Here is a 72,089-nt window from a genome sequence, read left to right on the forward strand (position 1 = left end):
TATAATCAGCATTATATAAAAATATATCGGCACCTAATAACCAATACTGTGCTGACATACCATTAAACAACATACGGACACACCGTGACAGGGTACAGAGACATACAACAGTAAAAAACGAAAACGTGTCATAATTAGAGGTATTATAATGCGTTAATATAAAAAGGCCCTCGATTGGATTGACTCCCTCTACTCAATCTGATCAAAATTAGATCTCCACTGTCCTGGGTGAAGATCTGACAGTGACCGCTTAGGAGTCATGTTCTGGTGACCTTTGAGTTAGCCAATGAAAATACATCTTTCATAAATTTAAAGTGAATCAGATAGATAGGCACCCAGTGATGCTCTTCAGCTGTACTGCTCAGTCTACCAAACGCAAAGATGTGAGACTTCATCTGTTTGGCTGATAAAATTAGCGATTATGGTAACAAAATAGGTTACCAGACCATGACCCATAAGCGGTTGCTGGCAGATCTTCACATCAGACAGTGTAGATCTAATTTGAATAAAACTGACTCTCTATTAGTTAAACAATTTCTGGAAATCAAAGATAAGACCGTTTCTTCTACTCAACTGTTGAGAATTAAAACCAACTATAACATTCTTGTGGGGTAGCAAGATGCTTAAGATGTCCACCGCAGTGGTCATTTTGGATGCAACCATTTTCATATATATGTCTTTTGGTCCAAACTCCACGTCAGTATGACCATGCCCTCTGTGGGAGCGGCTATACCAATATAACCAAGAGGGACGATTTAGTACCTGTACTGGATGTCAGATCAACATCATTTTCATTTAGGATCAGCTAAACATAAAATAATGTCTTTTTGGCGAAAACCACATGTCGATATTCTTTCCCTTAAGGAATATTTTAACGATGGCTGCCACAATAGTCATTCACACATACAATCAGATTTGAACCGATTATTGGTATGCTTTCACACTATAAATATTGATATAAAAGGAATTGAATTAAGCGAATATAGTTATTCCTAATTTCAACAGCACTGGTCAGAAAGGGCATTTTGTACCGGCTAGAATTTATATAGTGTGGACGAATGTATGCGTTCATTAGTTAAACTCAAATACTTAACCCCTGTTAGGCAAGCTTGACGTGTCAGTCACAGTTATCCTTCTTTGTTTGTAATGGTGTAGTACTGACAGATGCATCCAATTTGAACGTTTAATGATTGGGAAATAGGCAACTCCAAACAAATGAACTTGAAATACAAAGTTTCAACAAAGTCTTTGAAGCATAAAATATAGGTCACATCTGCTTGTTTTTGTAAAAGGGATATAGAACTTGTCAATTTGCATCCCCTCTCCAAGGTAAATGATTCCAGGTTCGATGTTATGCATACAGCATAGCAAAACTCCACGTGGTTAAGAGCTAAACTCAAATGCTTTACCAAAGCCAGTACAGTATAATATATAGGTCACGATGAGCTTCTTTTGTTGTAAGATTGTGACAGTAGCAGCGATAAATATCATCAATTTCATGATTAAAGGGTGAAGAATGCCTGAAAAACGAACCAAATACATTTAAATCAAAGTAAGGGCCAAAATGGCTACCACTGAAACGAGGCACGAGACCCACCAAGATCTTTCACCTCCACAAGGTGCACGATTCCAAGTATAACAATATTATATACGCAGCAGCAAAAATATAATAAAATAAACATACATCAAATATATGGTCACGGGCTAATCCATTAACTTAGTGGAAACTAGTAAAACGTGAAATGTTGGCCATGGGGACCTTCTTTGGTTCTAAGGGTGTGGTATTAATAAAGATGCATATTTCCATCTAGTTTGATGATAATAACATAAACAGTGCTTACGTCTGAATCAAGCAATGAAGAGTGAACTATAGGTCACAGTGAAATACGTTAGTTATGAGGTGTAGTACTGATAAAGATAATCTCACCGTGCTGCAATGTTATGGGTATAACAATAAATAAGTAAATGTGAAATGTGGGTCAAAGTTCTGCATTTTGCTGTTTGAGTGTGGTCTAATCAATGCGAATAAAAATCATCCAGTACGACGATTCTATAATGAATAAAGCATCGGAAATAATTTCTAAACAAAATGAAACAAGGTTAGTGAAGCGTGAAATATCATGAAGATACTGACATAATACAGGGTGCAACCCCCTCCACCCCCAACTATTTCGTCATGAGATAAAATGGAAGTAAATATGAAATGTCGGTCACAAGATATCAAGCTAGCCACATCAGCTCCCCTTCTTCAAGAGGTAGGTGCATTGAAATCCAAACTAAACTCTTGCCTGGTACCTATGAAAAAAGAACGGTTGAAATGAGGTTGGACATATGTATCTGTACTGACGCCAACATCGACGCCATAGCTATTACATTAACTATCGTCAACGTCTTGGAGACGAGTTAAAATTCGGCATAGGTTATGTTGCATTTTCTGGATATACACCGTGCTTGCATTTGTCCGAAATGACAAGAATAATTTAGTGCCAATGACTTTTCCGTAACCGGCCTAATCATACATATTTACTTGTCATCCTACGCTAAAGCTAACGGTTTGAACTAAATAAACATTCTATTAAGGCTTAAATTCTACTTTCTGTTGAATACAAGGAACGTTCTTCATCAGTTAGCAGGAAAAATCAGAGAAAAATACTAAGGATGCAACAGCATCGCAGCGATCTACATTCATCTCGATGAGCTAAATATAGTTGTATTGGAGAAGCGTGCGTGTGTGTGTAATTTGGATTTATAACGTAACTTCCGCAATTGTTTAGTCATATCGCTACGACGTCTGCAGTGTGGCAGTTAATAGTGATGTCGAGCACTCTGGCTTCATGCCGCAGACATGTGACATCATGTCCCACCAAGTGTGTGTGTGATTAGGATTTTTAACGTAGCTTTAAAAAACTTTCAGTCATATCGCTACGATGTCTGCAGTGTGGCAGTTTGTTGTGCTGTCTAGCACTGGGGCATCATGCCGCAGACATGTAGCATGATGTCCCACCCAGTCACATTATCCTGACACCAGGCCGACCAGTCCTAACACTAACCTCTTAATGCTGAGCGCCAAGTGAGGTAGCTGTTAGTACCATTTTTGTAAGTCTTTGGTATGACTCGGGGATCGAACCCACGACCTCCTGCTTCCGAGGCGGACGCTCTCACCACTAGGCCACAGGAGCGGTCTGTCCCACCAAGTCACATCCTAGCACTATCAACTTAATGCTGAGCGCCAAGCGAGGCAGCTGTTCGTACCATTTTAATGTCTTTGGTATGACTCAGACGGGGTTCAAAACCCGCAACCGCTCGCATCAGAGGCAGACGCTCTAATAACTAGGCCACGGGAGCGGTTATATTGGAGAAACAAACTGCTCTTATAAACAGCGAGTTGACAGCATACCAAGAAACAAAATTCTGTGCTTTTACTCAGAATTTTTCTTTATGTTACAAAGTGAAATAATTCCATGAAATTATTAATAGTTTCTTTCATGTACAAATACAGATATAATGGTTTTCAGACCAATATACGAAATGAGTTATAGGGTGGAGATCTCAGTAGTTTCCAGTTTGTAACACAGGGGCTAAGTACATGGTACATGGTCATTTTTGCCTGTCAGTGACCTTAACCTTTGAGCTTTTAAGCCCGAAATTGGTGGGTCATGTTTGCCTGTCAGTGACCCTAACATCTGCGCTTTTGAGCCCGAAATCGGTGAAGTCTTCCACATCCAAATGCAAGCCATCCACAAAGCTTGGTGTAGCAACAGTTATTGTGTGGAAACCATTCTTCTTGTTTTCGCTCCGTGACCTTTACCTCTGACTCGAAAATTGAGTATCGAAGAGATTGGTAATTCTGAAGCATACGGATTATTGTGTGGCAACAAAGCATACGGATTATTGTGTGGCAACGAAGTAGGTAAGGGACGAATGGACATACTGATGGACGAACGTCAAAACACGATCCCTGGCGTGCCTATAAAAAAGGACAAATAAAATCGTAAATGCCAAAAGAAAATTTCAGAGTGCTAAATGTATCCATTTAATATCAAAGCACACTAAGTGGATATCCACTTAATATCAACGAACACTAAGAGGGACGTGGATTGCTGTTATTACGAATGCTTGAAACAGACCAGAGAGTTTCTACAAACATTTTTGCTGCTTATTGCTGTTCTCGGAACATAGTAAATAATGCAATATCGAATGTACAAAGTGTTCTCTGTATATATATAACCCATACAGTACCAAGTGTTCTCTGTGTATCTAAAATCCACAGTATCAAGTGTTCTGTGTATCTAAAATCCATACAGTACCAAGTGTTCTCTGTGCATCTAAAATCCACAGTACCAAGTGTTCTCTGTGTATTTAAAATCCATACAGTACCAATTGTTCTCTGTATATCTATAGTCCATACAGTACCAAGTGTTCTCTGTATATCTAGAATCCATACAGTACCAAGTGTTCTGTTTATCTATAATCCATACAGTACCAAGTGTTCTCTGTATGTATATATAATCCATACAGTACCAATTGTTCTCTGTGCATCTAAACTCCATACAGCACCAATGTTTCCTGTGTATCTATAATCCATACAGTACCACGTGTTCTCTGTATATCTAAAATCCACACAGTACCAAGTGTTCTGTGTATCTAAAATCCATACATTACCAAGTGTTCTCTGTGTATTTAAAATCCATACAGTACCAATTGTTCTCTGTATATCTATAGTCCATACAGTACCAAGCGTTCTCTGTATATCTAGAATCCATACAGTACCAAGTGTTCTCTGTGAATCTATAATCCATACAATATCAAGTGTTCTCTGTATATATATAATCCATACAGTACCAATTGTTCTCTGTGTATCTAAACTTCATACAGTACCAATTGTTCTCTGTACATCTAAACGTCATACAGTACCAATTGTTCTCTGTGTATCTAAACTTCATACAGTACCAATTGTTCTCTGTGCATCTAAACTTCATACAGTACCAACTGTTCTCTGTGTATCTATAATCCATATACTACCAAGTGTTCTCTGTGTATCTATAATCCATACAGTACCAAGTGTTCTCTGTATATCTATAATCCATACAGTACCAAGTGTTCTCTGTATATATATATATATATATATATATATATATATATATATATATATATATATATATATATATATAATCCATACAGTACCAATTGTTCTCGGTATATCTATAGTCCATACAGTACCACGTGTTCTCTGTATATCTAAACTTCATACAGTACCAATTGTTCTCTGTGCATCTAAACTTCATACAGTACCAATTGTTCTCTGTGCATCTAAACTCCATACAGTACCAATGTTCTCTGTGTATCTATAATCCATACAGTACCAATTGTTCTCGGTATATCTATAGTCCATACAGTACCACGTGTTCTCTGTATATCTAAACTCCATACAGTACCAAGTGTTCTCTGTGTATCTAAAATCCACACATTTGAAGACAATAATCTGTGTGAACTTTGCTTAAACTGTGTCGTCCGACACATTTTATCTTACCGTTTGTGGCATGGATAAAAGCAAAGGCTTGATTTGATCACTCTTACTTCGCATACTTTACCTCATCCCCCGCAACCAAGTCTGTTCATTTTCGTCTACAATGGGGGTAGGAAACGTACTGTTGGAGTTACTTCTGAATGGATTCAAAAACTATTTCCGAAAGATTTTCATGTAACCGGATGTATAAAAAACGTTTTCTTCGGAAGGAGTGAAGTGTGTGAGTGTTTCTGTGTTGCATCCTAGCCCCACTTTACTGGAAGTCTGAAATCCATCGTATTATTTGCAAAGCTCTTAAGTCGGTGTGCAGTTCACACCGGTCTGATTTAGATCGAAGGCGAAAAAAAAATCATCTATATTATTTTCCTCTGCTTTTTTTTTTAGCGCACGTAGGAAGTTAGTCTTATTTGATATCATTATGCATCTTTTCCCTCGTCTGTAATACGATTATACCATCCATCCACTGTCGTGTTTCATAAATGATGTTAACGCTACAGAGCTCGGAAGTAGGTTACTGCTTCATACACAATTAGTGAAAAATGTAATTGAGATGGTAGTGTCACAGGAAAAATGATTTCATAGAATTTGTAAGATTAAAATTAAGTATTTTTATACCTACAACAATTTCCTATTTTACACATATTTTAGTCCCCTTTTATCCAATATTGTTTCAGTGCTTGCTGGATATTTTCTGTTGCATTACAATCGGCTCCAAAAGAGCAACAGTACAATTGAAATAATTCTTATTGAAGACTATGAAACCAATTTAGTATTGTAAGATGCCTCGAAGCAAGATCTATTATGGTTCTTTGTGATCATTATCACTAGTGCTTTCGGCTTGTACGTATTAACGATATCTCGCTGGCTTGTTGTGGGTTTAACGCGATTTTTGGCACAGTCAGGATATTAGTGGCCAGTATATTTGGTAGAAGAAGAACCCCGAGGAAATCCTGGGAAGAACGACGGACCAACGGTAAGATGCTGGCAATCTTTCTCACATCCTCACGCTAGCTGAGCCCCAGATTTGAACCATCAAGAACGGGTTATATGCCAGGGCGAGCTGCTGAGACCACTGTCACCCAGGGATCCTTTTATCTCTGTAGGACGCAGCTTTTTTATTGGTCTCAAATAAACTCCTAACCAAGCGTTATCAGGTGGATTGCAAATATCTGATGTGAAGTTAGCTTGCGACAATCAAAGTTAACAGAGCAAAAAAAAAAAAAAAAAAAAAGAGAAAAAAAAGAAAAAAAAAAAAAAGAAAATGGATTTGCGCTAAGGTGGCGCTCTGTAGTTTCGCATTTTGTATACGGTTAGAATTTTAAGAAAAAGAATTTCCCCCGCCTTCCACACTGGTTATACTGGCTATTAAAAAAGATCTTGTACATCTTAGGTATAATTCAAAGAACCTTTAATTTCCTTTATTTTGGTGTATGATTGATGGGTGTAATATGGGTTATAGATTATACAGCTTGGCCTTACTCCATTTTCACTATAGACTAATTCAGGCTGATTTTTTAGCACAAGGGAGCAGTCATTTTAGTTAGCAGTATGCATAGGTCATGTACAATTTCCAAAGGTACAATATCAAAGAAATATCATCCGCATTACATTAATGTAGCATAGAGACTGATAGAGGTATGCCAACATTCTCTCCATTGTGCATGTTTTAAATGCAAACAACTTCACCTTACATACGTCACTCTCTCAAAAGTACATAATAACTGATGAGCACCCCCTAATTCACAAGACCATCCTTCGATGGCGAATATCAGATAGCGTCCAATAACCAAGTGACAAAGTGTTAAAAATGTATACTCTGTAAAATATTTTGCAGATATGTCTTGAAACAATTCTTAATAGTACAGTATCCCACATATACCAAACTTCATTATATAGAAGGTTATATCTAGCCCGTTTATTGCCTTTCGCACCCGACACTTTTGTCGGACCTTGACTGCGAGAGAACCTTCTCCCTCACACCACCCCCCAAAAGGAAAAAAAACCCCCAACAAATTACTCCCCCAAGAAACAAAACAAAAAACACACAAACACCACCCCCAAAACAAAAAAGCAAAATATTATTGTTAACACTGGCTGCATATCTTAAGGAAACTTTCTGCGTTTATCTGTTTCCATCCGTGTATGTATGTATATATATATATATATATATATATATATATATATATATATATATATATATATATATATAACACAAAATCGCAATCTTGTGAAGGATTTTATTGCTGAAATATATATGTTAGCTTTTTACATTGTCAATACATGGTAAAATATAATGGCAACATCTATTACTTTCAGTGAGAGGAGACATCGGCATACTGGATCTCGTGACATTCACAAAACATAAATCAAATTTAAAAATCCCTGAACAGTGTAATCAATAGTCAAACATGTATGATTCCACACTGTGTACAATATTGAAAATGCAAATTTATGGCAAAATTATAAAAAAAATTTGATAAAATAATTATTTTTTTACAGTTACACAATAATACATCATGGCGATTCGTGTGATGGAAATGATATCCTGACTAGTGTATAGCAGTGCCACTTATACATCATAGCGATTCGATTGATCGAAAGGCTATCCTGACTAGTGTATAGGGCAGTGCCACTTACACATCATAGCGATTCGATTGATCGAAAGGCTATCCTGACTAGTGTATAGGGCAGTGCCACTTACACATCATAGCGATTCGATTGATCGAAAGGCTATCCTGACTAGTGTATAGGCAATGCCACTTACACATCATAGCGATTCGAGTAATCGAAAGGCGTTCCTGACTAGTTTATTATAGGCAGTGTCACGTGTACATCACAGCTAAATTCGAAACGGTGCTAAACATATATGCTCAAAGCCGTCCAAATATCAATTTGAATGAGGCAACTGACATCGATTAACTAGGTGCTCGCTCAGACTAAGACCACATCGTTTTGGAACACTTTCCTCCGAATACCTGATGAGTGGATGTAAACCACCTGCCAGGAATAATTGTTCTCACGTATGTTCGGCTTTATGTTATATTAAAGGCTCTGATGGAAAGCCACATTGCTTTTTATCGTAAGCTATGAGACTCAAACTTCATTGTTCTATATAAACATGAAAGATGTAAAATAAAGTCATACATACTGTTATAATAATGACACTTGTAAGAATACTTTCAAAATTGTTCCCTTGTGGACCAAACGCGTTAATGTTCAATAAATAGAATTTCATTTCTGAAAATCTAAAAAATCATTCTAGTGTGATTAAATGACAAACATTTATGGCAATTTTTAACTAATGCGTTTAAAATACAAATACAAGCGCGGAAGCTCATTTTGAAGACCTCTCCACAATCTCTACCTTTCTTACTGTAAATTTATTTGACACTTAATTAACAATATGAAGTTACTGGGTATTCAAAACAGTCACTGGATACTGAAATCAGTCACTGGATATTCAAATGACACGGGGCAGTTAAATAGAATCAGACTAAGAACAATGCTACGATAAATTGGATGAAAGAGTGACACTAAATAAAAGGAAAACAGTTTCTCAATAACTGATTAGTACTTAACAATAAATACTTGTAAGGAAAAAGGTAAAAAATGTCCACAGCTTTACGTAGTCTGGGTAGCTCGATTTGTAGAACTCGTACTGCAAGGGTCGCAGGTTTCGTATCCACCCAGGCCAACACGCACTGAATGCATCCGTGCGTCCTTGGAAAGCGACGCTAAGCTTTCAGATCCTTGGCACCATAAAGCCAGCCAACATAATTACATCTTTAAGAGAAATGGTGAAAACGTTCACACTACAATATGAGCTGTTTATAAAGGGAAACAAAAGTTTTTATTTTACTTGAGAGTGGGAATATTAAAGGGGTTTGCGCGGTCGCAACTTTAGTTTTGTCGATCCACGCAGCAGTAGAGATCGTGAAATGGATATTTGTTTCTGATGATAATCCCAAGATCAACATAATGAAGTCTTTAAATAGGAGACCATAGCCTAATTTCTAAGAAAACCTTGTAATAGTTTTGTTAAGCAATTGTAGATGTTATTCACCATGCCACTATGTCAAGAACAAGAACACATTCGATTTGGTCAAGGTTTCCAATGGTACGTTGCTGGCTTTACAGCGACAAATAGTAACATTCGGCCAATCAGAAAGCGCGTTACATTCTCAGATGTTGGAAGTTAATTTATGGCGTCCCTTGGAATGTGAAAAGCGCTCCTAATCGAGTCTCATATTGTGAACGCATGAATGATTTAAAATGTCAATTATGAACATTAAATTGTGGAATAAATAATTATCTTAAATATCGACCAAAAAGGAAATAAGAAAATGTGCAAAATTTCACTAGAGATTGCATTCAAATTACATATATAGTTAACTTTCTTCAAGAAGCAAATATACAGCGAGTTTTAATATTATCTTCTGATGACGGATTTGTCTGCCTTTTAAATTTCTTCGCTGTGTATAACCAGGATGACAAACTTAGCTTGTGTTCAAACAATTCTACATCATAATGGATTTTTCCTAAGTTAATCATGGAATCGAGTAATGAATATGTAATTTACGTTAAGGAGTTACTGAGATAATAACGAATTCAAGTGCTACATTTTAGAGTTGTATAGATACAGTACTATGCAACATATCATTTCTTCATTTCGTCACTCATAACCTGTTCTTAGTCCATGGCACGTGCAGGGATGATACTGGTTAAGTTTGTTTCTGAATCTACAATCTCACATAAAAAATGCATTACTGATTTGAAAGTGTGAATCTTAGTTTGATCGAATGCACCGTTGAAATCTGAGAAGGGAAACGTACATCCCACATTCCGATTAAATGCTTTTATAAAAGCAAATACAAATGTAACACGGTGAGAAAAAGAATGTTGCACTGTAACTAATGTCGATGCACTTGTTGTGGAGAAAGAAAATATGCGATAATTAAATAATAAAATCTAGTAAGATACAATTAATCAAGTTAACCAGTCCAACTACAACATATCATTGTATCTGATTTGGAAGACTGCAACATATACATGTTAAATCTGACACCATGAATTAGGACATGTGGATGAGAGATTTTATAAAAATGAATTCTGATCCATGATTAGAATATGTGCATTGATGAATAGACAAATGAAAGTAATAGTTACAAATATATAAGAAAATTAAAATTGTATATGGTACAATAATTTACAAAGATTGAACGATTTTGCAGGTTACAAAATAAATCAAGATAACTCGGATCTATTGCAGAAGAGAAATGGACACAGTAATAACACGTCACCTTAGCTGGTCCCAGCAAAGATGAGGAATGGCAGTAATTCGTAAAGAAGAAAATTCGCATTTGAATCAGCGAAAATGCAAATATAGGTAAAAGTTGGTAACAAAAGCATATACAGAACGACTTTCAAGCTACACATCTTATTCGATGTTCAAAATGGCATCTATAAAAAATATATTGCAAGTTTAAACAAGTATTTACATACAAAAATATTTACAAAGTATTTAGTGGTCCCTGTGAGTAAAAAGGAATATTTGAAAATTTTAAACAACGAGGAGTGTACATAAACATCATTTATTAAAATACGGGGTCGGGATTCGGGAGCATTGGGATTGCGTTAAGTGATATTTTGCCAGCAAATATCAATCCCTCATAAGGTAGTATTTTAGGTATAAATTTCATAATGCATATGCTTCCTGAATATTGGTAAAAAGGCAATGAAGCAGGAGTGGACGCTAACAGGACTGCGAACTGCGATCCTATGTTCAGAAATGTGTCAAAAGACGCCGTTTAAAATTTCAAATATTCCGTGTTAAATTTTATGCAAAGATTTTAAACGTTCTGGGCATAATGAACTTGAAGCATTACAAATAGTATGAAAAACGCATGCTATCAAGGAAACAAAAATACATATAAGAAAGAAACCCGAAGGACGCAGAACACTGCGTGTAATACGCACATTGCAACTCATTTCAATATTCGTTTTGTCAACGAATATTAGGGAAAATGAAACATAATACATATAAATGCATGCAATAATAAAATTAGTACATTTCAATGAATGAACGTGAATAAAAAAGAATTACTAGCTCATCTATACCGTCATTATCGCTTGCAAACAGTAGTCTATCAACTTTGTTCCACACCAACTCTTGAAATGTAACTAGCGGAAATTGCTTTGAATAAATGCCCTCTTGTGGATAAGCAATTCCTTGCCAATAGCAAAAGAAACCAACAAACCAATGAGAGACCTATTAGGTATTCAATAAGGCTATTTACATAGGCACTGACCCGAAATTAAAGTTGCTGGAATATCTATGAGAAACTTACGGGTGTCACGCGTCGTTGTGTACTGCGGCTGATATAATTATTTGTAAGAATATATCAATTCAAATGTAACAAAACATCTGACTGATCAGTTTATGTCACCCGAATCCAATCAGAAAGCGGAATCCTATAATCCGATTCAGCTAGCTACATCAATAAGCCAAGGGTTGATATGAGCAAAGTGGAGTAAAGACGTTTGGCTATCCAAGATCAGACCTGTTTACCCATCCGTATTTTACCGTATTTGTACGGAATAAGGCCCATCCGTACGGTCCTACGGTCATTGATCTGAAAATACGATTTGAGGTTGCATTTATTTTTTTTATTTTTTTAAATTATTTTTTACGTTTTTTTAAATTCCGGTTCGTTTCGTTGTCTCGTCTCTTTGGTCCGTGTCCGTGTCCGCAATTTGCGCCACATCACTGATTTTAACATTCTCAACATCCGGTTATTTAAACAAAGAAAATGCCGCCGACAAGAAAGTTTCAGCAGGATTCTGATGATGAAAATGCAAAGTCGAAACATAGAAAACAGCATTTTCTTCCAGTTTATCATACTCTGTGGCCATGCCTGAAACCATCGTCCAAAGGAGAACATTTTGTGCTTTGCACTGTTTGCAACGTTGATTTTTCCTGCGCACATGGTGGAAGGAATGACTGTTCACGGCATGTGGAATCCGAAAATCATGCGAAATTGGCATCATTAGTGAAGGGAAATAGAAATATTCTGTCGATGATGAAGGGAAAGGAAGTCAGTGATCAACACATATTTCAAAAGCAAATAACCCGTGCTGAGGCGATTTTATGTGAGATTATCGTAAATATGAATTTGTCATTGAGCACAGCCGACAAGTTAACGGAAGCAATGAAAAATATGTTCCCAGATTCCAGAATTGCACAAGGTACTTAGAAACAATCTCTCTCTCTCTCTCTCTCTCTCTCACACACACACACAAACACAGATGCACACTCTTAATCTTATAACTTCAGATTGACACATTGTCCTTAGACCGATGTGGGTTCTTTTTCCTTTCATATCAGATCCAAACTTGTTTTTTTAAAAATAGTTTTTTAAAATAAAAATTAAAACGGAAACTAAACAATCACAGTTTAAGGTCAAAGAATCGCCGCCCCCCCCCCCCATACTGCTGTGTTTGCTAGATGCATGAAAGCTGCTAAACTTGTTTAAACATTAAATATTTCCATAAATAGTATTGACTATAAAAAAATTATCAAAATAGGATAGAATTTCATAGATGTAGATACTAAATGCAATGATCTCGGTGTAAATGTTAAATATATTAAAAAATTCAGGTTATGCACGTTATTACAGTTGTATGTATCTTAGCTATACTCTGTCCTTAGTTAATTAGTTTGCAGATATTAGAATAATATCTGAAATGCTTTGGTTTTTTTGGTAAATAATAGGCTTCATAATATAAACTTTCTGCCAGTGGTTTCCATTTTGTAATGTTATTGCTGGCGTTCTTTAGGAATGAGGTGCTGTCGCAACAAAGCAACTGCTGTTATAAAGGAAATGTCAACAATTCAGATGAGTGACCTAACTGCACGCATGATAAAGTTCCCATTCAGCATTGCCACTGATGGAAGCAATGAAGGTGACAAGACACAGTTTCCTCTTGTGGTTCGAACCAAGCAGTCAGAATTAGGACAGGTCAGCTCAGAGCTGTTGGCACTACCTGTATGTGAAGGTTCTGCTACTGGTGAGAAATTTTTTAGTTACATGTTTTTAAAACTACTTTTCAGGGAGGAGATGGTGATGCCTTTCAAAGGACACCTGCTCAGATCGGGATTATTGATAATGATAGGTTGTCTTGCTAGTTTCTTTAAATCATTATCTATAAAACTAAAGATCGGACTGAACATTTTGTTACAAGGTATAGGCTTTATGTGCTTCATTTTACAACATTAGTATTTTGTTCCCTTGATATGGTATTTCGTTATTTCTGTTCAAAACAATTTCATCATTCTTCTCTGTATTGATTTTGAGAATATTAAGTGTCAAAATTTCTTTAAAGTTATTTTTCTTTATTATCTTTTCCACCATTTGCATTCTGATTGTTTATGTATATGTCTTTTTCAGGTGAAAAGATCTTTGATCTTGTGCACAAAGAGCTTTTCATCCGTGGGATTCCATGGAAGAATTGCATCTCATTTGGATCTGACAATGCCAATGTAATGACTGGGAAGAAGAAAGGAGTTTTATCCTTTGTGGAGAAGGAACAGCCTGAAGTCTTCTTGTCTGCCTGCACCCTTCACCTAGTTCATCTTGCAGCAAAAAGAGGTGCAGAGTGCCTGCCACCAGTTGATGAAGTCCTGGTAGACATCTTTTACTTCTTTAAAAAAAGTACTGTCCGGCAGTCAAATCTGAAAGAACTTCAGGGACTATATGACGTCGAACAAAAAAAGATGCTCAAGCATGGAAGAACCAGATGGCTGAGCATTGGAAGGTATGACACTGATGGATTACTATTCACAATAATATTTGTTAGCAAACTGTCGTTGAGGTTTTGAATGTAATGAAAGGTTCCGATTTGTTGACTTCCTGATCAGAATCTTTGTAGTTTCATTAGTTATATGCCATCAATTCATTTACACTGTAATAATCATTTCCATGTTTCAGCTACATGTACATTGTTTAAATAGTTAATCTACTATATAGTCAATGCCCTTAATGTCAATTTCTGGTCAGAATAAATTTATAAATATATTGATTTATGCAGTTTCTCAAATTTTTTGCCTTCTTGTTTTTCAGATGCCTTGCAAGACTGCTTGAAAATTGGGATCCATTGAAGCATTTCTTCCATGAAGAACAGAAGAAGAAAAAACCAGGAAAATCTGAAGAGAGGGGCTACTCTGCACAGAAGGTTGATGTTATTTTCCAGTTCGTTCGTTCTCCGACAAACAGGCTGTATTGTTTATTTCTCAGCTATACCATCAAGGCATTTGAAAAAGTCCTTTTGAAATTACAAGCAGAGGACCCCATGATCCATGAGGTGCGGCCATTGCTGTGTAATCTCTTAACTGATCTATACAGCCGTTTTATTAAGCCAGATGCTATTTTGAATCATACTGTGGAGGAGGTCCGTTTCAAAGATCGACAGAAACAAAAGGATGATGAAGACCTTTTAATTGGAGGAGAAGCAAGAGATTTCCTGGGCAAAGCAGAAGAAAATCATCTGCGAAAGAGCAGAATAACAGACTTTTATTCCTCGGTGAGGGCTTACTTTGAAGCAATCTGTGCCTATCTTTTGGTGAAGCTGCCACTACAAGACCCCCTGCTTCAACACATTTGTGTTGTGGATCCTAGGAATCAAGTAACAGCAAAATCAATAAATTTACATTACTTTCTGAAAAGATTTCCATGCTTGTTACCACCAAGTGTAACTGCTGATACCATCATAGAGCAGTTTTGCCGGTACCAATCAATGGACATCTCAATGTGTTTGAAAAACAGAATTGATGAATTTTGGATTGCTGTTTCTGCCAAGGAACCTGATCTCCAGTCTTTGTGTGATGTCATGCTGAGCTTACTCACTGTGCCTCATAGCAGTGCTGCTTGTGAACGCATTTTCAGCTGTGTTAGGAAAAATGTTACTGATCAGAGATCCTCACTAGCTAATCAGACCATTGAGGCTTTATTGGTCCTGAAATCAAAAGCAAAGAATTTTACCAAAGAGTTGACAGATGACCAGCTGGATAGGATAAAGAGTGCCTATTATATAGCCATTAAAAACCCATAGACTAACTAAAGCCTTCATTAAAGTCAGTGGTGTTTAATTTCTGACGATTTTGCCTTGATACACAGAATTGCCTGAATACCAGCGTCTTTACAAACTAAGACTTATTTATAGAATATTATATAGTCTGCATGTTGTGCAATAGTAAATAATGGTAATTATAGTGTATTGATAGTGTCTACTATTTGTGAGCAGTTTCACAGGTGACGTGTGCTGTGTTGTGATGTTAGAGACACTGAATGAAAATACTGACTGCCATCTTAAAATACTGACTGTCATTGCTTAAAATACTGACAAGAAAATATATGGGTAAACAGGTCTGCAAGATGCTAAAATCAAGTTGCTGACCCAAGGAACGCTATTCACCAGGATTCATGAAAACTGCACCTAAAAATTTACCTTAAATACAAACGATTGCTTTCCCATAGTGTCCTTTGAACTGGACATCTCATTCCCAAGTTTTAACATTAATTACACAAATTTCCGCACAACATTTATATACCGGATCATTTAGAAACGTTGCGTGGACTTGAAGACAGATTTAAAGTTACTTGTTTATAATCGCTCAGATAAATCTAATGACAGCTGAATCTTCGTGTGACTGTAACCTAACACTACAACGAAGAATCAGTGCATTATCATCATGTTCAAGTACGACTAACCAAAGTACTACGCTTCATGTGCGAGTCGTCGCATCAAGCAGATTAATCAACAATGATGTGGTGTATAAAAGCCGAAATGTTACCCCTATATGCAAAATAAAATTGGTCTCCTATTAATGTATACTAATACGGCCCATTTGTCTTTTTTCCAAGCAGTTTCTCCTCCTCGTCAATAGTCGGGATGTACTCATGCGGCTTCGGTTCATTCGCCTCTTTAAACTGAGCCCATAGCTCTTCTAGTAAGTCGGTTATAACCAGATCTGTAGAATTTATACCAACCATTCGTACAACAAAGCACCCGTCGTCTCTAAGATATTCTTCAGCAAATCTTCGAGCAAGCTTTTTGTCGGTCGTTGTTTGTATTTTGGAGGCGATGAGCAGGTATTTCTTCACGTACATGTAATTGTTTCGTTTCAGGACGACCAGGTAAAGCCATTTGACGAAGTTAATACCGGCAAGTACGGCTACGACGAAAAACCAGAACCACAAGAAGACGAAAATCTTTTCGTTAAATAAATTGATTGGCAAGACACATTGTACCGTCCACCTCTGAATGTTATTCAGTTGTCTAATCTCAAAGTCGCAGAGTGTAATCCTCGGGAATCTCGGACTCTCTTTCATGGATGTTCCACTCTGCAACATTTTTATATATTCAAAACCATACATGTTATAATTCGTGGCCATAAAAGCGTTGAGAATAAAGAACTGGCTGATGACGTTGGTCAAGAAAAGAACTTTGACCCAAAGATACATGGCTGTAAGGTATGTGCCCTGCCGCTTGTTGCAAACAAAGCAAAATATGCGGGATGTTTTTGCTTTAATTCTTACAATGATATTGTTATGGTACTCTCGATGAGTTTGCAACCATCGATCCATAAATTTGGCAATATTTCTTATCCTGACCTTCCGATCGTCTGGAGTGCCCCATTGTGCCTCTTCTGCAAGCTTACAAATTTTGCTCAAACTCAACCCCGATCCTCCATTCAGCAGTTTCCAGACGATGTTTGGAAATTTGAACATGAGAGCTTGAAATATTAGAATAAGTGGCACCCACTGGTAGTAGGTAATCTCTGCATCTTGCCGTTTCTGAATGTCAACCGGAATACTCTCGGTCAAGGGTACATAATACGTATTTTTGATCCAGCAGTAGCTCTTAGCGTATGCGTCATAGGCTCCAGTAAATTCAGCTGGATTCCAACAATGGATAGGGTCACCGACAAACTGACCTGTACTCACCACCACAGCGAAAATTATCAGCAGAAACACCGTATCGACGTGGCTAACTCGGTCTATCCAATCATCTGTCCGACTTGCGGCTAATTTCTGGAAAGAAGGTACTACTCCCAACAAAGCCGTAGCCCTGGAAAGCGAAGAAAGAAAAGTGGTATTTTAATATCCAAGAATACAATAATGAGCACATCTGATGAAATTGCAACACTATGCTGATAAACAAATACGTTACATATATATATATATATATATATATATATATATATATATATATATATATATATATATATATATATATATATATTACCAGCTAAGGAAGACATATGTTTATGCCATACCACTTGCATGCTCGCTGCTGGAGAGATCACAGGTATGACCTGTATTATACCTTCAGTTGCATTTCCCTTCAAATTTAGTTTTTCGATTGACTTGTAAAATATGGTACGTTTCTGATTGTTATAGGTTACTGCATTTGTATGGGAAAATATGAATGAGTTTTTTTTATATGGAATACTGCACGACCTTGGGAGTGCAGTATATCCATCCGACAAAACGAGTTCATATTTTCCCATACAAATGCAGTAACCTTTTTATTATATGCTCTTTTTCTTATTCTACCTGAGGCTTAATTATATAAACAAAATACACTACAAGAAACAAAGTAAATGAATGTATGCCGTATTCCAAACTAAATACACAAGCGCAGATTCATCACTACACAACATTATTAATGCGCACATAACTCCGCCCAGATAAATTTGAACTTCGTCGCGCGTTCGGCATAGCTTTCGAAAGAAAATGGCGTGTCTAGTTCAAATTGAAATTTGCATTCATATTGTGAATGAAAGCGCACTGCAAACAACTTTTTAATTTGTTCTGGAATAAATAGATTTTGGTATTTTGTTTTGATTCTACGAAAGTTCGTGATTTTGGACTGGATTCATCTATGCAAATTGTACATGAAATACATCGGATTGAAGCAATGTGGGAGAAGCGTGTTTACATCTGCAAGTGTGTTTGTTCTGTCATTGACTATTTGAAATCATAATGTGGCAAAAATATGAAGTGTTTCAATTGCAATTATCAAAAAGACGCTACTGAATTTAATGTTTATTTCATTTTGAGGTCGCGCAGTATTACATCCAAAAATCTCGTTCATATTTTCCCATACAAATAGGCAGTAACCAATAATTACAGTACAATTTCGAAATGTGTAATCAAGCTTGAAAACTCATGACATGGCTCATGTAATTCGGATTTGCAGAACTAAGTACATTTTTTTTTTGGTGGAAATTCTGGATGTAAAACTGTAAGTATATTTTTGCCATTCTTATTACCAGCTAAAGGAGACAGTTTATACCTTTATAGCTTGCATGTTATTTGTAGGTACCAAGCAATTTTATGAAATCTGGTGTCTATCGCAAAATCTGAAACAATGTATCAAAAAGTTAATGTGGAATGTAGCAAAGCAGTTGGTATTTTGCAGTCCACGAAACATCTGCTTTAGTTCATTCAGAAACACATTTAATCACCCAAAACGTACTGCGCCTACTATGCGAATGTACATGATTTGTTTACAAAGTAGTTCCTAATACACTATTGGGCACATGTGTCCTGCGCGTGGGTGCAATATCGTAAAATATTGAACAAGAACGATTCGGATAATGTAAAGTTAAGGAGAAAAACATGAGCATATAATAGATATGCGATACCTCAACATGCTTTTCTGTGCTTTTTGTACAGACCCTATAGAGTACATAGCACTGAGCATTGTCTGAACTATGATTCTAGTCACGAAAAGTTACGAATATTTCTTCTAAATTACTGTTTAAATGATCAGAACGTTATTTTCAATAACTGCGTCTGTTGCTGACATTACGAATATCACGTTCATTCGTTTGCTTGTTTGAAAGTTTCGCTTGTGACTCAGTGAACTCGTCCATAACTTTATCGTCCCATCTTCAAATGGGCGAAACAGCTTTTTTAATACATTCGCAAACAAATCTAATCAACCAAAACCTAAAGCGACTACTACATGAGTGTACATGGTTCGTTTACAATGCAGTTCCTACTAAAACAAACTATTTTCAATCACACTTGTCGTGCAGTATGAATCAGTGTAGTATCGAAAAATACTGGACGATTCTGACAATGTAAAGTTAACGGAGCAAAAAATGATCATATAATAATGTAACTATTTTAAAGGTCAAATGTCATGGACCAAATAATGACACCTGAGCTGATCTGTAATCATGAGTCAAACACTTTTGGACATTAAAGACAAATTGATTGCAAGTGATGAATTCTGGCACATTTTTGGAAGCTTCCCATTTCTATGAACACTTGTGTTGGCGGAGGAAAACGCGAGGGCACTGGTGCCAGCAGCATACAATATAGGCTAATTAGTTTAACCTCCGACAGGTAAAGCTGTGTATGACAACTTCGCATACTGTGACAGTATAGGAGTGTATTCTGCCGAATTATGTTGGCACTAGCGATTCACAGAACTGCCAAAGGCGATTAAAATCCCAATTTCAATGACACCAGGCTAATTATTAGACTTACCATATCCGTAACCTTTTCACCCCTGCACATATAGGTTTATTTATAATCGTATCTCAACTTTCAAATGGACGAAACAGCTTCACAAACAAATCTAATCAACCAAAACCTAAAGCGGGCATTACATGAGTGTAAGTGGTTTGTTTCCAAAGTAGTTCCTATTATACGATACTCTCTTTAGGCACACGTACCGTGCAATATGAAACAAAATTCTATCGAAAAATACTGGATGATCCTAACAATGTAAAGTTAACGGTGAAAGAATGAGCTTATAATAATGCAACTTGTTTAAAGCTCAAATGTCATGGAGCAAATAATGACACGTGAGAGTTGATACGTTATCATATGTGAACACTGATACAATTAATCTGGTACTTTGCACCATATAACCTATTCTTCTTTATTTCGACCCATGTTACGACTACGCTATTTTGTATGCAAATGCGCAGCAATTTGGTGTCTTTCTTAACCAAATCACCCATTATTGAACAGTTTTTGCGAAGTTTTCTTCTTCAATTTAGTTTTATTTGGACATTTTTGCTGGGGGGTCGATATTATTTTATGATTTGATAGGGCTTTATGCTGAGATGCTTTCAGTGTAGGAAATCTGCCAATACAGCACCTTAGTCGCGTATGTACTCTGACAAATTTTAGTAATAGATGCAAATATTTAAAATATAACATTTAACTTGAACGAAATTAATAAAGACCAGCATTTGGACATTCAGTACGAAATGCTTCCATGTAATGAATTCCGGTACAATTTTGGATGCTTCCCATTTCCAAGAACACTCGTGTTGTATTGGAGAAGAAAAGCGCGAGGTTACTTGTGTCAACAACATACAAGCTATTTAGTTTAACCTCCAACACGTAAAACTGTGCGTGGAACCTCGCATACTACGATAGCGTAGTCTACGGAATTATTTTGGCGATAGCGAATCTTACAATTTCCAAAGGCGATAAAAATTCCAGTTTCAATAAGTCTTATTAGACTTACCATATCCGTTAGTTTTAACCTTTTCACCCCATAACATACGGGTTTCCTTATCCTATTTGCAAGCCATTCAAAATTTAATCAAAGAATTTATATAAGAGCAAACTTTATTCAGCAAAATCTATTACTTTAACCAGTGTGAACTTGACCCTTGACCCCAAAAATCAATATGCCTCATCCGTACCATATGCACATGCCCTCCATATTCTTTCATCAAGGAATCTGGTTGCAGTGAAAGTGACAATGACCTATTGAACCCAAAATGGACAGATGTGTTCTTTATCTCAAGTGCAAAACCGATCCAAAAGGTTTGGTACATCACTGTGATATAGAACTAATGATATTTGGCGGAATCAGTGACCTTTAACTTTAAAATATTAGCCCAAAATGGATCGGGAATTGTCTTACACCAAGTCATGTAAAAAGTGTGGTAACTGTCGAGAGCAGACAGATCGAGGCATTAGACGGAAACCGTTTTTTTCCTTTACGTTACAGCGACATTAACAATGGAGCTTTTCAGTCCATAATTGACTGAATTCTTCCTGACCCTATTGTGCAGACTGTCCACAAAATTTTGGTAACTGTATATGGATAACACAAGTTATCGTGCCCAAACAAATCTGGCAACAGACGTACAAGATAACAATGCGCTCCACTTGTGGCTAGCGTATCAAAATGCATTTTGCGATTAAGAATTTCATGAAGTGTGCTTATATCTACAGATTTTGCTCCCAAAGGCACTGTCGTCTACTAGATTCATCAGTAAGCCAAAGACAAGACGCAAAAAATGCAAAACTCGCTTTCATTTTATAATCCGACTGTGTGCCTGTTAATACATGGTTCCCACGCTTTTCTAAATAGAAATTTCCAGGTCTTTTCCAGGATTCTTCCAGGATGAAATTAATTTTGTCATGGTTAAGATATGACCGTTGCTGAATGGGAGTTAAACATTTTGGGTTACAAAACATGCATTTTCCGAACTGAAAATGTTCTATTTCAAGACTCTCCAAAACATACATGTCAGAAAAGATGAACATGCACAACACCATAAAATGAGTCACACGAAACAAATCTTATTATATACCTATAAACTGGCATTTTAAGCCATTTCAATGTACAGAATACAAATGCTAACTTTACTTTGTTGACCTGCATTATGTTGCTACGTGGAAACAACATAACGAGCATAAATTATTTTGTTTTATTTCAAACCTTTAATTTTAAGGTATGAAAGGAAAAAAAATAAAAAAAATAAAAACAAAAAAATTAAAAAAAAATGCAAAGTATTAAAATTTTATCCTGTAACGAAAACAGTTCATCCCTGAATTTATGTGTGCCAATAAAATCTCAAACAAGATTTTTCAACCAACCTAACCTCCTTAAGGTGATTTGGTTAAAAATTCCATTAGTTAAAGAATTTACAAAAGGGCTGATCTAAATTTTGGCAAAAGACAAAAGAACTTCAAAGTTATATATTGTTGTCTAAACAAGGACAGAATTTTCTGTAATATCAACATCTTTTTGTAGTTCAATAAACCAATCCCGAAACTTTTATTGATACATGGGCTCTTATCGTTTCTTAATATATAATAAAAGGGACGACACTATCCCATTTCTCCTGCGTTCTTTTTAAGATCTGAAACCATTGCTTCAAGCTAAATGTCACTGTGTAATACTTTCGCACCAAAGTTCAGCTCAGAGATTCGAAAGTTTTCTAATCCGGGTTTCCTCGGAATATTCCAACCCCATTTTTCACATTTGGCCATTCAGGATGGAGTGTGGGTTCTGAGCAATTACATATGCAAAATTTGGAATCTTCCGCCACCGTAAAATAGCTTACCAGCGGGCCGAGCAAATTTTTGTTATGTTATATCGACTTACACCTGCAGGAAATCGAAAGGAAAATTATTTATTTTCTCAAAAATGGCAAGTATTATAATCGTTATTTCTTTAATCCAATGACAGACCAGACGAAACTCTGCATATATGAGACCTGACCCGTTACTCGCCATTTGCGTTTATAGTCACATGACTTCAGAACTCTCAAACAACGATACCGTAAGTCCAATAGTCACATGATATCAGTAACAAACTCCTTTTTAATGTCGTTGTACAAAATTTCAATTATATTAAATGAAAGTCCGATACCTTTTGTAAAAACCAGAAAGAACATAATTCTCAACGTATTTATTTCGAGAACAACAAGAAATTTGGCCAGTCTAATTCATCGAGCAGAGTCGTCTGGTTCCCTGCTTCGTATGCTCCCTGCATGAGAGAACACATGTCAACGAGGTGGTCACGTGATATAACAAAACTCCGGAAGTTGATCTCGGAATAAATAAATAGAACTTTGTGCTCTTTCATTTTTGATATTTTAATTACAACTAGTATATGACTTTCATTTCATATTTTTCCCCTACAATATTTGAAAATGGCGGTTGTGAGATTCTGTATGTTCGTGCAACTAGCAATCGAAATCGCTAGTACCAGCTCAAATTTCATCAACGCATTAGTTTTATCGTCTTTCAGCAGATGATTAAAGACAGACCGAGTTTGATACTCGCTATGTCTGAGACAATAAATATTTTTCATATCGATTTCATGCAGGTATAACTCGATTTAACAACGTTTAAGTTTGCTAGCCCATCCGCCAAGCGGCTATGCTTTAACGCCACCATGTTGGCCTCTAGACTGGTTTTCATACGGTCCCTATAACAAAAAGATACGGATATCGAACTGTCTATAATCTAATCCACTGAGCGCTTGGACTGTCTCAACAAACATATTTATGACAAGCACCCAAATGATCCATAGGGCAACTTCCTAATATTCTGGTTAGAACTCGATAAATTTAACTCATGATCAGTTCAGTCACGACTCAATTACGTGATTGTTTTGGGCATCAACTTTCGTAAATATATGCAAAATTCAATGACTTTTCACGGTCCGGATTTTTTAAAAATAATTTCTCCCGACTTTTCCCGTTAGCGTGGGAACCCTGTTAATATCAGTGTCTGTAACTGACATACAGACAGCGACGTTTGCACTAGATAACGTCAGAAAAGAACAACAACTATATTAGACACCAACGTAACATTTCTTTAAAATTTAATAAACTCAAAAATCTTCACTCAACAATCACTCATGTACAGTAAATAATAATAATAATAATAATAATAATAATAATAATAATTTTTATTCTCGATGGACGGCCGAGCTGAAAGCTCATCTCACAGATTCGAGATATAAAAATGTACATTATTTACATTATCACAGATTGGAAGATATAAAATGCGGCAAGTTCGTAAATGAATTTGCATGCAAAGACCGCAAGGTCTGTACATAACCTAATAACATTGGATAACATTTCTGCTTCTTATTTTGGGATATTGTGTGACTTTTTGTGGAAGAACGTGTGACTCAACAACGGTCTTCCAAGACTGGCAAGAGTATTTAGATAATATGATGCCAAGTTGTTTTAACTACATACTATATTTTACCCTATCCTTAACATGTTACCACTTCACTTTCTCAAATAATGTGTAAAAGGATGTCGAATAATTGTCATGTACGAGATTTCTAACCAGTAATTTGCAGACCTACAGCTAGACAAAACAAAACTCGAGTTGACGACCATCACATTCTATAAAATTGCACTGGCACACATATATGCCTAGCTATTTGTATTTGAAACCAAATTATATGAATACTGGAAGCTTGTCTGAAGCGTTCCGAATAATGGTTATTGATTATTCATTATTTATAAACTGAAAACTGAAGGACAATGAAAGACGATAGAAAAAGAAAGTTGTATCGTTGAATTCAATCTGCATCCATAATGAAAGATATACACGAGATAATAAAAAGTACATGTATCAAGCTGAATTTTTAACGAGGTATTTTTGTGACGTGATCATAATATCGAAATAGCACTAATAAAAAAATTATAAAAAAAAAAGAAATCCTAAGCATATATTCAATCTCATAAAAGACATCGTGGATCTGGCAATGAAACAATTGGATGCATTAAACAACAATTCGTGGGACTGTATAATGATCCCATGATGAACGAAATGCTGTAAAATGTGACAGCAAAGTAACAAAAACAAGTCAAGCGAGCTTTTCGCAATCTTCCTAGCTTCATGAAGCTTATGATAGAGAAAGGAAAGAAATCATATCTTGGAAATACAAACATATAAGGGAAGACAATGAGCAAAAAAATATTACCAAAGGAAAAACTTTAACCAAAACCACAGCGCTGATTTTCCATGAATGTGACATTGATCCCTAGATTTAAGCGGTAAACAACCATTTCGTGCAATGAATAGTCATATGAAGATGCGAATCTATCAATGGTGTTTAGTAATTAAATTCAAATCCAAACTTTCAACCAAAACATTAATTTAAAGTCGACCGCGAAAATATCGACGCAGAGGTTACTGCAATGCCTCGTTCCCCAATAATGTGGTCTAAAGAATGAGAGATTACTCTGACCATGAAACACTATGGTATTCGAAAAAAAAAATAAACAAAAATATGCAAACTGCAATGTACAGTATTTAAAATACTTTAATTATGCCCATGTGTAAAATGTATTTAGCTCCTCTGACGACTCCATATACATTGCGGCAATATGGACGTATGTCACGGTATAAGAATTGGTAAAATATGGTCACGAACGCAAAATCTATCAACTGGAACACCATTTCTTAGGGGCCCCGAGTGGCCGAGTGGTCTAAAGCGCCCACCGTTACGGATCACTGCCATCTCACCTCTGTCTGCGTGAGTTCGAGTCTCGGATTCGGCTAATGTGGTTATGTGAGAAAGCTTGCCAGTAGCTTCTCGTGGGTCGGTGGTTCTTTCCGGGGGTGTCCCGGGTTCTTCCTCCACCATTTACACTGGCCGCCATGGCCTATCTTGTGCTGAAAAATGGCGTTAAACCCTACAACAACAACACCATTTCTTAAATAACTCACATAAACATTTCCTTGTGTTAATTGTGTATACTACAATAACAGAAGAAATGGTCCGGCCTAGAATAACAATATCGAATTAAATGCATTGCCCCACGAACTGACTGCAAATCCCTCCACGGACATGAAGGAAAATAAAATACAACCTTTATTTTAAACTCTGACGAGTAACGCTGGAAACTAGAAACTTGGTTCCAATAGGGCCGTAGGACTTGCATGTACAATGTTCACTTAAATGTGGTTTATAATGAAGTTAAACTAATTTATAGTTCTTTTTCTTAATTATAAAACAAATAATAAAATATGTATTGCTATTCACAAGTTAGAGTTGCTTATTGGTTTCAATGATAATGTTAACACATTAACGCGGTATTACGCTGATGAAATGCGAGCCAAGTACCGGGACTAACTGAAAATACCAACCATGGCTGGGCTGGTATTATATCCGCGACCCGTGGATTACAACAATCTACCAGCTTAGATGCCGTTGCTTTACAGGTGTCAATTGAATTGCTCTTCGTCAAGTTACGCGAGTTCGATTATAAAAGGTCAAATTAACCATTTTAACATTGTATATAGAGGCACGAACACCATTTTGAAGACTGGATGAAAGTTTTCCAAATGCAATTTATTGCAATTTAAAGTCAGAATCTGAAAGGCGACGGTAACATGCGAAGACAAGCACAATGCAAATTTGCCGACTTTTCGTCTGTGCAATATGTAAAAATACAAGTTTTAATTTTGATCAGTCAACTGATGACCGAAGTCATTAATCCATCATTTGCTTTTCAAATGTCCTGTCACTGTGAACTTGCACTCCTTTCAGGGCCATATTATAGGCCAGGCAGTTTGGATAGTCCCTCCAGGGATACCGCCATTTGTGAAATGGTGATGGTGGTGGTTGTGGTTGGGCACTTTATGATGAAGGGCCTCCTACCACCTTAGTTAATGTGAGACTTTTTTACAGGCAATGAGAGTCGCACATACACCAAAGACGGGTTAATATTGACTACTATACGACAATACGAACTTCATAATGCAAAGTTTCTTGCACGGTCTACGAGTCGTTCCTCTAAGGACATAAAGTGTATACATGTGTGCGTGTGGAATGCAAACTGTAACTCAACCATTCTCCCATAATTTATTTCTACTTGTGTAAAGTCCAATCTTGCAATTAACTTAAACGTACACGTTTCTCTCTGATCAACGTCCTACTTTTTGTTGGCTCCAATATCTATAGCTACCGTATTTATACGCGATTACGTAAAGGCAGAATTGAAACCTGCACAACCAATAACTTTTAAAATGTATGCACTTAATTTAAAAACAAGTCGCTAATAATGAATAAACACTTTGGACGTCTATTTCACAGGTAAATCCTGGGAACCAAAAGCAAGAGGATATGTAACGAATTGATTTATTTACAGTTATTTTCACTTTATGTCTTTGTTTTTTTGTATTATTGGTACTGAAGTTAGTCATGTATTCAAATTTAGATAACCCAATCCGCGACACCAGCGCAAAAATAGTATCTTCTTCAATGACCTAAACTTCTTATAGCCTTAAAGGACAAATTCATGATAAAAAGGTTCAGAGGGCTAAACAATACTCTGTTCGAAGCCTTTCTGCCGCCATCAACTTAGGGCTATCCAGATTTAATTCAAGTAGCCCAGTTGGCAACTACATTAAAAATCACGTTTCACATCTTTTTAACATAACAATTATTTGATAAAGAAGAATATTTATAAATGACTCGGTAACAATATCGCATTATTGTGCCTTCTTCTAACAATGCCCATGAAAGTCCTACATGAACGAACCATTTCTTCGTCGAAAGTTAATTGTCCAATGTACACAAAATAACAGACGTAGTACCACTCACCCACCCTACCTCGTTTGCAGACTTCACAATTTTAAATATTAGAAACTGTCTTCTACATAACATGGATATTCGTAACTTACAAACATTAATGAACTTTTTCAATAAACAAATATATTAACCAAAATCAATAGGCGAACTTTAAAAAAAACAAAAGAAAAACTTTTATGATTATATAACATAGGCATGAATGCTATGTACAAATGGCACGACAGCAACGAATGATCCACATTTAAGTCAAAGGAACATCATCCAGTGATAATGTCAATACTGACACACAAGGCCGTCAAGTACAAACTGGTGAAACGATACAAAAAACTCATTTAGATGGACATTAACACACACAAGGAATTTTAGTTTCCCCGACTTGTAGGAAATAAGGATTATAATAATCTCCTGTCTTTCATATTCTTTGATACGTACAGTGTGCGTCTCACATGCACTTGTAAAATTTAGATAATGAAAGCGCGTGGTTTATGCCACTGTGTTCAAGTGCATCAATGTGTTTACGCGTTCTTTTTAAACAAGAGTCCCTAACTCACAGAAATAATTGCCAGGATTATTCAAGATAAAAATGATCCTGCAAGGTGTTTAAACCATCTTCAACTCGTCACAAACTCGAAACATACTAAACTTGGTAACAAAACTACTTTCTTATGTTCGTATTAACATGTTCACATCGCATCTGCAAGTAATAAATATAAAAAGTATTACCTCCTTAGACCTTGAACCTGATATCCTTGGCAGAAGATAATTCAGTTTATCTCGGACAATATCAAGTTAAACCAGCTTGCTACTTTGACGAAGTCAATAAACAAAATTTATTGGGGGTGCTGACTGGTGAGTGGGGTTAACTGAAGCGCTTTCAGTCAAGGAAGTTTTCAGATAGGTCCACAGACTGGCCGAAAATAATCCATTCATGTTTATTTATGTCATGCTGACACCAAGTACAACCAAAAGTCTGGTCAAGACCATTGACCATACAATCAATGTCGGAGTGAGATCAACATGTTCATTTGAAAGTACCTAAATACAATGGTATTATTATAAGTTGCTGTGTTCATATGATTAATAAGAACACAAAAGCAAGCAATGATCTTTAAGCTGACCACAAGTTTAATTATGTCTGGTTTTAAAAATGCTTCACAATGTGTGAATATGCTGGTCATTTATTTGTACACGGTTATCATTCAGAACGAAATAAACGTTTCAAGCTGCGTTTCTGTGAAAACGCACTATGCCACCATTCATGCAGAAGTAGTAATGCTAACAAGTTTTTGTTGCGATGGTTATGCTGCCATGTTGGAGGTCACGTGAGCACCATTTAAATCAAAACTAATTATATATAGCTGCACTGTTTTAGCGAAAACCTAATGTGCGTAAGACCATCCATTCTGGAGACCTTTTATGGAAATGCCAATGTCGAAATGGAACAACAAAAAGCTCTGGCGTACATGTCAGTGCTTTATCAGCACGATTTTAGTTTATTACCAAGCTGATATCGCATGACTTTCACTGAAAACGCCATGATCATCCCTTCAGGAATTGTGGCAACATTTTTAACATATCCGTTGTGGCAGCCATTATGGATGTCTGAGGTACATTATTTTATTTAAAAGACAACAAGAAATCATAAGATATCTTTTAGTGAAAACCAAATGTCATTACAGCAATCCTATCAAAAGAGGGTAGCAATGACAAGGTTTTCAAGATGGCCAACATATCGGTCATACTGGATATGTTATACAGGTAGTTTCATTTAAGCCAATAAAGTAAATGAGTCATCTAGTTACAGACATCGTTTGCGAAGAGCAGAGATAAGACGATTTTCAAGACGACTCCTGTGGCGGCGATAATGGATGTAAGACAGTTACTCTTTTACTATTAAAGATATTGCCAACACTCGCGTTTGTTCTTTTTGATTATCAAAAACTTAACGTGAATATTTTAAGAAGTTTACCATTTTACAATATGATCATATAATGAATAACTTCGTAGTCTGCAATGTTTCGTGTGTGATTTCGGACGACAGATGGACGACGGACCAAAAGCGATCGCATAATCTATTCAGCTCTAACAATAACGTCAAAAATTATTAACTTGTATTAAAGATAATGTCAACAGTCGTGTTTGTTCGTTTTGATTATCACAAAGTTTATGTGAGAATTTTCACAATACTAAACTCCTAGATGCTAGACATAGCGTTCAAAATTCATCCAAAGTTCTGCCAGTCGTCGTTGCTGATTGATTAATTTCCACTGACATTAGTAAGCATCTTTTAAAGACGCAGCAGTCTCAGTCTCGTTTTCTTCTTCTGCCATGTCGGGCTGTGTCTCGAATGGACGGAGAGTTCCTTCAGCGTCAATGTTGGGCCTTCTTGCTTTGTTTTGTTTGTCAAGGAAGATGTTCCAAAGGCAGGTGACGAGATCAATTATGACCAAATCTGTGGAGTTCTTGGAGATAACACGTAGAACAAAAACACCATCATCTCTCAAGTAGTAGTCCGCGAATCGGTAACAAAGCTTCTTATCAAAAGTGTTCTCAAGCTGTAAATTGACTTTTAGGTATTTCTTCACATACTGGAAACGATTTCTTTTCAAGGAAATAATGTATATCCAATTAAAAAGGTTGAAACATGCAAGTGTAGCGACAAAGAAAAACCAAAACCACAGAAATATGAAAACCTTTTCGTTGAAGAGATTGATCGATAAAACACACTGGATGGTCCATCGTTGGAGATTCTCCGATTGTCTGACCTGAAAGTCGCAGTAAGTGACACGAGGAAATCTTGGACTTTCTTTCCAATGATCATTCTTTTTCAGGGAGTCAATAAGTTCGAAACCATACATGTTATAGTTTGTGGCAAGGAATGCGTTAAGAAGGAAGAACTGTGCGATGACGTTGCCAAGAAAGAGAACTTTTGTGACCAGGAAGAGAGCGGTAAGGTACTTTCCTGTTCTTTTACTACAGATGAAACAACAGTAGCGTACTATTTTATCGCGAAGCCGAACAAGGCGCCCATATCTGTATGTCCTTTCCGTGTCCATCCATTTATCAAGATGTAAGGCAAGATGGCGAATGGTCTGTTCACGATCTTCAGACGATCCAAGTTGGGTCTTTGAGGCCATTTCAACAACTTTATCGAGGTTAATTCCTGCCCCATCGTGCAGCATTTTCCAGATGAGATGTGGCAGCTTAAAGAGAAAGGCCTGCAAAGCAAGTATCAGTGGAACCCATTGGTAGTACGTGATCTCAGTGTCTTTACGCTTTGACACATCGAACGGAATAGGTTCTTCCCACGACACGACATACGTGCTGGAGGTCCAGCAGAAGTATTCCGCATATTTTTCGTACCAGCCCCTAAACTCGGAAGGGTACCAGCAGTGTATCGGGTTGCCCACATATTGACTCGTAGTGGAGACGACGGCAAAAATGACTAAGATAAGCACGGTGTACACATGACTCACCCGGTCGATCAAATCATCGTTTCTACTCCCACGAAATTTCGTGAATGATGGAACAGCGTCCAAGATACCGCTTACCCTAAGGAAAGAGAGGGAAACAGTCATAAGCACCCTTTCAGATTCGTACGAGAAGCCTTATAAATTCCATTACCAGAGTTTGGCAAGAAGGGTCTATTTCCTACAGCAGTAGAAACGAGTAACATTAAGTTCTTAATTTTCTTTAAGGATATCGGAATGTAAAACGAAATGTATAAGGCCTCTGTGTATTATTACTATTATCATTAACAAATTTCTTTAAAATCTAGAATTAATCACAAACGCCCAAACCACTGCAAACTTGTTAAGTTCAAGCAACATATTAAGCAAATGTACTGTATTGAGTCTCGGTGATTTGTAAACCGTTTTTCTCTACCATAATCTATGCACACGATACACAGGATCTGACCTTGCAGGTATCAGTGAAAGATCAGCAGCCTATTCGGATCTTTTTACAGATATACGATTGAAGGGAGATAACTGGAAGGAGGGTGAGCGGTCTTGGATCCTACACGATAAATACGAACTTCGGACTAAAATACCTAAATTAAAGGTAGCACTTCCCTACATGACGAGTCTTCAAGTGATTTAAAATACCGTTCTCATTTGCTAATTATATCCTGCCATAATGGACCGTCTATTGCTGCAATATCATGCGGATGAAGATTTTCCATACTGTTTTTATCGTACATTGTTTGCTTGTGAATCTAGCGCAAGAACTATTTTATGCAGCGTTTTGGACACTTGAAAGCAAACCAGTCCTAACATCAGTTGTGCAACAGTGAATCTTCCAAAAAACTGGGCACAGAGCCACGTTCGTACTATTGGGGGGGGGGGAGACTAGAAATCCACAGCACAAAATGACCCGGACAATTTTACGTAAGGTCCAAATATACATGACGTTGCTCATCCGGGTAAGTGGCATGCGATGTAGGCGTTGGAATACATAGCTGCTAGTGTCGCTGATCATCTTTTGTTTAGACTATCGTAGAAATTGCATGAATCGCACGAAAAACGACGGAGTATAAATGCTTGAAAAACATGCGACAAAGCTACTTTAAAAATGTTCATTGTCATATTGCAAATTGAAAACAAAACAGCAACAAAAATAAATCTGGAACAGCCACCAACTATGCATTTCACTGTTACAGATGGGGATGGAATGGTGGATTGAGTTTGACGTACATGTATTTGTTGCATGATACCTTGGCAATGTAACATTGTACTGATATCCCATTTAATAACTTTTGTTCATAAACCGTGTGCCACTGAAACGGTCCATACGTGATTATATTAAAAATATAATTTACAGAACGTTTCACACAATGTGCGACATTCGAAAACTCCATGCACATAATTATGATGATCAAATGTTTATGAGTATACTGCCCGATTCATTCTATCCTTTTTTAAACAAATGGGCTGAATAAGTGTACTTTAAGTGTAGTATTTTATTCGCCTTACTTATGAAATATCACTCTTTAAAATTCGTAAACTACTGTAACGCGCGTGCCTCAAACCTCAGCAGTATCACAAACGGTCTTGTTTAATACATTATGGGATGGGGTGTAAAAGGTTACTGGTTGCTTTCTAAACGTTTGTATAATTCGATGCACATCAGCAGTGACGCATACATGTATCTTGGGAGTTATCTTCGGAATATTGAATAAATAAACAGTCAACCAAAGTTTAAACCAGCACTGTCGCTGGGCCAGTCCAAATATAATGATATCGGCCACGGTACCATAACAATACAACAATGTGTGTGCAACCACTAATGGTCCACACAGACTCATGGATGTGTCCTACACCCCCACCCACCTGGGCCCATTCCTGCATTATTAACTTGAATACCACTCATATTTCCACCAAGAGTAACCACAACGGATCATTGGTTTAGGTGTTGGACTCCCGACTTGCATGGAGCGGGTTCGAGTCCCACCAGTAGTCAGCCTCATAATTTCTCAGCATACCCGTAAAGCGGAAATTTTCTATGCTTTTCGAAGTTAAGAAGAAAGCGTTTCAGGAGAAAAAAATATTAGGTTATAATGTTATTTAAATTCAAACCACAGCATACAAAATGAAAATAATGTACGAGTAACGGCAATAAATATATGAAAATGCATAATAATTAAAGCACAACACAAATCATAAAATAAAAAGACAAATGTTTCGGACACTCTAATCAGATAAATCTAGAAAATGTCTAACTTGTTAATCATATATAGCAAACATGTTTGAAAATGTTTAACAATTTAAATGACAAACTTTGAACAATGTTTATGCGCAGCAAATAAAGGTGATAATTTAAACATGCGTTTTAAAAAATTACATCAAAACTGGCCGGGAAGCAATTTCGTCAAAAACGTATGCGTGTGTTCGTGTGCGTGTGTGATTTGAATTTCTAACGTAGCTTTCAGAAAAGTTCAGTCATATAGCTACTACGTCTGCAGTGTGGCAGCTTATTACGATGTCTACCACTGCGGCATCATGCCGCAGACATAATGCATCATGTCCCACATTGTCAAATTATCCTGACACCAGTCTGACCAGTCCTAGCACTAACCTCTCAACAACGAGTACCAAGTTAGGCCGCTGCTAGTGTAAGTGTTAAAAATCTTTGATATCACGCTGCAGGGAACCAAACCCGCAACTTCCCGCGTCTGGGGCGGACGGTCTAACTACTATAGGCCACTGGAGCGCTGCTCAATATTTGCTAGAAACTAGTAGCGTCACGTTAAAAAATAACAAATCACATAAATTTGTATTGATAACCGACAGGGGGAGGGAGAAAACGTTATCTACGTAACTATAGGACCATTAAGTCCAAAGCTATGAGGTAGTTTTATCACAGTTTAGGGCAGGAGTAGTGGAAAGCACATAATTAACATGAGCAAGACATATCTGGAACAGTGACTTGGCGACGTTTACGTACCACTAAATTAAAATTACAATGTCGATATCGTGTCAGACATATACCGTACACGTTGTTTCTTTGTCTTATATCAAAGCGTGTGTAAGACGAATAGGGTAGGTACGAATTAGGAGGATGTGACGCCACAAGTAATGACATCATGCCTAAAAATAGCCCTAGGCGAGCGAAAAGGACAAGCTATGTAACACGGCTGCTAAGTTTCTGTCGGCAGAGTTAAACGAATAAGATCTGGGCAAATTGCGCAACATCCTAACACTAAGTCCCCTTTTGTAAATACCGATATGAGCAGGGCAACATTTCAGTGTAAGCATTAGATGTGTACACTCCAGTTTTGTTCGTAAGCAATATGGCCGTGCATGTCTGGTCTTATGGGTAAATACTTCTATTGCAACAAGACGAATGGGTACCCTGCCATAATGAGTTGTAATCACTTTATGAGAAAACAATTGGAATATGGATTATCCCTTGTTTTGTTAAGTCGCTGATTGCAACTCTAGCTGAATGATAGTATTACAAGAGCTGCTAAGATTCTTGAAAATGGAACACAGCTACATGTAAACAAATTACGTCACAGAGCCATTGCGCTAATCTGCCAGAACACAAAGAGTTTTGTCGCACTATCTGCCAAATCGAACCTTGTATAAACTTTTCTGAGGTACGAGGATCTGCCCATTTTACTGCGATAATGCACAATGGCATCAAGATTAAAATCTTAAATGGTTTCAAATTATATAAGTATGCAACGGTAGTATGATCGCCGAACAGTTTGCCCGAAGAGTCATACCTTGTGTTCGCTGGAATTTTTTGGACAAAAAGGAAACCGTAATCTATTCTGACCACTTCGGCTATTTATACTAATGGATAACCATACGATTGATTCGCAATTTCTCGGCCAATCCTTGTTTCGCAAATAGTAAGTGTGGTCCGAATGCAAATGGAATGGCCCTTTCAGTGGCGACATCTAAGCGGGATATAACAATAATTAACACCTAATATAATTTGAAAATGAGGATGATAAAGTATTTCCGTCAATTAAAGCAATTTTGTTACTGAAGCATACAAAATAAATGATTTTTCCACATGTTCATATTCTTAGTCGTTCGATCGTTTAGTGCTGTATTGTTCCGTCATCAAGGATAGCATTTGACGTGCCACGTGACATGGTGCTTAAAAAAATTCACAATGTATCTCAAACAGAATGTGTTGTGTTTTTAAAAGTGTATAACCCTTTACAACGAAATAATTTAAGACACTAATACACCGCCTGACAATGGACAATGCTACGGAAAGTCATGATGTTGTTGTTGTAGGGTTTAACGCCATTTCTCGGCACACGATAGGCTATACATGGCGGCCAGTATTAATGACGGAAGAAGAACCCGGGAAAACCCCGGTAAGAACCACCGACCCACGAGAAGCTAACTCAAAGTCAAGATTTTGACCTTGAAATCTGTCTAAAGAAATAATTAACCGGAGTACACGGCCTAACAAGCAAATACACATGTACAAAAATCACTTAGAAATGAATAGACAACAATATAAACTACTGTCGGAATGCAGTTACCTATATGCAATATGAGAACGCCAGTGTTGCATTGAGAATTTATCTTCAAAAGCATTTTATTTTAAAATTTAAAATATGAGTACTGCAAACCGCTGATGCCATCCATACTGGTAGACTATTTGTAAAGTCTAATGATGATATATAGTGAATGCCTTCTGAGATGTAATCTCAAAAGTTACTAAAGATTCAAAATAGGAAGTGCCTAGATGTGCTTTTAAGCCTTTTATATGCAAGTAAATCGAGTGCTGCATTTGCTTCAACCAGACTTGTTAAAAATGACCTTGCTTAATATATTTACATGCTTCCGTTAGTATTTTTTTTGCTTTAAAATCAATGTTTCGACTGCAATGTCTCCTTTGTGTTCATGTCCTTCTTGCATGTATTCATAGTCTGGTGGAATGCCATTAGAACGTGTCTATTGAAGACTGTCAGTGTCTATAAAGTGTCTATTGAAGACTGTCAGTGTCTATAAAGTGTCTATTGAAGACTGTCAGTGTCTATAAAGTGAATGAAGATGGCACTGTCCGATTAGTGAAGCTGAGTTTCTGTTTTCACCAATCTAGCTACTTTTGTGTATGTGCATCTTGAAAACAAATTATACCTCAGAGCAATCACTGAGTGAAATCATGGCAGTCTTTCCATAAATAGGGCACGGTTGAAGCCAATGTACATGTAGTTATTTTCGTTAGATTTACATTGTTCTGGTCGACTATTTTTATATGTATACATCCTAGGATAGCTTGAAGTACTCGAGTCTCTGACATAACATAACTCTGAGCGAGAAGAATGTGAAATGAAACGCAATTATATCTTAACCAATCAGAACTGACAATAAAACGAAACTGAAACAATCATTTCCTAAACAAGCACTGCTAAGAACAAAGTGAACCGAAATGCATTTATTTCTTAGTCAATTACTGCAAAATTCTAAAAATGGTTAATTCAAGCGAGTCAAAAAGCCAATCCGATTAAAGTCGGACCCCCACTAGCCTCGGTGAAAGTGTAGATCTGGTTTTAATCTGATAGCGCAAATATAATGTGTACATTTCAGCAAGCCGACAACGTGCTGAATATACGTTGCATCTCTCATATAATAAAAGTTTGAACTGAATTAATCAACGCCAAAGCACTTAAAATAAAATGTTACGCGCGAAGAATAAGATGACATTCTTTTCTTTGTGTTGTACAGGAGTTCCTGTGGTGATATAATTGCATGAGCGCAGTGTTTTTATACCCTTTGGCTGGCCTACAGTAACACTTTCCGTCATTGTCCTTTTGTGATGCTTAGTGAAATAATGGCTATTATGGCCTTTTGGATGACCCATGGTCATAAAAGCTACAACAGAATAGCCGCAGGATGACCGTTTACAGTCTCAACATGCATAGTATTAGTAACACCGCATCAATACTGATGTGTCCATAATTCCAAAAAGAACACCACATTTCGACGATGAGAAAGCCCACATATGAAAATTGCAAAAGAAGTGTCAATTAAAGGTTAAATCGACCCAAACGAAACAGACCCATCATTTAAAAAACATATTCAAAAGGGTTGATTTAAATTTTGCCAAAAGATCTTCAAAATTTTATACTGTTGTAGAAACAAGGACTGAATTCTCTGTAAAATCAACTTGTCTTCTTGTAGTTCGTTAAACGAGTCCCCAAACCTGTATTGATATAGGGGCTAGAACAGTAACATATATAATACAATGGACGAGAATTTTCATTTCAACTCTGAGATTCAACAATTTGGACTACAAATTTGGATTAAAACGAATATCAGTCCGTTTTCTAATCTGGGTTTTCTCCGAATATGCGCACCCCATTTTTCATATTTGGGACATTTAGGTTGGGGTTTGTGGGGTCGCTGCAACTGCAGATCGAAACTTTGGAATTTGCCGCGGCGGTGCGATAGCGACATATATTAGTCGCTTACATCGACTTATACCTGCATGAAATCGATAGAAAAATGATTTATTTTCTCGTTATGTCTTTATTCCGCCGACAGACTAGACAAAACTACGGCACTGATGAAACCTGACCGGTACTAGCCATTTGTATTACTAGTCACTTCACGAATCTCAAACGACATCGGAAGTCCATTAGTCACGTCATTTCAACAATAAACTCCATTTTAATGTTGTTGTAGACAAATTCAATTATATTAAATTAAAGCCAGATACCTTTTGTAAAAACCAGCAATCTGGCCCGACTGATTTATCAAGCAGAGAGCACATGTCAAGGTGGTAGTCCCGTGATGCAACAAAACTCCAGAAGTTGTTCTCGGAATATATAAATATGGAAAACTTTTGTGTTCTTTCGTTTTTGTATTTTGATTACAACCAGGATACGAGTTTCATTTTTTTTCTTCATTTTTTTTATTTTGTCTCGACAACATTTGAAAATGTGGGTTGCTAGTGTACTCATCCGACTAGCAATGCAAATCGCGAGCACCAGGTCACGTTTCATCAACTCCGATTTTAATAATCACAATCTCTGAGACAACAAGTAACTTTCATATCCACCTCATGCATTTATCACTCGATATGTTTGCCTCTTGTGATGCTAAAGTGGTTTTCATAGCTTCCACGTAAGGACAGATACGGATATCAAGCTGACTGAAAATAAGTCTACTAGATGAATCTAATCCACTGGTCGTTTGGATTGACTCAGCATACATGTTTATTGCATGCACTCAAATGATGCATATTCCCGGTCCTGTCCCCGAATTTCATCAACATTTGCGAAATTCAAGGTCTTTTTACGGTCGGAATTTTTTACTCATGTCTCCCGACTTTTTCCCGACAGCGTGGGAACCCTGTATTTATTTGAGTGAGAACTTTGTAGTGCAGTCCAAGAAGGTCTTTAAATAAGTGTAGTGAAACAATGTTGTTATGTCAATTGGACTTTTAGTTAAAAATCATTTAAAATAAATTACAGGAATAAAGAACATCGTGATAATAAGAACCCTTTTAAATAATAAAAACCATTTTAAAATCGATCTTAAATGCCCCCCACTCTTCGGAAAAATACCGTGATTTTAACTGACAGCAAAAAATGTGTACCCCGTGTTAGAACACGAGCTATTGTATCGTTAAATTGACATTATGCGACAGAAATGATACAAATATTCAGGGCATGGACTTAACGACAAGTGCAAACATCCTGTGTTACTACTCACTTTTAAAAAAATTATTAAATGATCATATGTTGACTGAAATTCGGGCCGGAAGGGGAGTCCGGATTTTAAAATAGTTCAAAGAACAATACAACTAGAAATCAGAAAAAAAACCAATTCTAAAATGGATCTTAAAAGAACAGTTCATGCATTAAATCACAACAATAGGTTAATAAACATTGCTAAAGACATGTGCAAATAAATATCCTTGCATACAGGTTGCTAGGCAACAAGAAGTATATACAAAGTGACCTGTAAGATTAATTTAATACTGCTTTAATAAATTGATTAAAAGTTAATTTGCTTTATTAGTTGTTTTTTTTTTAATAAGTAAGGCATTTATTTTATAATTTAAATAATTGTACCGGCACGACATGTTATTATCTCTTTGTCTGAGACTGGAGCTACAAACGTTTAAGTTTAGAAATGAGGTAGTAACTCGTGTGACGTCACACTGAAGGCCACCGCTAAACTGCGCCTATCCGGGTTTATAAACGGAATGCAAATCCGACTGACATTCATTGTCAGTAACAGCGCATTAATTTACACAACTCCGACACTGCTGAGATCGAATCGTCCTGTTGACTCAGCAATTATATAATGTTATGTGCGATGAAATAACACGCCAGGTGAATATACTGACCGGTTAGCGTCTCATTTTAATAGAGTATTCAATTACCGGCATCACTGCTTACGAATATTAAATAGTGTACCATTGTTACTAATTGATATGCATTGTATTTAATAACAAGACATCTTACTACAACACATTATCGAGGGCAATGTACACGACTTTACAATTATGATTATTTTAAAATCTGACGTATGGTATAGGATTTGGTCTCAGGCAGAGATGACAATATATGATTTTATATATCCATGATCCTTTGTAATTATTATACATATACACTAAAATCATAATGCCATTTAACCGCGATTTCCTAAGATTTATTGAAGTTTCACTCGTACACATCGAAATGTGTCTTAAAAAGTTTTAAAATATACCTGCAATGTCGTTAATCATTGTCCAGGTTATAGCACGTGTGAACACTAGAAAGCCCAAAGCTGGAGGTGGAATAAGTGTGATACAACCAAGAATTGTAGTATTTACATCATCTTTTCTCCATAGTTGGTTGGTTAAATTTAGACCATGGGTTCTACGAAGAGATCTGCATTCTGGCTCCCAACTATGGTTAACCTCCCGATGACCCTCCCATACCCGTTTAGCCCACCCCTCCCCATTCCCCCGATAAGTAGTTTGAGTTTCATCTCACCCTTGCCACCCCATGTTTGATATTTAGACATTTCTGTTAGGGTGTAGGGTTAGAGCGCATTCCCTATCGAAAAGTTGGAATTCGCCGACACCACTTGGTGTCGGCATGGGATAGCCACTTTCTAGCCGACCCAGCACACTTGAACGACCTTTCATCGAGATATACCTGCATGAAATCTATAGGAATATGATTTATTTTCTCAAAAATCGTGAGCATAGCATTTGTCATGTCTTTAATCCGCTGACAGACTTGGCGAAAGTACGTCGTTGCTGAAATTTTACCTGGATCTGGCCAACTATACAAATCTTGGAACCTACACATCAATGACATCAGAAGTAATATAGTCACGTGATAGCGACAATAAACAAATTTCCCAAGTTGTTGGACATATAATTTGGGCATATTATATAGAAGTCACTTAATAATATAATGCACACTTACTTCTCAACATATTTATTCTGAGAACAACGAACAGAAACCTGTCGGGATCGCAGCAGGGTGGAGAAAACCATCTTCAAGAATTACCGAGCAATGTTTTTTGTTGGTGTCACGTGACTATCACATTGACACGTGCTTATCTAGTGAATCTGGTTTTCTTAAAAATTCTGCAACATTTGGGACCGTCGAATGACGTCACGCACCTGGGGAGGAGGTCACACATTTGTGACTGTGTGACGAGGGGAAGGAAATTGTTTAAAAAATGTGTGACGGGGCGGGGGGGGGGGGGGGTAGGGGTAAAAAAATCGGCCAAAATCATGTAACGTCATTTATGGATGGCCCCTTTACAAATTTTCGTCGTTGTTTTCACAATAAATATTTTGAGAATAGTTATGTTTTTTTTTATTTTTCTATACAAATTACATGACTTTTATTTATACGTCCGATTTGTTTTCCTACAGCAACACTAGAAATGGTCTGTTGTTGATATCACGTAACCGTATGACCCCTGATGTCACTGAGAGGTCGGTTGCGAGAATTTGGTTGTCACGTGACTAGGAATACAAATGGCCAGACCCAGGTCAAATTTTAGCAACGATGTCCTTTCGTCTCGTGTATCAGCGGATTAAAGACATAACAAATGCTATGATCGCAATTTCTGGGAAAATAAATCATATGCCTATAGATTTCATGCAAGTATATCTCGAAGAAAGGTCGTTCAAGTTTGCTGGGCCGGCTAGTAAGGTGTCGGCGAATTCCAACTTTTCGATAAGGAATGCGCTCTGACCCTACACACCAACATAAATGTCCAAATATCAAAAATTGGGTGGCAAGGGTCAGAGGGAACTCGGACTACCCGACAAGTAACGAAATTTTTGCATCAACATAATCTATTTATTAAAAACTATTTATATACATCACGTGTACTACTCAGCTGACCGCTCAGGTGACCTAAGTGGTTACAGAGTCCACCTCGGATGAGGGACGTCGTGGGTTCGAACCAAGGCCCTGTCCAGTCAAACCAAACACTTATAAAACGGTACAAAGAGACTGGGACTGGTCGGACTGGTGTCAGGATAACGAAACTGGATGCTAAATGCCTGTGTCATGATGCCCAATTGCTAGACATCATTATAAACTGCCACACTGAGGTCAAGGGGGCTTTGCCAGGGCTGTTTAGAAATGACTTTTCGAACAAGAGCACATGGTGAACCCGGAAACAGTACTACATCAAAGCGTTAATAGTTTAAACAGCGACAAATGTGTCACGTGTCAGCTTGGTGAATGATGGGGCATTTTCTCTTCATCCTCACGGAATCTATGGTACTAGATTCTGTAATACTTAGTGACCGTAATAATTCAATTATAAACTTCTGCTGAAAGTAAATCCAAAATTTTAATAGTTTAAATGTTTACTAATCTTATTTGTGCAAAGATTCATTGTTCAATTTTTCTTACCTTCATTACATACAGGCAACATACAAACGGAAATTTTAGAATGATGCAGTTTTGACATCAGATCAATCCGGTTTATACTAAATTCCACATCTATGTATGATTTTTCAAATAAGGATACGGCAAAAATCGCGTTAACATTATAATACTACGTATGGTTATGGGGGCCCCGAGTGGTCTAAAGCGCTCTCAGTTACGGATCACTAGCATCTCACCTCTGTCTGCGTGGGTTCGAGTCTCGGATTCAGCCAATGTGGGTATGTGAGAAAGCTTGATAGTAGCTTCTCGTGGGTCGGTGGTTCTTTCCGAGGTTTTCCCGGGTTCTTCCTACACCATTAATACTGGCCGCCATGTATAGCCTATCTTGTGCTGAAAAATGGCGTTAAACCCTAAAAACAGCAACAACGTATGGTTATGTACGGATAAGGATACCCTTTATATGAAGATGCGTATATGGCCAATACATTCGTTCTCTGTAGCAATTCCATGCTGCACATCAATCGTGTGAGAAAATCCACAAAATGATGCCATAGATTAAATATTTCCGGGACCAATCAGATTCTAACGTATATATGGAATCACAGAAACAACATGTACGTCTATGCGTCCGTCTATATTGAATCTTAGCTTTATGCTTCAGAACGATAATGGCTGGGTTCCACTGTCACGCGGAGAATTTGGGTCAGAAGTTTTAAAAAAAATCAAATCACATTTAAGTAAAACAAATAGAGATTATACTATTTTTAGCTGGGAAAAAAACTGATGGAAATCGGTCCTTTTCAAGAATGGACTTCTGAACACTCATTATTTAAATATAATCTGCTTCGGTAAGTGCGGAATAAAACAGAAGATCAAAAAATAAAACCGCAGCTAAGAAAATAAACAGAAAACAACAAAATATTTCTAAAATGGTAAAAAAAAAAATTTGATTTTAAATGGTGTTCATGGGATTTTATCCCGAATAGACCGAGATCTAAATGACTCGGACACATTTACAACTTTTGTCCCAGTGACTATATCATGTACTATGAACGCCGATTTTGGACACATCAAAATAAGTCTCGAGCAAGTTCATAAAGCTCAATGCAATCATCGGACAACTCGACCGTTACTAACTAAATATGCAATGCAGCACTCTCCCTTCCCCCGTAAACAGTTGACCCCGTTAAAGAACGCTTGAGAGGTGTAGCGCAAAACAAGTCTTTATTTTCGTAGTCCAGATCTTGAAACAGAATCTTAAAAGATAACGACGAAAGCTACGATATGCGAGTCTGTACCATATCACTGATAATAAGGCACTCGAAATCTTTCCAAAGGCCAAACGATTTATCCTGCCTCAAGCTCATTTTCACATAAGCAAACCTCTGCCATGAGGCCCAGCGGAATAGATGAATTCTGGTCCTACTATCTACCTAGGACTTTTTATATTTTATATTTACCTGTCTAAGCTAATGCAAACGTTACCAAAAAGTCCACGAAGACTTCCCTTTCCACTGTCATCATTGGTGTTGTATTCAAAATAAACGAATGCTACTCAGATGATGCGGTGCAGGCCTGGCCCTAGGATGAGTGGGGCCCAAGGTATTTGCCTGCTGCGGTGGGGTGGGTGGGGAAAATGGCGAGCGCAAAAGACAAAAGGAACGCCATTTCCAATCTCACAGCACTACAGTATTTAATACATATGCCACGCAACACTCTTCGTCTTTAACCTATAATCAAGCTTTGCATAGAGAGACTGCCTTCATACCTGATCATGCAAACCTGTCCGAATTTAATATCTACTAAAATGTACACGCACAATGTAAGAAAAACTCATCCAATCGTCGACATTCATTAAGTCTCGGTAAGGCTTATGAATAACGTGCATTTGGCAATAAACAGATATGGTTAGAATTTGAAACTGGGTAAAATAAAACATTTCAAAAAGCATTCAAATATATGTGACGAAATTTAATTCCTGACTAAATATTTACGTTCTCAACTAACGTCCATCTTCAAGTTAGTTGTGCAAAACGTTACGCAATTCAAGATATGTAGCAACTTTATATTGAATATAAAGATGGGATAAGAATTATTACTACACTTCCATTAAAACGGAAAATTTGTACATTTAACACAAAAAATTATTTGGCCAAATGACTATGAGCGATGTATAAAAATCATGTATGGCCATGTTTGAACTTTGATCTCTACTCACAATGAACAAGCAAGTCGTGATCACGGTCCACATAGAGTGGCTCTGGTTTTACCTCAGTTTTGTGCAATTTAAACGTCTACATGTTGTAGGTAAACAAGTCAGTCATAAAGATAACTATTACTCACATTTTGCCGTTTTCTTGTTGTGTTCCTCGGTATAACGGGACTCGAAATTACCCTCGCTCCCTCTGTTAACGTACTGCACTGACTTGGAAAAGACAGCACTGGGTTTAACCCAGTTAAAGTTTTGCCTCTTTGTTACAACAATCTTATCTTCACGGGGGATGATAATGCTCCCTTGGGTATATTTAAAATGGTTCGACCGACAACAGTGGTAGTCTATATAAAGGCTATATGTCGAAACTGGGCTGTCGCCTTTAGTGAGCCAATCACATGCTTTCATGTATACATGTGCGTAGTTTATTTCTTTGTCACGGATCGTGGAATTACGGGGGTTGTATCAAAAGTTTAATTTGAGGAAAATATGAGAGCTGTGTGAATTTCAAGGCCAAATTATAGAGAAATAGGCCGTACGGTTCTGCATACAGATCTTGAAAGTTAGGAAATGCGCCTATTTTGGGTCATTATCTGGAGAGCATGGTAGAGTATCATTTAAAATAACAAGCGAAAAATACGTAGGAGACCCTTAGCAAAGGTCACTTTCAAACAAAAAGGGAATGGAATTCGACTAGGATAGTTGAAGCTAATTTGGACCAACAACCCTGTACATTACACTAGGGAAAACAAATACCCCATGAAATATTTATTAAATAAATTTTGATCAAAATTATTTTACAAAGAGAAAACACACACACACGCACCTTATTGGGAAACAAAAAAAAAATCCAAACAAAATATAAACACTTATTTTGGGGGATATGGGAGAATTTTTCTGCCCCCCCCCCCCTTAAGAACAATACATAGTATGCTTTTGCATGTGTATTTTGGACACCTGCCTTCAAATCCTGAATAATTGTATGTTCTATTCTGTTGTAATGAGTAATACGATTAATAACATTATGGTTGGTATATAAAAGAAAAAAGGAACTCCTTGCTGGGTTGAAATATTATGTTTACTCTGGTATAACGTATAATGGCGTATTAAATGAGAGGTATATTAAATTAATTTGGACTGCTTATTGTAATCTCTTTCCATATCCGCTTATTTCTAATTATGGCTATGTAAAAAATAAAAAAAATAAAAAGAGACCTGGAACCATTCTCGTGTACAATTTCAGGTGATTAATTGTTCCATTGGATATTCTCGTTTAGAACAGTATCATATAATCTCGCACGTAGGAATAGGTCACTATAGAAAGTTATACAGGAAAGAAATGCTTTGTATATTATCGACTAAAAATATTATATAAATACAGTATAATTTCTCCTACTTTATGTATTCTAATGAGCATATCTGCAGTCGAACTACATTACGAAAATTTGTATATCTCGTTTTTGCAGCAAAAGACAGAGGTATTCTACTAAACAAGACTGATCAGTTTTATCCTTGTTTGTTGATGCGTATTTCTTGTAGCAGACATACTATTGAAAGTATTATATTAAAAATGTCCACACTTGTTTATAAACATCGCGTATGATCAAACCTGAGTAGGCGGACTACTATATTCTGTGAAAATTAACTAGTGATATACAAGTAGTAAAAGGAGACGATATACGGACAGTGGAAAACCCAGACAAAAAGGTCGTGGAGCGATATACGGACAAAATTTATACGGACAATGAAAATCCCAGTCAAAAAGACCCTGGGGCGATATACGGACAATGGGGGGAAATAAACATGGGGAATACTGGGCCTGTATACAGACAAAGGAAAGTGGAGTTGTTGTATAGGGACAATATGAATGGAACAGGTGACGTGACGTCACGGTACTGGAAATTGGTAACAATGTAACAAGGGGCTGACCTCAATCGGACCAAAGATCGGGGAAAAACCTAGAACACTGGGCGAGGTGGGACTGGCGGGACATATACATATATAACACATACAACATACATAGATTGATGAACATCAAACATATATATGACAAAGAGAATAAATATCTTTTCGAGGCATATGAGTGACCCTGAAAAGGGTCTTTGGTTTTCAACTATTTTCTGATTTCTTGTTTTTCTCCATCAGCTTCTTAATTTCTGTCCTACACTTCTTTTCTTCTTCTCATTCTTTTCGGCCTCTTTCTCCTTCTCCCCCTCTTCTTTCTTTCTCTTCTCATTATCCTCTTAATTTTCTATGTTTTCGTTCTTCTTCTGTCCTCTTCATCCTCCTTCTCTTTTTCTTGTTTCATCTCTTCCCTTAGACTTTCTCAAATTGTTTATTTTCATCTCGACTCGATGGGGACTGTAAGAATAGTCATCCTCATCCAGTTTTACCCGTATCTCTTCTATCATCCCCAAATTGTCCACGACTACCTGCAACGTCTCCATTTTATCAATTGTATCAGAAGGCTATCTTCTTTGAGTATTCCGTGTAGAATGGCGAGAATGATGATGATAAAAGATTTAAGTCGCCCATGCACAGAGTGCTTTCGCGACTGGTTAATTCTTGAAGGTCGAGATTCTTAAGTAGTCGGTACTGTAGGAATGGTGCCACTACAGTTCCGTGTGTATGTGTGAATGTAACACTTCTTAATTAATCTGTCTGGACGAGACAAGGTGGAAAGGTACACAGGAAAGGCGCTCAAACTCAAACAATTTCCAATCCGCCAACAAATAAGAGCGTTTTATTGAGTTCAATTAGTATTTCCAATCATAATTAATGCCAAATTTTTCTAACTAAAAGAATACGAGTTATTAATTAGGAAATAATCACACAGTTAGATTTAATCTATAATTTTTGCACATGTTAAGATATGATTTAACCAGATTATTCAACTACCAATCAAATTTGAGTTTATACACCGAACACTACCAAGTTGGAAAACCAGCCAAAGAATTAAACCTCCAATCAGTTGCAGCCTTTCATACCCACCATGTATGAGGTAGCCCAATTAGAAAAACTAGCAAAAGGATTCAACTCCCAATCAGATTCTGGTTAACATACCTGTCACCACCAAGTTAGAAAAGCAACCAAGGGATTCAACTACCAATCAAATTCGAGTTTACATACCTGCCATCACCAAGTAAGAGAACGAACCGAAATTTTTAACTGCCAATCCGATTTAGTTTTACGTAGTTAGTTCGAACAACTAATACACCGATCACGTTACACAAACAGCTCCTAACAAGCCAGGTCTTATTTATATTTCAAATCATGTCCAGTTATATTAATGGACAATAAAGCCAATAATGTGTAAGCCACCTGTGCAATTCTGCCAAATTGTTCGAGTTTCAGAATTTTCCTACATCTTAACTGTTGGAAAGAATTCTAGTACATAGTGTACGTTGAAAATACCCTACGATTTGTATTCGTTGTTATGTCTAAGCGACTTAAACAAAAATTTTGAAGTCACTATTAGGTGTAGTAAGTTGTTAATTTTGAAGCGGTGGATAAAGGATCAGATCAGTGTATTGGTATTATCGAGTGGTAATTCTAAGCCAAAGTGGAATCCCTTTGTTAATAGGCAACTTAGAGCCCCGAGAAGGGCTATTTTGGCAGGCTAGCTGAAAGTTCTCCTGCGGTCTTCTGTTTCTTTAATTTTCGTTGCACTTCTCTTGTCGTGTTTGATAGTATCTGGGAAGTGGTAGCCATGTATCGTCGACACGTAGTGTGCCGCTTCTACAAGCTGGTAGATGGGTATTGCGTGTAAGCATTCTCGTAGTATTGAGAAAGGGTTCTTACAACGTAGAACCATTGCGCCGGTCTGAGTCTATTGGTGTCTAAGTGTTCTCCAGGCTAGGTATTTTACGGCTCTGACAAAGTGCCCCGCCTTTCTCACATCGTCTTGCGCTGGTTCTAGTCCCAGCTTTTTACATCCTTTTAGTTCCAGGTCAGTTTCCTCTTCTTCTGTATATGTTTCTTCCTCTATTTCTTCTTCCGCTTCTTCTTCAGTAGAGGAAGACATTTCCAAGTCAGCTACCAGTGTGTCATGTGGGACTTCCTGCCTTGATGGTGTTGGTGATTTAACTCGGGTGTGAGGTAAATTTGCTGGCTTACGTCTCCAGTGTCTTCATTATTTGTGCGATCGAGTCATTTATCGATTTATTCTGGGCAGCCGGATTAATAGGACTGGTCCCTATATTTATTGTTGGTCTTGTTGACTGTTGAGGTTTGTTTTTGTGGATCGTAGCGGATGGGCTGCTAGTCTGGGTCTGCGGAGTACGCTCCCTCTGTTGCCGCCTTCTTCCTCCTTTTCGTTTATTTCTTACTCGTTGTCGTTATTATCCCAAATTAAGAACAGGGTTGTACGTTTTTCTTGCCCTCTAAGGCTGCAACCTGAGGCTACTATGAAGCCGGAACCTCTTAGTGCACTCATTACGAAAGCGGGAATAATTTCAGTCACTAGCTCCATTTCAAATGCGTGGTTGTTCATTGCTTTGTTCGCTGCTGACTGACTGATTGCGCGAATGATGATGAGGTTTGATTACCATCGCTTGCGCACATAGTGCATGCGCGACGATTTAAATGCCGCAATAGCGGACTAATTGTTCGAGGGGGGCGGATAAAGAGCCTCATCCCACAACGCTTTAATGCACACAAAGTGTGCTACTTAGTTGTGTCCGATTTTGGCGTAATGTAATCCCACTGGACAAACGACGAGCGGGAATAGTACCTAAGCTCATCGTTATTAGTCTGTATCAATTGCTTCGCTTGTTGGGGAATTACACCCCACTTATAGCTTTACCCCAATACCATGACGGCGCGTTCATCGTTGTAGTAGTTTTAATACTATTGTCCCATTCCTGCTGCCATTTCCCTAGAATATTATTCCTGATTATGCTATAGTATTCATTGCAGCTGTATTGGAGTATGATATGGTTGCTTTATTGACGTTTGTTTTTAGCTGCTTGGTCAGCTTTTTCGTTTCCCGTGATGTCGCTATAGGATGGTACCCACATAAATTCGATTTTCCTGTCCTTGTTTTCCATTTGTCTCAGTAACATGTAGGTCTCTTTGACGAAATTGTAGGGGCAGGTGGAGATGTAGCATTTCAGTGATGTTAAGACACTTAGCGAGTCACTGAAAAGTAGTGCTTTGCGAATGTTTGTCGATTTCACCCATTTAATTGCTTCAATTAATGCCAGAATTCTGCTGTGTAAATAGAGTAGTTATCTGGGAGTCTAGCTCCAAGCTGTATGTTTTTCCGGTACTACTATGACGGCTACTGTTCTGATAGGATTGTTTGTTTTTGATCCATCGGTGTAAATCTTAATATAATCTTGATCTGAGTTTTCTATGTTAGAGAGTATTGTAGATCTTATCTCTAGAGGTATGTCATTTTTAGGTCCAATCCTGGTTGCTGAAATTGATATACATTGTGTTGTATGTTCATGGTATGGAATCAGGGTATGCGATTTGTTCAGCTTCTTTGTTTGGAATTGCAAGATTTTTTGGTTAATTCGTGAATATTCTCTCCTCCTGGTGTCTCCGGGACAAACTTACGTCTGAAGGGGATGTTACATTTTGCTACACAGATCTTGGTTGGTTATAAGTCTTCATGGATCGATAATCTGGACGCATATCTTAGTAATAGTTCTTCTCTTCGAAAACGAAGTGGGGTGGGTTCTCCTGTTAGGATTTGTATTTCCTCGCTTGTGGTATTGTTATGCACACCTGTGCACATGCGGAGGGCTTTTGTATGAATGTTGTCTAGCTTTTTTAATAGGTGCGACTTCGACGAGGCACACACCTGGCACCCATAATCCAACTTAGGTCTCATTAATGATTTGTATAGGATTAAGAGGGTATCCTGGTCTGCTCCCCAATTTAATCCTTTAATTTTTTTGAGGAGGTTCAAGTTCAGGCTACATTTTCTAATAAGCTCCTGGATATGATATTTCCAGATGAGATGCTTATCAAAGTACATACCTAAGAGTTTGATGACTTTTTCGAATTTAATTTGTGTATCTTTAATGTATAGGATTGGGTACTTTATTTTGATCTTAGTTCTAGGGTAAATATAATTCATACCGATTTGTCTTTTGAGATTTTGAAACCCCATATATCAGCCCACTTTCCAATCTGATTTAAGTTCGATTGGATTTCGCTTATTATTTTGTTGCTGATAGGGTTCCCTGCCCTCAATATACCGCTGTCGTCTGCAAATTGGGATAAATGTATTATATTGAAGTCAACAGCGCGCTCCAGATAATTAATCATAATATTGAAGATGGTAGGACTTAGGACACTGCCTTGTGGAGTGCCATTTTTTTAATACGTTGGTCCGAATATTGGTCCCCATTTCTTGTCCTAATTTATCGGCCGGTGAGGAAGGTAGATATCAAATGGTGCATACGGCTGTTGATACCGTAGTGGTTTAGTCTACTAGATCGAAAGCTTTCTCTAAATCCAGGAAAATCGCTCTTAGATTTCGGTCGCATTTCCTTTTAGCGTTAAATGCTAACTTAACACTCGATTCCAGCCGGAATAACTGATCTAGAGTGGACCTTTTGTAGCGAAAGCCGCTTTGATTTTTTGAAATTAGGTTGTTGCATTCCAAGTGATGTTTAATCCTGTTGTTGATCATAGTTTCCGTCACTTTGCATATAATGTCTGTGAGGGAGATTGGCCTATAGGAGTTTTTTCTGTCGGGTCTTTTCCTGCTTTTGGAAGTGGAATAACTATTGCTTCTTTCCACTTGTAAAGGCATTTTCCGGTTTTCCAGGAAGTGTTGATTAGGTCCAGCATTATGCTCTCCATATTTCCGGTAGGTTCTTGTAGAATTCGCATCCAAGGTTGTCTTCCCCTGGTGAGGTTGTTTTTTCTTTTTTTCCGGGAAGTTTTCCATTAATGTATGGTAATAGTCGGTTTACGGGGCTGTAGTCAATTATCATGTCGGTAAATAGTTCGGGGTATGTCTTCTCCACAAGTTTCCGGTGGGTTTTGGAGCCAAGCAGAATGGTTTTTACTACTGCTCATCTTGGCAAAATGTTCTGCTAACAGGTTAGCTTTATCCTTTTGGGGATATGCTCCGGTTATATTTGACGTATGTTGAGTAGCTTTTCCTTTCATTGCCTTTATTCGGGTCCATACCTGTTTTGCATTGCTTCTATAGTCTGGAGACGAGCAGTATTCTTGTCAGGTGTTCAGCTTTGCTGTGCGGATAGTGCGTTTGGCTGCTTGTTCCTTGCCTTTGTATATTAAAAAATCCGAGGAAATGCAGGTATGTTTAAACTTGATCAGAACCTTTTTCTTTGTTTATATTGCCCATTCCACCATGGTACGGTTTTTTTATATATGTGGATATTACTTCCTCCCATTTTGGGAATGCTTAAGGTAGCCGCTAATGAGAGCGAATATATTACATTCTGGTTATATTTATTGATATTTTTACATATATACATATATTAGATATAATTTATATTTTATTTAAGTTGTATTCAATTTGATTTGATAGTTTATGGGTTTTGGAATCTTTATATTTTCCATACATGTCAATGTAATGTAATTTTGTTTACTAGGAATTTGATATTTTCTAGAAAATTCAGTTTGACCTGAGTTTTTTTCTTAGATACCTAATATAGAAACATTTGTTTCTATTTTTGACTTAGTTCCTGGCCTTGATTGAGGGTCAAGTAAACAACATTTTCTAGGAGTAAAATGATTGGTTTGTATCAAGGACATACAGGAACTATGTGACTTTTACATGTAAACATGATCAAGGCATCCTCTATTTCGCAATATATTTCGCAATTAGGCATTTCCGAAATTGCGAAATACTTAATATTATTAATGAGAGAGAGAGAGAGAGAGAGAGAGAGAGAGAGAGAGATATCAGAGTCCATGGCTTTTAAACACTTGATGTCATGTTGTTTTCTTCTGTTGTGACCAGAAATGAACTTTTGAGTTTCTGAGTTATTAGTTAATTTTTCTCCAAATTATTTGGACTCTATAAAAGATTAATTAGTTTCTCTGGAAATATTATTGTATTCATACAGAACTCTTGAACAAGGACTTTTGTTGAGAATTTTATTTGGATTTCCAAGACCGGAGGATTCATTATTATTTTTGTACAAGGAACTGTAGACGTGAACATAGTATAGGCTACATCATGCGTCACCGCCTTCCATTTTGGATTCGTCGTCGGGACTAGAACTTGGAATCATTAGAACATTTCAATATTAGGACTTCAACAATTTTATTCGTGGATTATTCTTGTATTATTTTTGGATTTGATTCTGGATACCGTAAGTTCTTATATTTTTTAATTTTTACAGTATATTTCCAGGGAAATAAATTATAAATTCGAGCATAAACACGTAACAATATCCACATCTTGAAGTTCATCTGTTTTTATGTCTTCAAGTGTAGTCCTAAAAGTGAGCCAATCTGCCTTTTCTAATTTCCATTTGGGAATCCTAGGTAAGTTAGTGATACGGATTGTTAGGTTTAGGGTGATTATTATTGGGAAATGGTCACTCCCTAGCGTACTGGTTTGGTCCACTTCCCAGTCTGCTATTTCAATTAATTTGGGTGTAGAGATAGTGAGGTCTATAGCTGCTAACGAGCTCCGCTGTTTATAATTCTTCTATTAGTTTCCCTCTTTTCTCCCTATGTCCACCACCCTCATTTATCGCTATGGGCATTAAGGTCTCCTCATATGATGTAGTTTATTTGCTTATTTATAAGATGTTGATAAGTCTTGATTGTGGTGGGAGTTATAATCCCTGGATCATAAACATCGCAAATTTCAATAGCTGAGCGTTCTGTATGAATTAGTACAGACTGAAATTCAAGCCAATCTGAGTTGTTAGACTCTGTTTAGGTCAACCCTAATGCTGTATTGGGGATAGAGTCATGCATATAAATGGCTAATCCCCCTCCCTTTCTTCCATTTCTTCGGTCTTGATAATAACTGGTTGTATAACCTGGGATGTTTGGTATGAATCTAGTAGTACTATACAGATGAGTCTCTTGCAGACATATGATGTCTGGTTCGATTTATTCTTTTTTTAATTTGACTATAAATTCAGGATTGTTCTTAATTAAGCCGCGGCAATTCCATTGCTATATGACTAATGATTGCTTCTTGTCCTTGTCACCTTTTGATTTTGATTGTTTATCAATAATATTAAGATATATTATATAAGAAGCATTGTGAAGATAAAGTTTGTTTAGTTAAATTAACTTAGATATGTTCAAGTAATGCAGATAATAGTATAAATGTGGGTTAATTGGCGTTTAATTTTCATGGGTTATATTTATCAGAGGCGTAGCTATAATATTTTGCGCCCGGGGACGAACTATAAAATTGGCGCCCCAGCCCCCTCCCCGTTTAATCACATTTTTGAATATTATCCTTGTTTATTTATTATAATGTAACGTTGTAAGCCTCATTTTGGCGCCCCTGTACCTTGGCGCCCGGGGACATATGTACCCCCCTGCCCCCCCCCCCCCCCAGCTACGCCTCTGATATTTATGATACCCACTATGAATTTTCCGATATACTTAAGCACAACGCTTAGCGGAAAATGGTCTATTAAACTAATATCATCTTCATTGTTGACCTTGTTACAACGCTTGACTTTATATTTGTCAAGGACGGACGTGAAGGAAAATATCCCATACACTCACTTCACATATTATCTATTATCCACACAAACGTACGTGAACTCATACAAACCCCAAAATATACTATCCACACACGGGAAGAAGAAAAACCTCTTATATAATATCCACAAACACCCACATATACCATCCTCAGACGCGGACAATAAAAAACTACTATATACTATCCACAAGCCCCAAAATCTACTATCCACACACGGGAAGAAGAAAACAGTATTGTATACTATCCACAAACTCCAAAATATACTATCCAAACACGGGAAGAAGAAGAAACTATTATATACTATCCACAAATTTACCATCCTCACAGGGGAAGAAGACAAAAAACACAATCTCTACTATCCACACCAACGTACGCGAACTCATACACACTTTATTATACACACAAACGTACGCGCTCTCATACAAACCCCAACATCTACTATCCACACAAACGTACGCGAACACACACACACACACACACACATCATGAAAAGAGTGAGATTTTATAATCACACTACTCCACATTCACACCAATTGGCACCACAGACACAACGGCGGCCCAAGTCATTGTCCCAACTGAATGTAGCTGCTGAGAGCATTGAGGCAGCTTGAGTGGCCTCATCACCCCAATCTTCTGTCTCTGGGATAGAGAAGGCTTTTCCCTCCTTCACCTATGCCACACTCGGGGATGCTGTGGCCTACTTATTTCCTCCTCCCAGTTTTCCATTTGGGGGATAACGGCTCTTGGTACTGGTTGTAGTGGTTGTTGTGGCTGTTCTGGCTCTGGCTGTAGCTTACGTCGTACTGGTTGTGGAGACGTCTTCGCCATTGGCTTGACCTTACACAGAGGCCTTAGCATTAGGTGAGACAGGATTCTTTCTTCCTTCTCTTTCTTCTTTTTTCTCTCTTCGTCCTCTTCAATTCTTGCATTTTCCTGGATTGCCTCCATTGCCAGTTCGTCCATGAGGCGCCTGGCATACTCCAAGTTTAAGTAGTTTGGTGAGACTGCTCATCTTCATTCAGTTGATGACGGGTAGCCATACTGACTGATTGACTGAATGCATCAAGGTCTTTTTTTCGCCCTTTCGAATATCCACGACCGGTTTATTTCCCTGGGAAAAATATATTTTTGCGAGGGGGAAGGAATAGTGCCACTTTCCTTAACGATTTAATGCACTCATACGTGTGTTGATTGATTAGCAGACAGGTCGTAGGGCAAGTAATTCCTTTTGACTGTATATAAGGCTGTCTCGAGTGGTATTGGACCCAAAACGCACTCAGGTTAAATAAATAAATGTCTGTGTTAGAAGGTATAACAGGATAAGACGTCTCACAGGATTGGGCACTGATCTTATGACGTCACCCTGGTTCCGTGCGTACACTGCTCACAGGGGCACTTGCTTATAGGCGAGTGGGAATCGGCCCACCAACTGGTCTTTAAATGTCCGAGTAGGCAGAGAGGAAAGGAACTCGGAGGAGAGGTCCAAACGTCGCCGGAACGTACCTGAAATGCCAAGATTAACATTGCCAAATTCAACCCAGTTACTTATATAATGGGCATTCCATATTACCAATTCTGTGTTAGCCACAATCGCAATTAGAGTCTCGAATTTAAGTATTAAATTTTCCTATCTTAATTCCCAATGCTCAAAATGTGATTAATTCTTTACATCAAAAGCAATTTAGGTCTCAGAGACCAAATTAAATTTTTGAATCTCAAGTTAGGTATTGTGGTTTTGATTTATAACGGTGGTCAAAGTATCATATTAGGCATCAAAATATCATCAAGTGGAGATTTCATGCCAAATTAAAATCTCTTAATAAGAGGCAATGATTACATAGCCCTGCGAAGGGCTGAGGTTAATCCTCCTCCGGAAATAGTAGGCCCTTCAGATATTTTGGTGGTGAGAACAACCATTTGACTTCTTCTACTGCCATGATTTTCGGGCAGATGATATCTCCGATGGCCAAGTGTTCGAGTTCAGGTGTTATGTTGAATTTTAGTGTTGCCATGCTGTGGATCTTAATCAGTTCACTGGGTAGCAATATCACTAGTGGCATCGGTGTCAGATGGAATTCATCATTTAGTTTGTGGAGGCTGACTGCTGCTCTCAGGAAAAGATTATCAGACGGTGTAACGAACTTTTCCTTACGTTCTCTCTTTTGCTATTTATCTACTACCCGTTCTAGGTGTTCAAAAAAGTTTAGTGCACTAATGTTGGTCGGCCATTTTGTAGCCTATTCCAGTTTGGTCTGCCTGGTCAAATATGAAGTTAACCACCTCTGCATTTTGTTTGGCTGTAGGTCGTTTTGTCGTCTTTGTTGTTGTTCTTGTTCTTGTTGGTGGTGGTGGTGCTGCTGAAAATGTTGCGTTTGTCTTGGATTGGCCTGTTCTGGAAAATCTAGAGTAGTAGGCAGTTTTCCTTGGGTTTTTCCTTTTCTTTTGATGTCGTCTTGTTGCAATTGAAGTACCAGTGGCTCCAGTTGTTGTTTTGGGTGTTTCTGGTATACATGGTGTCTTGATAATATGTGGTGCCACATTTACGACTGGTGTTGTTGTTCAGTTCGTATCATTGCTGTATCATTGGTACCCTCAGGTCTGCATTAGGTTTTTCGTGTAAATTTTGCCTTGCCATGGCGATGATTTGGTTCACCTCAGTCGATGTTGATGATGGTGTTGCTATTGAAATAGGCGAGTTTGAAGTTGGAAATATTGATGGCAATGTCCTTGATTCTTTGTGAATGTCTTTCGGTTTTTCGTTCTTGTTGTCTATGGCAATTCCTTTTATCCGGTTTACCTCCATTGCCTCTGCCCCTTTGGTTGCTTCTGTTGTTTTATTTTTAACCTCCTTGTCCCTTTGGGGTTCCTCTGCTTGTTGAGTATTATTCACAGAGTCAGTTTTTGTTGTTGTTATTATTGGCAAGTTGAGGTGGTCCTCCATAATTGTTTTCCCATTGGGTATATTGCATTTCTGCTGTTGCAACATTAGTAGGGGTACTAGTGGTGCTGACGTTACTAGAATATTTGTTCTGCGAATCCCTCGGTCGCTCAGATTGTTGTGTATTTGGTGGTCTTCTGTACGTCGGTCGTCTCTGTAGGCCCCTTCTCCATTTATTGTTGTTTGAACTTTCATCCCAAATTAACAGGAGTGTCGTCTTTCTTGCCTGGGCTCGAAGGCTCCATCCTGATGCAATAGTCAGTCCTAGACCTCGTATCCCATTCAAAGCTTATTCTGGGATTAGTATTTCCATATCTAACGTCTCTTACTAATTGCTGTGCTACTAGCTGCTCTCTTGGTCGACACTGAACGTGAATGAAGCCAGACTGGTCGGTGGGTGGTTAGGATTATAGCCGTGGTCGCTCTTGCGTGCAGGTACGACTTTTTTTTATTTCCCCTTTGGGAATGATTGATATTTTTGAGGGGGAAGGAATGGTGCCACCGCCACTTCCCCCAACGCATTTATGCACTTAGGAAGTGCCATTTAATTGGTCCGGCTTCGAGACATTTATATCTCAAGGGACTAGTGACGAGTGGGAGTGGTCCACACTCACTCACCTAGATGGTACTGTCTGGAGGCGGCAAAGGAGGATCGGGCTCGGTAAAAGTGCTGCACCCTACATCCGGTATCGATGTTTGTCCCCAATTTTCGAATATTAAATGGCGTCGTTTACCGTATTTATAATTTGGAAAATCATTTGTGTTGTTTGTAGAAAAGATATAGATATAGATGGCAAGATGAATCTTCTATTTTAAGGGAAAATTATTTAATCGAATGATATTTGGTGTTTCTATTCTAAAGTTAAATGTTTCCGCCTTGTGCGCGGTGCCTGATGACTGGATATTTAGTCACCTTATAGATCTGTTTCAATGCATGCAACTAGCGGATAGGTGATTGGGTTGTGTGAGTGGTTATTTGTAAGTATATATAGAATTTAAGAGATGTCAGGTCGGTCTGAATATAATAGGTAGGGTTATATCTTGTCAATTTTGTCAATCCCTGAGGAAAATCAACATGGCTACATTTGTTTGATTGGTGTTAGGAATATTTTGATAAAATAGTTTGGGGTAGGTACATGATGAGCCAGTTTTCGTTAACGTGGTGGTTAATTTTTCCTTTGTTCTTTATATATCTGGCATATGTTGAAAACGCAGTTGGGGCATTTTGCTCCATTTCTACAATTAGCCAGGACATATTTCCCTATACTACTTGCAAGTAGGGTATGTGCTATATTAATTCGGTTAATGATCCGTTGAAGGTGTATACGATTAGTTTTTGGTGCTTTGGTTTTGCGACTCACTGTTCTTTTTTGTATCGAGTACAGCTTGCGTCCTTTGGGGCATGTATTCCATTTGGTTTGCCATTTAGAGCAGATTGTTTTGGGATATCATGCTGTATAATTCAGGGACGCTGTAATCGATTTAGGCCGGATCTGGTTCGTTGAGTTTGTTCTTTGCTGCTAGGTCGGCCTTGTCATTACCTGGGAGTTTTATATGCGATGGGACTCACATGAATTCTACAGTTTGGTCTTGTTTGTCCATGTTGTAGAAGCAAACCTACTTAAGTAGTAGGTTTGCTTCTTTTAGGAGGTTTTCACGCCCCTTTGAGTTGCATGTTTCCAGGGATTTTAGCACACTCAGAGAGTGGCTTATTATTAATGTTTTCTGGAATTTCTGTTGGTATGCTGTCTTCACTGCTTCAAATATGGACCAAAATTCTGCTGTGTATATTGAAAGGTTATCCGGCAGTCTGGTTCCTATTTCCTTATTCATTTCCGGGATAGTGAGTATTTCAGCAGTTCTATGTGTTGGTTGAATTTGACCCATCTGTGTATATTTTGATTAATTCCATATAAGAATTGTCTAATATAGTCAGGATCTTTGATCTTATTTCTAACGGTTGTTCTTCTTTGGATCTGAAAGTTATTGCTATGGTGTTGATATTAGGATTTTTTCATTGTCCATGGAGAAATGGCTGGATATCGTGTTGATTATGCAAGAAGGCAGTCGAGTTGTAGTTCTTTACATAATGAGCGAATCTTTTCCCCAGATGGTGGGAGGGGGACGAGTCTCCGGCTAAATTGGATGTTGCATTTGTTACTGATATCCCTTGTGGAATGGTTGGGGTTGTGTATGGAAATTCTGGCTGCATATCTTAATGTTAATTCTTCTCTTCTTAATGTTAAAGATGTTTCGCTTCTAAATATCTGTAGTTCTTCTCTAGAGGTATTTCGGAGTGTGCAAATACAAATGCGCAGAGCTTTCGCTAGGATTATGTCAAGGCATTTGAGTATTGAAAGTTTCTCAGAGGCGTAGCTCTGACATCCATAATCCAGTTTGGATCTAATTAAGGCCCTGTAGAGTGTTACTAATGTGTCTTGGTCTGCACCCCCATTGTAAACCTTGATGCTTTTCAGGAGATTAATGTATTACATTTTCATACTGATTCGGTGATGTGATGTTTCCACGATTTGCGTTTTAGATGCACGTTCTCCACAACACATGCACAAACGTTTCTTTTGTGAATCCTGTTTTGAGAAGAACTGGGTGAGTACGTGGTGAATGCGGAGGTAGCGGTATCTGAGGTATTTTGGAAGGGCATGATAGTCACTTCTTTTTATAGTCGATGAATTGCGAAGTGTCGATCCAAGAATCAAAAATGGGAGGGAATCCTATCCAACGTAATGTGACTTCTTTGAAACGGTGTTTTACCACTTTACGGGGTTTTCGTTCGAGAATTCTTTCGATGTGATACATTTCGTTTTCTTTGTTGGTTACGCGTTGTAACTCGGGCAAGTAAAACGTTCCTGTTAACATTGACCCGTTTATGTCTTCCAATGTATAGACGGCAGGATGACGACCACGCACTCGTCCAGTGACACGAAAGAATTCGGTAGTTCAGCTGGGTAAGTAATCTTTGTCAAAATTGCGTTTGCTTTTGCCAATGCGCACCAAATCGCCTGCTGCCAACACTCTACCTTTCTTGGGGATAGCCTCCGTCTGGGACGGACCAAACAGGCGCTCAAAAACAGTCACTTCGTTGTCGGGAGCCACTTCTCGGGGTCACATCCGATGCTTCGATGGTAAGATTGATTGTACGCTTCGCCGAGGTGCGGTAAGACTTCGATGTACTTGATAGTGTGTTGATGAGGACAATATTTTCACATGGGTTCTTTCATGTTGCGTTGAAAACGTTCCACGATGGAAAGCTTAGTTGAGACATTCGGTGCCTTTGTCGGTTTGCCATCGAAGAGGGTAACGACCACTTTGTTTCAACACCAGATTGAGGGCTTGCACTAACTCGCTGCTCGATTTGGAAGTCAATGGCACGACCCAGACAAATTTGAAAAATACGTCGACGACACAAAACAAATATCTGTAGCCACCACTGTATGTTCCAAATTTGAGATATCGGCTAAATCGGCTTGCCATTGATGACCGATGTCCTCCACTCGGGTTGGACTTCTGTAAAATTTCGTCGAATGAGTTTGTGTAAAGTGTACGTGGCTTGTTCTGTTAACCGTCGTTACAATTGACTGATTTAGGCAGCACGATACGATTTCTGAACTTCTTTATCTCCTTCTTCTGTCTTCGTCACTTGAGGTACTGGTGGTAGTAGGCTTTTGATTAGGGTCTTAAAATCTTTCAGAGTCGGCTCAGTTGTTTCGTCTACAGCTTTCTGGTGAAAGAATTGCAGTCGTTGCATCAGTTGACCGTACCTTTGCGATTTGTCTGTTTCGGACAAATCGTTGCGATCCATCAACGATATCAATTCGTGTTGTAAAAGTGGGACATCTAGGACAAATGATGATTGAGAGACAAATGCGGGGTCCGTTGTTCTTGCCAACGATGGAATTAGATCCATCATTTGAAAGGCACTAGAGTCAGTTTTCTTCCTTCCATTGGATTTTAATGGTCACGTTTGAGATCTTTAAACTCCAGAGGTCCCTCTTATCTTCATGGCCCTTTTTTTATTGCTCCCATGAGTCCTCTCAGCATTGTTCCCAACACTCCTTTCAGCAAGGGTCCTAATAACATAGGCAACATTTCTCTGCATTTTACCAACATCTTTTTCTTGTGACGAATGGGTTCTTCTTGACCATGTGGCGAAGAACGTGTCGATGCTTAGCAAAGCATTCTTTCTGGTGTTTAGACAAAGTTATCGTGCCCTTTAAGACTTTCAGGCAACATTCACACATGGTATCGACGAAGTCTTTGGAGGATGTTTGAATGAGATGTTTTCGCATGGGTGAAGGGGCTTTGAACAGGACGGACAACACGTCCCAATGTTTGGCTAAACGAGGAGGTAGTCCTTTCCTTTTCTTTCCTTTGGGGTTAGAAGAGGAATGGTTTCTGGAGGGTAATATCTTTGTTTCTTCCGGAGCACAAAATCACTTGACAACGTCGCTCTTTCTTTTCGCCAGGAATGCCTTCCACAATCACAATGGAATCGTCTTGACGTTATGGTAAGAGACTGTACGCCCATTTCGACTCTTTGTAACACCACACGATCCGTTGACGTAGACGATCAATCAAATGATGTTTCTGTTCTATGAAACGTTTGACAAACTCGGTTTTGTCTGAACCGCTGGGGCCGGCAATTAACAAGTTAAAGGATGACTAAGATACAAGACCTCCCAGCTGGCATGATCTAAGTGTTCGAACCTTGTAGAAGTAAGGAGCAGTCACAACAAACCAATCCTTCTCGCCCACTGCTAGTTTAACAATGTCTGGAACACTTTTATCTTATTCATTCAGCTACCAGTGGTTTAACCATCGGTGACGTAACGAATTCAATTGTTCTTTGTTTTCAACTTGTATTTTGATCAACTCTCGGCAAATGCGTTCATTCATTTTTAGAGGCAAACCACGAATGTTCTCTTGTAAAGTATCCATGATCAAGTCAGTCAGTATTTTTTTCCATGCTGGGTCACTTCCAATTGTTCTTATTTAATTTAAAATCTTCTCCTAGAGAAACGTAATGGACATAGTGAGTAATTTCTGACCACTGCCATTCAGGATAAGGTCAAGAATGGTTATAACATCTTCTGATGTAAACTGTCTAAAGTGGAATAATCGGATGAACGCAAACTTGATCCAGACAAATCTGACACGTTTGTTGACTTTTGTCACTTTCCTCTTGTGAATTTCTCGACACAAAAGGTCTACAATCACCAAATGAGATTTTTCTCTTCCAAGTCCCTGAAAAACTTGCTTGTAGATCTTCTCTTGCTTTTCATTTTCGTAATCCTTGAATAGTTTTAATGGGGTTTAAATACTTGTCTAGTTGTTGCCCAAAGTTTGACTCCTTAACCAAGCTGGTTTCTTCAACGGCATGGTAAGCCACTTCATTGACTCGGGTCCCACTGAAGGTAAGTAGTGACAATGTGACTGATGAACTTGACTCCATCCGCTTCGCCCAAGTAGATAAATCCGGCTCTGGCTAATTCTTCGAGGGTAGGTCCTCCCATATATACAGGCCGTTTTCCTTGGGAGGTTTGGAATCGACTTTCCAAGCTACAGTATTCAGACAAACTCACAGGGAACTAATATTCTTCTTTCACAGACTCATTTCGATCAAGGTTAAATCAGCAGGAGTTTACTTAGGTTTGCATGACATCCGTAGGGTGATAGCTGCATGGTGTCAAGTGGAGGATGACACTGACATTGAAATCCAGTAAAGTGATAAAGTGTTCTGTAACAAATGGCAAATGGCATCGCTTTCGCATCCGTCAGGTTTGACACGCACAGCATCACTGTCCATGGTACGTGTAGAGGTAGTAGTAGCCATAGCAAAGTTTCTCATTTTGTCTTGCTCAAGTAGTCTTAGCAAAGTTCCCGTGATATTTTACTGAATCGTTCTAGTCACAGTGTACGGCATCGTTCTTATCGCAAGGCAAAGCATCACACTCCACTTGAGAATCACCGAACTTGAATGATATCTGTATTAAAGTAATCATCTTTCTCACTTGCTCCTGGTAGTTACAATGAACTATAGGTCTTGGACGTTGTCCATTTTTATATGCTGACCAATGTCGACGTGTCCGTACGGCAAAGTGAAGTGGTTGGGAATCCGCACTCGCTTCTGGTACACGATTTGATACACTTTTTCCAAAGGTCTCCTGACGATTTGGTGTGTGGGTAAACGTACAATCTTGTGCGGTTCGTAGGGGGTCACTTTAAGTTTTCCATACTTTCCAGACTGAAAAAGTTCTTTCAGTACGCCAAAGTTCGCCACTGGCCTGCAGCAATAATTGAGAGTCAATCCTTTCACTTTAAACTCAGTGTGCACTTCTTGTTTGTCCCAGTATTCGTAGCCGTACTTTTTAGGAGCGCCACTAACAAAACTTAGAATCTTGACGTCGGGGTGCTCATAAAAACAGGCTTGTAAACGGTCTCCTTCGATGTCAGGGTGATGTTGACCCAGGCGATCGATGTAGATGAAACTGTCTGTGTCAAAGTACAGGATGAGATCTCCTAATTGTTGTAACGCTTCGTACAATTTTAAGCGAGCATGGGCTGTCACGTAATGATGACATTTCCAAATTCGTTGGCTTGTTTCGTGTACTTGGTTTTGTCGTGAATCATCTGGAAGTAGAGGGAAGGTTTTGTTAAATACTACGTCTTGGGTAAACACGGTCGTTGTGCCATTTTACCCCACAAGCAATTCAATATCACATTGGCAAACGATCGCCTTCCTTCGTTTTTCTCCACGTGGTCTATAGTGATGCCTTCCTGCTCCCAGTATTTCTCTTGGAATTTCTTTTGGTCTTCGGGAGTGTCGAACCAGGAAGTATAGCCGCTGACTTCTTGTTTCAGTTTCAAAAAGGCATCCACGTAGTCCGCGAAAATGCCTTTCTGAATCTCGTCGCCCTTGTGGTATTTTTCTGTCTTGGGAAAATAGTAAATTTCGTACACTTCTAATAGTTGGTATCCCAGGTCCAGATCTTTAAACCATTTCACGCTGACCCACGTTCCCAGGAAGGCGCGTTCTTCCTGAGTATGCTGACATGGTCGGTCTTGGTTGCACGTTCGACACAAGTACGGCACAAAGGAAACATCTGTATTCCATGGCAATGGTTAAGTAAAACGGGATGGTGCAAGTCCGTGGGAGGCAATACTTTGCATTTAATCAACCCATCGTATTGTCGAATGTTGTCCAGGTCGATGTATTTCGTTAGCAATTGTGGGCGCCCTGCGGAAAAGTGACGTTATTTTCACACGTAAGGATAGAGCGGTACAGTCCAAGTATTTGATTTCTTCTCCTTTCTCCTCGTCGGCTTGGGACAGCAAACAGGTGGCAATTATCCGTCCTCCGTAAAAACTTTCCTTTGGGTTCAGTGTGTCCACCAGTTTGTTACTTTTCACGATGCGTTTAAACTCGGAATCGATTTTCAAACGGTGATCGTACTCGGGTTTCCACATTTCCACAAGTTGGTGTCCTTGCTGTTCTAACTTCACGCGGGCGGGGTAGAACAGCGTGTTGACTGGCTTTGGTATTGACCATTTCTGTCATTTCAAATGTTTTAGGCATTGGCTTCAAAGGCATGGCCAAAAGTAACTCATCGAATATGTAAACTGTACTTGTCCCACTTACATGGAAATGATTTTGGCTCCGTTCGAAGTCACTTCGGACGATTGGTACTTTGTTCTGTATAGTATCTGAGACGAAACTGTCCATCCTATCTCGAGAAATTGTGAGCCATCACCATGGCATAGCGATGACAATCTCCGTTATGTTCGATGTCCTCTTAGCTCCAGGTCTCGTCGACGGGGTATAAGATCCATTGGGCGCAATCGGCAAGCGTGTTCGGTCCGTGAAAGATTTTTTTCACTTCCTTCAGGAAACTTGCTGCAGTGAGGGTAATGACTAAAGATCGGCTTTTGGAATCACTTCTCGCACGCTCGATGAGCCACACAGAAATAAGGAATTACAATGCCGGTCTCTTGCATGCATTCGAAATCGAAAAAGATGAAATTTTCTTTCTTTTGGTCACCATCCTCCTCTTGTTTGGAATGGTATTTTTGAATGTAGCATTTGTGTTCCGAGTCCACGATTTGACCACAAATGTGAATTCGTTTCTTTCCTCGACAAACGTGTAACTTGGCACTATTGGTACGTATATCTTGTCCTAGTGCACAATCTCAGGAATTGTCAAGCACTTTTCTGCTGTGAACCTTGGGTCTTAAGATGATTTTGGTAACAGGCTGGACTGGAAAAGTGCGCTGACAAGCAGGAAAATGCACTCGTTCTTGTCCTTCGTCAAGACATAGCTTAGAGGCCAAACAACCCTCACATTTCGATCCGCAAGGTTGGATTTTTGAATAGTTTGCCAGGCTCTTTTTCATACTACCTTTTCGTTCTTGTGGGCGTACGTTCGTCCCATCACGATGGCACGGGCTCAACACATCTGGTCTTGAGAGATATTAATTTGAACGTGGCTACGCTGATGCTGCGAAGATAGTCTACTAGTAACAAGTTTCTGCGTTGTCCGGTCCCTTTAGGAAGTAAAACGTGGGTTATGACCAGTGTCGCTTTACCGTCGTTCATTTGAAACTTATTGTTGGAATATTGCACGTGTTGAATCTTGTCGATGAATTTGGAAGGTATCAATTCTGCTGGGCTGCTAAACTCGATCCGAACGGGGAACTTCAAATTGTCGTGATGAATGGAAAGTCTCAAGCGGTCATCTTATTTGGCTTCACACTGTCGTTTCAGTGTGGTTAACAAAGAATCCCACACCTTGGTGATGAACCCTCTGCTTTCTTCACTGGTACGTCTGGCTTAAAATATGTAGACTTCACCGTGTAGGTATAGGCTGTCGCTCTAAATTTTATAGAGGAGCCCTTTTCCGTCTCTCGAATGTGGTAGTACTTTTGAAGAGTTAATGGTGAACTTTGGTTGGGTGCAGACTCTCTGGGTCTGGATTCTGGCTCACTCATGTCATCTTCAATATCACTGGCATGAATCTGAGCCAAGACTTCAGCTACTGTGCGAGGCGATAAATCACTTTTCTGCCGATTACATTATTCTCCTTTTCTCCACGAAATGATGCGATCTTTTCATCTTAACTGCAAAGTGTCAAAAGACTACATTTTAAATACCATGGGTCCCTATATTCATGTCAGATCAGTGTCTTCCTAAATAAAGGGTCAGTATCTTCCCTTCCAGTATTCATTTCACTCTCAAACTGACCAGAAAGATGGAAAAGCCCACACAGATCGAAATTCTGATCAGCGCTTTGCGAGGTGTCATACGAAAGTTTTCTTCAGACAAGCCTACGAACTACTACCCCGCTTCACTCGGGAATGTCTTTTTCTCTTGGTTCGTAATAAAGAAGTCTGATATATTTCTTTCAGACTTCTTAACTCTGCTTACATAACTAAGAATATTATTACTCTTTGACTATCACTGTCCATTGCTAGACCTTGTTTCTTCTCTGCTGCTGCTTCTTCTTCCTATCGTTTCCGTCTTCTTGTCTCTGCTTCCTCTTCTTGCTGTTGCTGTTGAAGGAGATAAGCTTGATCTATATTTTTCTGCTGCTGTGAACATTTCTCAAATTCTTCATTCTGTCACTGTTTAAAATCCTCGGCGTGTGGTAAGAAGGAGAAGGTGGCGAAGGCACAAATTCTCTTGAGAAGAAGAGAGATAATCCACTAAATTCGAATTAGTCTCTTCTGGAAGTAAGACCGTGTTGACTTTGGTAGCCGCTGATATGCCATCGCTTCTCGTCTCCGCGGCCGGTGCACACCAATTCATCATCTTCTTAGTTTCCGTCGTGCCTTAAAACTTTGTCGGATTGATTCACTGCGCACAGACGCTAGGACTCTTACGTATACTTCGTACTCAATGTCGTCTAAATTGATTTAATAGCAGTTGTGGTCATGATGATGATGATGATGATGATGATGATGACGATGAATTCGAATGACAATGAATGTTTTAAATTGCAAGTCTGTGTCAAACATGACTGGACCTCATCACCCCTTCCATCCCACGAACACGAGTAAAGTTTCCCCCGGTTCTAAGAAAAGATGGTATTTATACCACAAACAGTTCTTTATTTCTGCTTCTTGTTCCTCATTTCGTGTTGTTGTTTTTGTTGTTGTGTTTCTTCTTTTTCTTAGTAGATGTAATATTAGTAATAGTAGTAGTATTAGTAGCCTTATGTTGTTCTTTTTATTGTAAATTATAAAATCCGAACTGGGAGAAGTTAACTTAGAAAAGCTGAATGATTCCTATGAAGTCCACCCAAAATATCACTTATAATGTGGACAGCCCTTATCAGTATTAACAGTTTTTTCTTCTTTCCTACGCAACCAATACTTAGCAAGGCTTTAATGTGAATCTGATATGTATGGTTGTTAGAAGCAATCGAAAAGTCAGGTTCTTCCCGAAATTATTGTAATTATCATTAATAGTAGTTAATGGGGATCTTATAGGGTCAATGGGACTGATCAGTACAAATACCCTTGGGAACATATAGGGTCTATGTAAATTTAACATGGAGAAAAATCGTGGGAACATATAGGGTCTATGGGAATTAACATGGCCAAAAACCCTGGGACAATATAGGGTCTATGTAAATTTAACATGGTCAAAAAACCCTTGGGACTGTATAGGGTCTATGTAAAATTGAAACAGGGAGGGTTTCTATTTTTTTTTTTTAAAAAATAAAAAATAAAATAAAAAAAAGGGGTAGGCAATTCAAAGACTATCTCTTTTCGAGAAATATGGCTGGCCCTGAAAAGGGCCTTTGGGTTTTTTTCTTCTTCTTTTTAACTTCTTAACTTCTTCCACCATCCTCTTATTTTGTCCATCATTCCTTTCTACTTTTTCTTTTCTGTTTCCGGCAGCCAGTCCGGGTGGCCCATGGCCCTGAACTTCTCTTGGATTTTCATCCAGTTTGTGTTCAGTTTTTCAAATTCATCCCTTTTTTTTCTATTTTCTTCTTCTTTTCTTTCTTTATACCATCTCTCTTTAATCTTCTTGACTTCTACCTCCATCACTTTTCTCATCAACTCCTCTCCTTTCCTCAGTCTTTCCTGGCCTCTCTCCACATAAGAGCACTCTGTCCCATGTGACATTTTTTCAAGAAAGCACCTGACTTTGCTTGCATTGTCAAGTGCTTCCTTTAGGCTTCCCACTCTGACATAGGTGGGATTTATCATACCTCTCAATCTTTTTTCCTCCTCTTCAATCATTCCTGCTATCACTTCTTTGGCTATGTTTAGACATTTAGCGTAGTCCAGGTACTCTGCTATCTTCCATTCTTTTTCCAGTCTCTCCACTACATAGATACCATCTATTATCCAGTTGTATATATGTACCAAATTGTTGAACAAGTCACTTGCAACCACCATCTTCGTTTTTATTATTCCGTAGAATGGTTCGAACGACGAACGTGGTGGGTTATTATAGTGAAAGCGCGGACGTGAAGGAAAACATCCCCCTACTTTCTCATTTCTTATAATCAAACCCAAAACTATACTCTCTACATACGCTAAGAATCAATAAATAAACCCATAATCTACTATTCACACAAACTTACTTCATCATTTACAAACAAAAACACACAAACACACAAACTCATACACTCTCGCTATAAATAAAGAGTTAGTGTTTATATTCACACTACCCTACCTACACACATTGGCAAATGGATAGTTATTTCTTTTCTAGAGTATTGGGTAGCCCTTAAAAGGGCTGTTTTTTAACTCCAGATGCACCTATCTAATGGTTGCACCTTCCAGGCCTGGCGCCGCACACGCATCTTTGACTCCAGTCTCTTTTTACTTTTTGTCTTGAGAGTGCAGAGGCGGGATGATTCGCTTCAGCACCCCAATCCTCTGTCTCGGGAATATTGTATGACATCCTCTCTTCTATTTTTTTTTCTTCCTCTTCCCTCTGTCTTCTCTCCTCTTCGTTCTTTGTTCTTGCTTCTTCTACGATAGCCTCCGCTGATAGTTCATTTACTATGCGCCTGGCATATTCCAGGTGCATCTGGAGTTCTAACAGTTTCACTATTCTGCTATTCATTCTTCTGGCTGTGTTGATCAATCAACAAGGGTAGCTGGACTGCCGAACGAGTTTCAATTTATACTGAAAGCGCGGACGTGAAGGAAAACATCCCCCTAATAACATAAAATTCATCTTACCTAGATCATGACCAAAAAAAACAACAACGCGCGGACCTAAAAGAAACACTCACTCACTTTTTTATGCTACCCATCACTATTTTAAATTTTTTTTTATAAATCACTTCAATAGACTATCCACATACGCAAAGCAATTCAATCTAACTCCAAATATACACCTCAAACACTAAGAAAAGATATCATTTTAATCTACTATCCACACCAACTTACTTGAGCTCTTACAAACACAAACACACCAACACATACCCTCACATTTTTAAAAAGAGTTAGTGTTTATTTTCACACTACTCTACCTACACACACATTGGCAAATCGATCGTTACTTCTTTTCTAGAGTATTGGGGTAGCCCTGAAAAGGGCTGTTTTTTTTGTTTGCTATGGCATTCTTTTTTAGTTTATAAGAATGCGATGTCCTCTGAGGATAGACTTTCTGGCGATAGGTCTGCTTCTTCGGAAAGAGAAGAAGAACTCTTTGGTGTCGATACGGCAATCGACAAAGCCTCTGTCAGGTTCAGGTTGCTGCTGCTGTTGTTGTTGTTGTTGTTGTTGCTGCTGTTTTTGAAGTCTGTACTTCTCTGTCCATTCTTCTTTCTCCCTGTTCACTTCTTCTCTGAAGAGCTCTTCTATCAGGTCTTCAGTGATTTTTAACATTCTCACATTCTCTATTTCTTCTGGCTTCGGTATCAGACTGTGTCTGACCCTATGCAAATTCACGTAGGCTTCGTTGAGCTTAGCTAGTTTGGAGCACATCTTCGTAGGAGGATGAGTCGACAATGGATGGTTAGACTGGAAACAACCCCGGTTCTTAAAGTGAAAGCGCGGACGTGAAGGAAAACATCCCCCACACGGTTTTCGATTCGCAACGTTCAGTGATTGTCATGAGAGGGATAGTAAGAAATGAAAGAGCATCAATTCAACATTCTTATAGCTAAACAAAAGACAAAAGCATTTTTTCAAAACACAACATTTTTTATTCAAAAATCACTTAACACTAAACAACAACATTTCTAACATTTTTTAACAATAATCCAACACTATAACATCAAACAATTTTTTTCAAATCACAAACATTTTTTCTCAATAGACAATCTACTTTGAACAGGGCTGACAACGTTGTGAATGAAATTGTGATTTCCACTGTTGGAAATCATTAGGCCATTGATGCACACTACGTTTCCTAGCTTGAGACAAAAGATAAGCATAATGGTCACAAAACCATCGATCTACTTTCACATCGTTTCTAGCAGAAGAACGAGGATCGAAATGAGTCACTAAATGTTCTAAGGAATAGCCCAGGCTGCGATGATGCAGAAAATACACACAGTACTGTCCACACACCAAGGAATCTGTGCCTTGTAATTTCACATTATTGAATCGGGTGGTTTGAGCATTTCTTCTCATAAAGTCGATGATATCGTCTTCCAAAGGGGGCAATCCGTACGAATCGAAATATTCCACACATCCTTCTTGAGGAAAGTAGACGGCTACCCAGTGGGTTCCTGGGAGATGACTGTCGTCCGTGTTGATCACGTAAGCTTGATGGTCTTTAGGTTTGCGATGAGGGAGTTCATCTTTAGCACAGACGACAGGATTCCAAGAAGCCGTATACGAACTATGGTTCAAAAGGTAATAAAGTTCCCAGGTATCCATTGATTTGTGTTTTTTTCTTCTTCACAGGTAATAATAAGTCGTCAATTCGATTCTGACTTTTTGCTTGAAAATGTCTGACGAATAAACGGTTATTCGTTCTGTTTCCTCACTCTGATTCAGGAGAGCTTCGATACGATAGATCTCTTGAGTGGTTAATGGTGGACAAGAATGTTCACGCAAGTCTTTATACCACTGGTGCAACACGTCTTTGTTCGAGATGAGACTCCAAGCTTCGTCCAGATACTCGTCCAATTTTTCTTCTTGACTCAACATCAGGCATTTATCGTGTTGAATTTGACTGGGATGATCGTTTTGACATCCATAACAATTTTTCTTGATCAATTCCGTCATTTTGTCGACCAAGTGTTTGGCAAAACAGGAGACTAAATGGGCTTCTTGTTCTGGCCATCTCGACTTCATCATGATCACTTCTTCTTCCACAGTCTCCTCACATTTCATGTCCAAAGTTTCTCCACTTTGTAAAGAGGGATAGCAGTCTTCCATGGCTTCTAATAATCTAGAATGACTTCTCTCAAACTGTTGATTTCTATGGTATTATCGAATTCTGCATACAGGATGACGTTCACCGTTTCATCAGGGATTCGGTTTGCAAATTGAATTTCCACACGAATCTGGCCAGATTTTATAGGGTGGAAATGTCCCTCGTCGCTGCCTTGGTCTGGAGTGAAATCAAAAGCCCACAAAGTGTAGCCTCCTGCATAATCCTCGTACGTAATACCGTGACTGGTATTGGTTCCTAACTGACCCGTGGCTTCGTACAGGGACAAGTACGATCTCAAGTAATTCTTCTTGGTAAAGTCAGGTTCGAAAGGTCTGGTACACAAGGTCTTGCCATCGCGACTCACTTCGATCTTGGACACGCCAAAGTGTTGAAAGTAGAAAGGATTTTTTTTGAAAGCTCCGTTGAAGGCTTCATTCTCGACGATACCAACGATCAAACGTTTGGGTAGCTGTCCTTGGAACAGATGATCTTCGATCATGGATCGCTGTCCCTTGGGAATGGTGAAGGTTTTCACTTCCACGCGTCGGATCGGATACTTAGCGGTCGTTCTGTTCAACGTCTGACTGATGTCGTTACCCACTTTAGGTAACACTTCCACGCGTCGTACGTAGAGCCTGGCTTCC

At 38.2% G+C, this 72,089-nt stretch overlaps 3 protein-coding genes across 3 annotated transcripts; 1 reads left to right on the top strand and 2 right to left on the bottom strand.

The window, feature by feature from the left end:
* Positions 1 to 14,049: 14,049 nt before the first annotated feature.
* On the top strand, positions 14,050 to 15,794 carry LOC149790705 (uncharacterized). Its single transcript, XM_089972755.1, has 2 exons — positions 14,050 to 14,341; positions 14,647 to 15,794. The coding sequence occupies exons 1-2, from the start codon at positions 14,070 to 14,072 to the stop codon at positions 15,632 to 15,634; spliced, it is 1,260 nt and encodes a 419-aa protein (XP_089828881.1). The 5' UTR covers positions 14,050 to 14,069; the 3' UTR covers positions 15,635 to 15,794.
* LOC149790706 (innexin unc-9-like) lies at positions 15,652 to 44,736 on the bottom strand. Its single transcript, XM_089972756.1, has 2 exons — positions 44,598 to 44,736; positions 15,652 to 17,653 (listed from the first exon to the last, which is right to left on the bottom strand). Coding segments are annotated over exons 1-2 (1,239 nt in total). The 5' UTR covers positions 44,600 to 44,736; the 3' UTR covers positions 15,652 to 16,416.
* LOC149790707 (innexin unc-9-like) lies at positions 24,171 to 44,729 on the bottom strand. Its single transcript, XM_089972754.1, has 2 exons — positions 44,598 to 44,729; positions 24,171 to 31,474 (listed from the first exon to the last, which is right to left on the bottom strand). Coding segments are annotated over exons 1-2 (1,281 nt in total). The 5' UTR covers positions 44,600 to 44,729; the 3' UTR covers positions 24,171 to 30,195.
* Positions 44,737 to 72,089: the final 27,353 nt, after the last annotated feature.

This window comes from Sinohyriopsis cumingii, chromosome 10, assembly GCF_028554795.1.
Source record: "Sinohyriopsis cumingii isolate HCF-2022 chromosome 10, ASM2855479v2, whole genome shotgun sequence".
In the NCBI taxonomy this organism is placed as follows: Eukaryota; Metazoa; Mollusca; class Bivalvia; order Unionida; family Unionidae; genus Sinohyriopsis; species Sinohyriopsis cumingii.

Excerpts from the sequence above, each read along its gene's own strand:
- LOC149790705 (XM_089972755.1), top strand. The coding sequence starts at position 14,070 with ATGACTGGGAAGAAGAAAGGAGTTTTATCCTTTGTGGAGAAGGAACAG. Across the intron at positions 14,342-14,646 it reads AGATGGCTGAGCATTGGAAG|ATGCCTTGCAAGACTGCTTG; the intron begins GTATGACACTGA and ends CTTGTTTTTCAG.